The sequence below is a fragment of the Rhipicephalus sanguineus genome, chromosome 2 (assembly GCF_013339695.2).
Source record: "Rhipicephalus sanguineus isolate Rsan-2018 chromosome 2, BIME_Rsan_1.4, whole genome shotgun sequence".
Taxonomy (NCBI): domain Eukaryota; kingdom Metazoa; phylum Arthropoda; class Arachnida; order Ixodida; family Ixodidae; genus Rhipicephalus; species Rhipicephalus sanguineus.
This window is the reverse complement of record NC_051177.1, coordinates 139,391,459-139,456,486: the sequence shown is the minus strand read 5'-3', so window position 1 is coordinate 139,456,486 and position 65,028 is coordinate 139,391,459. Positions and strand designations below refer to the sequence as shown.

Sequence of the window (65,028 nt, the reverse complement as noted above, 5' to 3'; positions counted from 1 at the left end):
ATACGAATCTTATAATTGAAGTACATACTTCCGGAGTTCGGGGGACACTTAATTTGCACGTGCTTGCCATCGACAGCACCGATGCAGTTCGGGAACTGCCATGTCCGTCTGTAGCCTTCGGCAATTTGCAGCCATTTTTTGATCGTTGGCGCCTAAAATAAAACAGCAAAATGTCTTTTTCAATAATAATACCATTGTGTGTGGGCTCTGTGTCATGGGAGTGGAGACATTATGGCAAGTTGTCAAAGCTTCACCTTATCGATGAGAGGAAGTCTCAAACACCAAAAGCTGTCTACATTTAAAATCCTTAAAGTCGACAAGGGTACCATTATGGGTTTGTCGGTTCATCGTAAACTGGCTAGTAGCATAGCGCGGGAACACACAAGGACAAAGAAGTACGAGACGAACACAAGCGCTAACTAGCCGCATGACTCGCTGTACTTTCCACACACCGCAGTTTTATGTGGAAATTATTATGCTGATCGCGTATATGTGACCGCCTTTGGAAGGAGAGTGTATGATTACAAATTTTGACTGTTCAGCCACACTTACATGGGCATGTACTTACAGGCATGTATATTGACTTCAGTTTGCACCACAGCACTGAACATGTCTCCAGCATGGCCTCACGGGCCGTAGATATGCCGACACGAAATGACAGGGCAATGTCCTGTACGAGGGCTCCCGAAGACAGATACCTGGATTTAAATTGAGTTGTATATCAGTTCGCGATTCGAGGTTCCTTCAAAAGTTTCTCTTGCAACAACAAAATGAAAATATCACTGGAACCAAGTATGTATATTCAGCACAGTCACTACGTGTGGTCCTCAACAGCATTACAAGTACAGGCGTTGCACAAGAACAAAGAGTTTTAGTACTGGGGATACCGAGCTGTTGAATCTGTGTTCTTGCGTCGCATCGTACAGGTCCTTACTTTTATCAATTCGACAGCCACATACACAAAGGAACAAAAGGGCTTGCTTACACAAGCACCAGTGTCGCCATCGCTGAGCGTCAGACATCCGCTAAAAAGCAATGAGAAATCCGCCAGATTCCGCTAGATTCTAAAACATATCCGCTAAATTTCTCGCTAGGGCTTATTTTATTAAAAAAACACTGCAATTTCGTATGATAAATACCTTTATCATTCTTAAAAGCTCCCCAAAACTACGAGAGCTGAAATAACATATAAAATAGTCTTTCAAGGAGTCTAACTAGAACACTTGAGGCTTCAGTGCTGCGGTGGTCGTCATTGGTGAACCTCATCACAGATGAGGCTAAAAGTTATGAATGTTCACACTGATGAAAAAAAAAAAAACTCACAGGTCAACGAAAAACACATCGAGGTCTTCGTCGCCGCTGTTGTCGTCTGACACCATCTCCACAGGACCGCTGGTACTTGTTGAGGGACCAGACAGGTGACTTGGTTGCACATACGTTGCAGATGTCGCGATTGCACTAACTGCCGCGGGAAGTTCGTAATCAAAACAGCTTTTCTGGTGTCGCTTCAGCCCCGCTCTTACGACGAGGATGGCATTTGTAGTTTCAGGCTTCAGCTTGTTCCTCAGCTTGGATTTTACTATGTTAAGCTGACGAAATGACCTCTCTACTTCGGCATTTGAATACGGCAGCACGAGCATCGACATGGCAAATCCGACCAGCTCGGCGAACGGGTTTTCGCCGCAGGCGTCCTTATAGGAGTGAACTTCACACCAGAACGACTGCGTGGACGATATTTGCTTCCAGTCCAGGAGGGTGATTTTGCCCCACTGGTTTTGAATTGACTGCCTGTGTTGAGGATGATGAGACCGGCCTCTATTATCGAGTCCAACAGGTCCCTGCCTCTGGCGTCCGTGTAGCCGTTTCCCCACGTTCTGTGGTGCGACTTGAAGTCACCACACATGACACACTCTGCTCCGAGGAGCCGCGCGAGCTGGACCACCATAGTCGTGTCCCACCTGTTAGGTTTTGGCCGCTCATAAGTCGATTGTGCAGACGGGATGGCGCGGCACTGTACGTCGTACAAAGCTTCTTTCTCGGCTCTCTCGGCATGGTCTTTGACTGTGCAATTATCAACGAAAGCAAACTGCAGGGAGCAGCTCGCTCCCACGATGCCCCCAGGGGTTCCGGGTACGCGACCGTTCTCGGAGGTCGGCTCTTCGAGATTACAGCCCGAACGTGTGGGAAAATGCGGAGGGCAAAGATCTCCTGCTCTAGGCTGTCGCTCGAGGCGACAGCATGCTTGACCACAATGACCGACATGCGCTTTGGGCGCGCCGACGGCAAGGCAGGGGGAGTCACAACAATGCGCGGTCCTAATGCGGGAAACGCGAGGACACGCAAATTGTCTTTCCGGAACCGTCTTGACGACAGTCACCGGGGGTTCGACTCGATGAGCGTGAGAAACGGAGCGAGTGCCTCAGGTGTGCGATACAGATGTATTGCAACCGTGGGAACTCCTGAGAGCGTGGGGTAAAGAGAGAGCCATGATGGGAAAGAGTGCCAAAACGCCTCTTTAAAATGTAAAGGCGCTGCTGTCGAGATTAGGGACAGCCCAGTAGGGAGTGGCTTAACATGAGGATAAACGGATTGGATAAGGGAATGTCGAGGCGGACCACCAGTGGCCACCTCCCCTTTTCTTTGTTACCGCAAGGTACTTAAGACTGGACGGAATTCGTTTCCCTTCAGTCTAGGCTGTAATCACTTAACTGATCGATCAGTAAGACTCCGTACGATGCAACTTTCGTCTGGGCCGTAACCACTCGGTGGTCGAACAGTGAGACTCGGTTCTTCGTATGTAGCAACAGTGTTCTAGGCTCTAACTTAAGAAAAGTTAAGTAGAAGAGTAAGATGCTGTTGATGGCTCAGGGCTCATTGGCAGAGCACATGGGATAGACAAACACATAACAAACTACACGTTATCAAGCCTCATCTTGGTAACTGGCCACCAGTGTCAAAGTCACGCCACACAGAATACTCACAAGGCTAAGAACAGGACACACACACAGTACACACTCACACCTTCTCTCTGGCGGCGACCCACCATTGTGTGATCGATGTGGTGAAGCACTTAGCGTGCTTCACATTCTAATCCAGTGTAATGATCTAGACACGCTTAGAAAACAACATTTTATATTACCCTACCGACAACAATTACCATTTCACTCATCAATGTTCATCGGTAGGGAACCTGTTTTTAAACATCAGTCACTTTTCGCGTTTTTCAAAGATGTGCATGACTTTCACGTTATTTACCCAGGCATTCCGTAGCACGGCCTCCTAACAGAGGCTGCTGCTGCGGTAGTTACACTTAAAGTAAGCACCTGCCTCGCAGCCCTTGGTCTCAAGGGCGCTGACGAGGCATTTGTGCTCGTGCCATATACCCTTAGTTTTATTATTACAACAACCCGACATTCATTCTCACTACAAACACACATCACGTCACGCTCATGATTTTAATGCTTATACGTTTTACCCGCCCTAGGGCGCGGAATTTTAGGCCCATATACAGCCACGTAACACCATCATAGCTCACATCCCTTACATACTATTGTAAACCACCGACCATTGCTACACTTTTATCATTTTTCATGGCGCTCTTTGGCCACGCATGGCCCTTGCGCCATTAAAACCCACATATCATCAAGATGCTGTTGATGTCTATGTTATCATCAGTGTGCTTCGGCAAGATGTACATATGACTGTAAATATTTCGCTGCAATATACCTTCAAATTTTCATTACCTCCAACCTGCCTCCTGCTTCATCGACGTCGATCATCTCCTTGACGGGACTTCAACCCGCATCAAGGAGAAAACGAACAAAGAAAAAACATAACTCCACCGTTGACACGGCTGCACGTAAACACTGGCGACTGCTGTGTCGCACTCACCAACGCGCACTTTCACCGCGACACCCTCAACCCCACTGCACAAAACACTGGTGATGTCAATAGCACAGTGGGCGAGTTCGCGGCGCACGTAAACAGAAGCGCGCGGGCGAGCGGGCGGGTGTGTACTGTCACTGCACACAACTAGCCCGCAACCGCGCACCTCACAACGCGCGCCGCAGTGGTACGCGGTGAACCCAGGAAGTCTGCACTCGTTGTCGCGCACACGGGCTTCCTGGAGTGCGATGACGTCGAACTCGTTGAGACGGAGGTGCTCAACGAGCTCACTGTGACGGCGGCGCAAGGATCGACAGTTCCACTGAAGGATGCGCGGCCGCCGTGCACAGTTTTTACTCGCCATTGTTGGTGAGCGCTTGCTGTGTCGCCAGTGCCGCTACACAGAGGTGGCGAACGGGGGAATCAGGAGGTAAACATTCCAGCACGGCTCGGACAGCTGCCGCTAGGACGGAGATGGCGGAGACGTTCTCGCGAGCAGGAGCAGGACCAGCTGGAGGGCTTTTGCTGCCGGTAGGACGTGCTGTTGTGGAGATGCCGGCCGCCGCTGCATAAGAGTGACCCACGCGTGTAGCGGAGGTGTTAGCTGCCGTGATTCCATCCTGCTTGGCCTTGGCCGCGGTCCTGGCACGGTCTAGCGCCTGGCGGCGCGTGATTTTGCCGTTGGACGACGCAAGGATGAACGCTGCCTGTCGCTGTAGCTGCCACGAGGGACAGCGCGGCTCGTTAGAAGCGTGCATGCCCTGACAGTTGACGCATCGTGGATGTTCCGCCGTGCACGGGACGTCGGTGTGGTTCTTGCCGCAGCGCAGGCAGCGACCATTGCGTGTGCAGGTCGCTGTGGCGTGCCCGTATTGACCGCAGCGCACACATTGAAGGGGACGCGGCAGGCGAGCCCGAATCGGCCTTCGCTGCTTAAAGAGGTAGAGCTCTGAGGGCACCTCCGTTCCCATGAATGTGACGTGCAGGGAGTTTCCCCTGCGAAGGCACGAGATGACAGGAGCTGGCGAAACGATGTTAGATGAGAGTTCATCCAGCTCAATGGTCGTGTAAACACCGAAGACCACTCCTACACATGTGTTGTAGGCGAGGAGTTTAGCTCGGACGGGAACGTCAACAATTGTTTGGATTGTCATCAGCCTCGTCACGTCTGCGGCCGCCTCGGTGTCAACGGCGACGAGGTTGCGCCGGTGATTAACGCGGACGCATTTCGTTGCCGGAAAACCTGAGAGGAACGCGGCAATTGAGTCCTCGACGCGGCCAGGAAGTGTGTTTTTTTCCCGACCGGTCTGAAGATGATGGTATGGCCCTCCTGAGAGGTTGGGGGACCCAATTCCGCGCCCGTGCATTCTTGCCTACTGGCCGCCTGTGTCTCCTCGCTTGGTACGGGCCGTTCGGCGTCAACGGCCGCGCTCAGGGAGGTGACGAGCTCGTCGAAGGCGGCAGGGTCCTGAACACCGGTAGCTCCACTGGCGGTGCCGGTTGATGCGACTTTCGAGCGCACTGGTATGTCGCAGATGCTTGTGATCGCCAGGAGGGGCTCGAGGGCTGCTCCCGCGATGGTGTCGACCGCGACAACGTTGCGCTTGTAGTTGACGCGGACGCGGTGACAGCCCTCAATAAGCATCAGCTGTGAGGAGATGTTTTCCTGCGCTGCTGACCGGAAGCTGATGTTTTTCCCGGCCGGCCTGTACAGGATGGTCTCCTGTACGGAGGAGGGCCCTGGGCGTGCAGTAGGCCGTGTGGGGGGGCCGCTCTCGATAGCAGGAGGACGATGTTTCTTCCCTCCAGCAGGGGTCGGCACCTGCGGTGCACAGAGCTCCGTGCCGCTTGGGGGGCCCCTGTGGAAGGTAGCGCCGGGAACTGTTCCGAAAGCGGCCCCAGCACGCAGCTGTTGTGAGCAAAGGGGCGCGGCTTTTCTTGCGGTGCTTCATACTGCTGCCGTGTGATGTTCGTAGCAGCAGCAGACGACGCGAACGCGCTCTCCTTTGGTGGAAGGAGGGAGGGGGGTTGCCGCGTGAAACGTAAACAAACCGGCGACGAGTCAGCTCGCCCTTCCGATCGGGAGAGTGGACTTAAGCCTGCAGCATATTCCGAACTCAGCACTTCTAAAATATTTGTCCTGTATTGCGTATGTGCTGCTTACAAGCTCCATCCAAACTAAGTTAAATACACCTATCATGTTCCAGTGTCAGTCTCAGGAGACCTAGTTAATAATCATTGCTGTAGCAGTCACAAGCACATTTGAACATCTTAAAAAAAAAAACTGTTGTGCACTGATTGCCCAAAAGTTCACTCTAGGAAAAGTGGCCGGCGACACGCAACTTCCATGCAAGTTCAGATCATCTGTACAATTACGAATCAAGCACGAAAAACTGTGGTTCCAGTTCTGTGTGTGTGTGTGGGGGGGGGGGGGGGGCAAAGGGTGGCAGAGACGACGAGAGAATTAATAGTAGTCACAACAATGATTAACTTGGCCGCTAGGAGTGAAAGGCTGTCGTGTGTCCTTTGTCGTCGTGAACACTTCCAAATCACCAGTTTACTAGCACCGTCGAAGGTCGAGTTATTTTTGAGGAACGTGCTGACATAAAACCACTAAACAAAGAAGACGAGAACCTGTTCAGTCAACACGCTTTCAGAAAATAACGAATCGTACGTGCCCATTTATTGCTCGTTGGAGGAACTATCTCATGTTTTATTGATGTTTTGTTTTAGCGTGCAGCAGAATGTTTCAGCAATGCGTGCACAACCAGCGATGTACTTAAGTAGCATACACACCATAGTGAAGAATTCACTCTCGGCGTGGCGCGTTCTCCACGACGGTCGAACCCACCATCTCTGGCGTTCGTCCTCAAGGATGTTTTGAATTAATATCGTCTGTTTTTTTTTTTTTTTTGAGCAGCAGGAGTCTTTTTTGGCGCTTTGTCAACACGATGCTTAACAGCCACAAAGAATGCAGCCCAGCATGACCCAAAAGTACAGTGGCTAGAATCAAGAGGCTATCGCAATCGAAAGCACCGCATAGTACCGCTAACTGCGATCGTTGCCAACTTCTCGAAGCGAATCACTCCAAATTGAGTCATCGTTGCGCAGCTCTGCGTGTACGAATTGGGTATATTTATCAAAATAATTACAATGACTGCAGCTGTGCTTTTTTTTTCAATATTTGATTACGTTGAAGCCCGTAAAAACATTTACTTTTGTGTCTTTTATTTTGTTATTACATTGCCAGTCAGGCAACGCTGCGAAGGGCGGAGCATCAACTGTCCGGCAAACCGGCAATGTTTGGCTGCATGTGTCTCGAAACGTCGTACGCCGCATGCCGAACATCCGATGCCGCACGTCGCATCGGATGGAAAATCGTACCGTCTGTCTCGGCCTTAAGCGAGAAAGTCCGAATTTGCAGCGTCCGAATAAATGGTCGGCAATTGTGTGTGTGTGTGTGTGTGTGTGTGTGTGTGTGTGTGTGTGTGTGTGTGTGTGCAGGGTTTGTCCGACAAGTACTGTCAATGATTAAATTGTAAAGTGTCTATACCTCACAACAGCTAGCACCACTTAATGATGGTGGAGGGAAAAGATGGCTTAGCACGTGTAGTGGCACTGTCACTTTCTACCATCTGGAAAGTAAGGAGATACCTTTCCGTGAAACTCGTTTGCATTTGCCGTGCCAGCCGCAATGCAGCGCACGTTGGAACATCAAGTTTTGTGTGAAACTCGACAAATTTTAAGTGGAAACTTGCTATGATAAAGGCTTTTGGTGATAATTGTTCGTGATAACGTCAAGTGTACCGGCGCCTTCAAGCCTTTTTAAAAGGTCGTAAAGAGGTCAGCGATGAAACCCGCGCTGGACGGCCGTCAACGACCATCACCGATGGCAACGCGCCAATCCTCACCGCCTTCGCCTTGACGCGCCTCCTGGACGATTCAAAGGTGTCAAGGGTTCCCCAGCTGCCCTGCACTCCTGACATCGCTCCTCCAGACTTCCTTTTGTTTGCGCGCTTCAAAACTCTCACGAAAGGGCATCATTTCGGAACAGTTGACAAAGTCAAAGAGGCTTGCACCGAGGCTCTAAAGGACATTCCGCAAGCGACCCACTTTTACGCCTTCGACGCTTGGAAATCTCACTGGAAGCAATGTATCGCCGCAGCAGGAGCCTCTTTTGAAACCTTTGTGTTTCACTGATCTGATCAATACATCTTTTTCAACCTACTCATTATTATCACTTTTCGGACATACCCTGTATAATATATACAGGTTGTCCCACATAACTTGAGCCAAGACTTTGAAAATGAAAGGCACTTCAGAGACAAATGAAACAAAACGTATAGTACTCGCACTAGCATATAGATACTCAGGCTATTTTTTTATTTTCCCCTAAACTAATTATTTAATTATTTTTAATTACTGAATTTTTTAATTATTGGCTGAAACCCAAAATATGAACACTGAGCTGTAGAGCACTTTTAGAAACCACGGACTGAATTGTTTCCTGTACGATACGTCTCGCGCTGTTATTTTTTCTGCGTGGTAAAGAAAGCTCGCGAAATTTGAAAAGAAGCCACGTCCCGGACCGCGAGCGCACTGCTATAGTGCTGCTCTCAAGCGTGCAACCGGTGAACAAGGTCGCCTTTACTGCCTTGGGGAAGCGACAGGGTTCTTTGAAAGTGGCCGATGTTCGGACGTCCGTCTTTCGTTGAATGACGGTGCAAATGCGCGCTGCTGGCCGAGCGCTGCAGAGATAAGCGTCCAAGACGGATAAATAAACACGAAAATAGCTTTATTGTCTCTTTTGAACTTGAGATGCGTAAAAGGAGGCGACGACGTGAAGCTAGTGACGGGTGGCGGTGGGTGGGCGAACGGCATGAGGAGACTTTTTTTTTTTCAGTGATCGGTGCTCGTAAAATTAAGGGCCAAACAACGAAACGTTCCTTTCCTTAGACCGCTTCCTCACCTTACGTGAGGCCTCCTTACAGCCAAGTACCGACGGAGGAAGCAAGCGTACTCTGAAAGCTGCCTTCACCCGTCCTCGCGGGAGGAATGGTTGCCGCGCTCCTGCGTTCGAGATTATCGAATATAAGCTTTGCTCACAAGCGTTTATTCCGTAGAAAAATGTTGGGTCACCACATCACTTCCAAATTGAAGTGTTAATATAGAGACGCGTGTACGCTTTCTTCCAACTGCGATTACGAAATGTGAAAAGCCACCGTAGTCGAGCGCAAAACGTGGTGCGTTCTAGCAACACTGAAACTCCCGCCTCTTTAAACGCTGTCAGTCTAAACGCGCTTCACGAGTCAGACATGCCTGCGAAAACACCCTTCTCCGAAGACGAGAAAGATCTCGTCCAGGACCTTGTGCTGAAATACAAGACCGTCATCGAAAATAAGCGTACGGACGCAATATCCATCAATGCAAAAGCCAAGGCATGGGAAAAACTGTGCACGGAATTCAACAGCAGGCCCTTTGTGCGCCCCGGGACGTCAAGCAGCTAAAGAAGCTGTGGGATAACATGAAGCAAAGGTGGAAGCGGGAGAAAGCGAAGCAAATTCGTGACGTCCTCACTACAGGTATGTTTCCCTTCTCTGTAAAAGGTCGCCGGTGCTACGAGTTTTGGGGTATTTGCAGGAGGCGTCCCCCCACCACCGCCTATGGACGAAAGGCTCGCGCAGATCGAATCCATCGTTCCGCACCTGACCACGCGGGTAACAAATCCTTTCGACAGCGACCGCCCGCTTGCCACGCCAGCAGCCCAAAGCGCGTCGGAAATTCTGAACGGGATGATCTGTGAAAATGGACCAGCTGACAGTGATGAAGGTATGTCGCCTTCTGCGAACTCGATAATAAGGCCACGGAGGTAGAAACCTCTGCAGGCAACGTGAGCGTTTCTAGCACACCACAGGTCACGAAAAGCGGTTGTGCTTACACACTGTCGTGATGAGGCAATGCATGCAGATTCCTGTCCGATTTATCTGCACTGCCACCCTGTAATGCCCTCACATTTTTTTGCTTGTCTTTCATGGAGGAAACAACACTTTTATTGCAGACCGAACAGAAGAACTCAGCCAAACCGACATAGCAGCTATGCAGTCAATGCTGCAGAGCTCTTGCACACCATCCGTGGTTGGTGAAGATAGGTTATGCTTGGACGATCCCGAAGTCGATGCGGACATGAGCCAAGAGGAAGCTGCTGAGCCAGGTGCACAAAGTCAAGCGGCAACAGCTGGGTCAAGTGTGCGGAATGTCCGCGGAGGCAGGCTGTCTCTGTTGCAGCACACACTCGACGTAGAACTCGAGGCTCGCCTTGATGCTATAAAAGCAGATAAAAAACATAAAAAATGGAGCACAATCAAAGAATGCAGTGTATGAGAGAAGAGCATGAGATCAAAATCAGCACCTTGAAGGAGCAAAGAAAAAATTGCAACATCCAGCACAAAATCAAGCTTCGGATCTTAAAAGAAAAAGAAAAAGTACAGCAAGTGAAGCAGGCGTTCCTAAGAAAACAGCTGCAGGCAGCAGACTCTCAATAAAGGAATACCTGAGAGCATATTTTGGAAACTTGTCACATTAACATGCAACAGCAAGCATAAGTATATTTCTTGCAGTTGTTCCTAAGTCATCAAAGTATATTTCTTGCAGTTGTTGTTAAGTCATCAGTTGTTTTCACATTGTTTTGGAGATAACAAGCCAGATGTCTCAAATGTTATATTTAAATGTCACCAAGTGTAGTGTCTGAATGTACATGTGCCTGTTCAGCTGATGTTTTGAAGTTTTCATAAAGTCATTTGAAGATATGAGCTGTGTCATGTACACCTTTCATTTACTGAAACGCCACAGCGGTGCAAGTAACACTGCTTGGATAAATGCATGCAGCACTCTTTAAAGTCAACCAGACTGAAGAGAGACGATGTATAGCAGGAACATATTTTTTTGAAACAGCTCCTGAATGTAGATTACTTCAGGTTTGCACTGGACCCGTGTGTTCCCAGAGGAAAAACACCGGCGGATGTAGCAGCTGCGTACTTGCACACGAGCAACAGTGTCGGGATCTCCTTGGCTAGGGTTGTCAGGTAAATTAACGTCGGGGTCTACTTCATCAGAGAGTGGACATGGGTCCCGACGCAAACAGGCAATGTTGTGGAGCGCTGCACATGCTGTTATGATAGCTGCAGACCGATCAGTGTCCGTCAGCAGCTTTACCCGTAGGCATGCGAAGCGCCTTTTCCACACTCCAAATGTACGCTCCACACTGTTTATTTTTATCTGGCTTTTGTTGTACCTGCACCAAACGAGAGAATGTGCAAATAATGCATGAGCAACAAGCTATATGTGCAAAAGCAATTGTGAACATGTCAAGATACAGCCACTGATACGTCATCACAATTATTAGGAAGAAACAGTTCTTTGTTTTTGAAGACAAGAACTTGGGTGTTCCATTTTAAATGTGTTTTAATACATCCTGTGTTATTGGCATGTGCACATCATGGGTACAGCATGCTTTTCGATATAACAAAGAATGGGCTGTGGGACAGCAGACAACAAACCTGTTCAGAGACTGCAATAAAGAATGTGTATGCTTGTATGGGAGCAAATTTAAAATTTAAGCGGCTTGCGTCTAGGAATACATTTTCTCTTTTTGTTTTTACAGTGGGCTTTACAGTTGCAGGTACTTCATTTGTTCCAAGAAATTTTGACGTTTATGTTAAAAACGGCAGGTTTTCAATCTAGTTTTCATAAGGGACACTGCAATTTTAGTACTTCGAGTACTAATGTGCCTAGTAGCGCACCTATTATAATTTCCATGCTGAGGTGCCTGTGCTGTTACCTCTTTTCTGCACGTGTTTGAGGATTCCTGAGTGGTGTTATGAGGAATGGTAGGTACGCATACCCCTGGTCACCAAGGAGAACGCCAGGTACAGCCTTCCGTTCGTGGAGTGCCATCACTCTGCTGTTGGTGAATATTCTGGTGTCATGCACGGACCCAGGCCAACTGGCAACTACATCAAAGAATTGGAGCTCGGGACCAGTGATAGCCTGTGAATCAAGTATTGTGCATTTCTTGGAAATACTTGCACACAAAAGCAACAGCCATGTTTCAATGTGTGCAACTTGAAAAATTTTAAAAATGTACACTTCACCACCACATACCCTCATGCAACTGTTAAGCACACTGTGCCCGGATAAAAAGTGGCTAATACAACAGGCATTCACAACCCTTGGTTTTTATCAACGTACGTGACAGTTATGCAATTTAGATCAGTGCATTGATGGTGCATATTTACTGAAATTTATTTGCTTAAAGTTGCTGATGCACAACATAGTCATGGGTGCGACATTACTGCTTATCACATTACCATGTTCAACGCGAGTTAAGGTACTTAAAAAATGGCGATTAAAAAGAAAGTCACATTCAATACAGTACCTTCCTCAAGCTGTAAGTTTCATATGTAAAAGAAAAATTAGCAACAGACAGTGGTACCTGAATGGCGTGTATTCACCATGGGCATGTGCAACAAAAGCAACCCTATTTCTACAGCAACGGCACAGCTTTGAAAACGTGCGTCTATACAACGCTGTCGCAAAAGTTACACACATGGAACAGGTTAAGAAAAGAGACAAATGAGACGATGGCGTCACTTTACCTGCACATTAAATGAGAAGTATCCCTTGCGGTTGCGGAAGACCTCGGCGTTCTCGCCTCCAGGGCTCACAATCGGGACGTGTGTGCAGTCTGTACACCCCGTTACACCTGGAAACAGGCCAATTGCGTAGAAGCGGGCCATCACATTATTCGCGTCTGCTGCATCGGGGAGTCGCACATATTTGGGAAACAGACGCAAACATATGACCTGGGTGATCTCCCAGACAGAACGCGACACATACTGCTGTGAGATGCGCACGAGGTCGCCAACCACTGTCTGCATAGCACCAGTGCCGTAAAACCGAAGCGTGATGAGCACCTTCAGCAGCGGTGGGAGCGGGCTTCCCCTTCGGTCCGTGTTCTTTTTCAACTGTAGTTGCGACATGATCGCAATGACAGACGCCTTGGTGAATCGGAACCTGAAGGCGAAATCTTCTTCATTGTACAATTCCATGAGGTTGACCGCATCGCGAACTATCCTCAGTGCCGGTGAATACCGGTAGACCTCTCCGAATGCGAAATGACAAGCGCGGTTCAAGAAATCCGTGAAGGCAGGCGCACTCCCGTCCGTCCACGACGCCATTTCTTCTTTTACTGCGCGGCGTTATATATATTAGCGGCGTCATGCCGGGCACCGTGCACGCACGCTCGCGTCTCCCCGCAGAGGTGGGGTGGGAGGGTTGCCTCGGAAACAAGCATCACGTGGGCTAGCTGTGAGGTGAAGCGCTCGTTCAGGGCCAGGAGCGGACCTAAGGGCGCACGAAGGTAGCCCCAAAGCAACCTTAAGCTGATGAAGCGCCAAGGAAGCCTTCACCGAGGGCTCCTCAGTGAGGAAGCTTTCAGAGTGACATAAGGCGGCCTCACCAAAATGAAGGCTTCCTTACTGAGGAAAGGAACGTTTCGTTGTTTGGCCCTAAGCCGCGATTACAAAACATGTTCAAAGAGGTCGCCATCTGCTGCAATACAACTCTGGCATCTCTTTATCAGATTTTCCGTGACGTTCTTGACCATGGTTTCGGGAATGGAGTTCCAAACTTGTCTTACTTTTTCTTTTATATTACCTGATGTTGTGGTTGGTGCTTGGTATACCCGACTCTTGACGTACCCCCAAAGAAAAAAATTAAGGGGGTTCAAATCTGGAGACCTTGCTGGCCAAGCAATGGGCCCGTGCCGCCCTATCCACTGCTGTGGGAGAACTTCATCCAGCCAATTGCATGCTTTGCTGCTTCCGTGCGCAGGAGCTCCATCATGCTGATACCAGATAGCTTTAATCCTAGCCAATGGAACTTCGCACAGAAATATTTGAAGTGGTCTATCCAAAATATCGTTGACATATCGTTCGCCTGTAAGTGTGCTGTCGAAGAAGACAGGTCCGATTATAGTACCACCGTAAATGCCACACCACACATTGAAAGACCACTGATATTGGTGACGCGCCTGCCAAACCCAGTGAGGGTTCTTGTCACTCCAATAGTGAGCGTTGTGGATGTTCACTTGAGCATTGCGCGAGAAGTTAGCTTCGTCAGTCCAAAGTACCTTGTTAACGAAGCCTGAGTCTTCTTCTGTCTTGATTAGGATCCGGTTTGCAAAGCCTGTGCGATTCTGGAAGTCGCGAGGCTCCAACGCTTGGTGCAGCTGCAGGTGGAAGGGATGAAGTTGTCTCTTTAGTATTCTCCACACCGAACATTTCGAGACACCAGCTTCAGCACCCGCACTATGGACACTTGCCTAGGGGTCTGCAGAAAACTTGGACTGGATATCCCTCTCCACTTCCTCGCCCAAAACTGAAGGTTTGTGCCGTTTCGTAGTAAATGTCCCATTCTCTTTGAACGTTTCATATGTACGCACAATGGTCATTGAGCTTGGCCGCGTACCTGGATGCCAGCGTTGAAACAGCTTAACTGCCTGCCTTCTGTGTCCGCGTGATGCACCTAGGGCCAGAACCATATCCGCTCATTGCTCATTCGAGTACGGCAAGTCAGCTGCTTACACAGTCAGCTGTTCCACCCTTCCCCGAAATTTTTAAATTTTGCTTGCGTATATATACACGCACACATACAAACGCACGCACGAACATACATAAAGTATGGTTGAACCCCCCCGAAAAAATTTCTGGCTACGCCCCTGTCTTGGGACCACGAACAGCAACTGCGCGAAGGATGACTCTGACCGACAAGATAAATCTCCATACTTGTCACCCCTGCTCAGCCTGGCCGCCGTGACTGAACATTGGTGTTTCTTTGCCTGTGACGGAACAAAAAGAAACCATTCAGCCACTCGCGCTGCCATACATAAAATTTCTCTGAGGGCGATTGCCTTCTTGCTCTTTGATGAAACAGCAGCGTGGAGCACCAGTGATGCTCTAGTTGTGCATGTTTTTGATGCGCCACAGTGCCTTTGCTGTTTCTCTGACAGAGAACATGGCCACTGCCACTTTTGGTTTTCCATTTAAATTCCTGGGCAACGTCAGCTTGCACAAGGATGCAGATGCGGTCTTCAGAATTATAAAATATGACATCCGAACTTCCGCGGCGGAAAAAGTTGCGATATTCAAGAGGCAAATTGAGGCATCCGCTACCACAATCCATCTGAAACTAACGGTGGCTTTGAAGCGCACATTAACTTTATTGGTTGTACTGTGCGTGAGGAAAACACTAAGGTCAATCCAGCACAACCACAACTCTAATTAAGTGAGCGTTCTGCGCAGCTTCTCTAATAAAATGGCTTGTTTGAACACTGGTTGTCTTGTCTAAGAAAATAGCTTATTTGAACGCTGACGGTTCAGCTGCATTGAAAGATGTGGCGTTTTTTTTTTCTAAAAGAGCCAAATCCAGAAACCAAAACTCGCCTAAATATCACGGGAACGTAAGGCACGCTTAAGTGTCTTTCACATTTGAAACGTTTGCAATAAAAAGTCGGCAATTCCCGATTGTAACGTGTACTCAAAAAATGGGTTTCGAATCAGAAGTGAGCTAAATCCTGCACGTGTTTGAATTAAACCAGCGCTGCGTCAACAATCGTGCCCAAAAAGCCAACATGGCCGCATCCAATCCGTTTCATTTGTGGCCTAATTGCTTTGTTACTGTGCTTTCGCTCCACGAACAACTCCGCAATGAGTTGCATGGTAAATATTGACAACTAGCCGGATGCAAGGAACACGTCTCTAGCATTGAGGATATGTAGTGTTTTATGGCGTAAGGGTCAGTTGTGGCCAAAAAGCGCTAATACAAAGTATATTCTGTAAGCAATGATGGGTGCAATGACAATGGGTAAAGGCAAGATGGCTGTTAAGTGGCCTGAAATACTGTGCACTCAAAGTGCGTAAACCGTATAACCGTTAAAACCAAGATGTGAAGTGTCTGCAATGAATCTAAAAGCTGTGCAATGAGAAGAATAGTACCAAGGAGAAGTGATGCTGGGCACTGGTGTCTAAAAATCCCTTGGTTTACAACGGGCCGTAGACGCGTGCGTTTAAGATGTTGTGGCGTAGAAACATCCTTTTGCAGATGATTTGCTATGAATGTCTTGCACAAATAACTTCTGTTTCGGTATCTTTCAGGAAATTTAATAGCGATTACTGGTGAAAAAGCGCGTCATTTCCTAAAAACATCGCGGGATGAAGAGGGATATTTAAGAAGTGTCTTTTTTTCTTGAGGCTCGAGCTCACTACACTGTAGTAAGACGTGAAGCACAGACAGTGCCTCCCTGCACCTACCGCAGGTAGGAGTTTCATCTCTAGTCGGAAGATAGTTCTGCGTCCCGTAAGTGTGTCCTTTTCTCAATCTCGAGAACAGGACATCAGTTCGTCTAGATTTCGTAGTGGGGGGCCAGCGATCTATTATCCAGCTCTAGAAAAGCTCGCAGTTTAAGCCTTTCATAACCTGTGCCTCATCACAAGGACATGCATCCAACGTAGAAAGCAATTGATTACGGAGGAAGTAAATTGTCAAATAGCTGCATTAGTGACCAGGAACTAGCCAGTAACTCTGTCACCATGGGCACAATGTGTGTGGAGCCCCGGGTGTCCTGTGTATGTTGCGACATGCCGTTCCATGCTTCTCCACATGTCGGTCAGCAGCTCGGCCGTGCCATCACTGATGGCTGCACAGATACGTCCAACGTAGTAAGCAAATCACTACGGAAAAAGTAAATTGTCAAATAGCTGCATTATTGACCAGGAACTAGGCTGTACCTCTCTCCAAGGTACTGCCTTGCCTCTCTCCAAGACCAGCAAGAAACGAACAGTACGACTTTGCATGTTTTCTGCATCAGTGAACAAACCGGGCCCTCCGTGACAGGAGAAATCTGATTCGGTCTTGAGCGATGCGAAATTTACGTGAAAATACGTGCCAACTCGTGCTTTCAATGATAGCCCGCAGCGTACACATATCAGCTTCGTGAGGTTTTCTGTAGCCACGTAGGTTAGTTAAATGTTATCGTCTGACCTTTTCAGTTGAAACTCACCCTGTTTTATTTGCATATAGCATTCGTCAGTGTTCTTGTAGTACATGAATCCCATAACATTGTACGCGGAAAGTCGCGCGGGCTCGCGATGTGCTTTTCTATAACTGAGCAATCTCAAATATGCGATACCTTGAGATAGGGCGCTCTATCCTTTGTAAGAAAAGCGCTCTTATGAATCGTGCGAGCGACGTTTTAGTCATTCGAGGACGCGTCCATTCCACGGCTATCGTGAAGCGATCTCAACGCAGTGTTTCACGTGCGTGTTGCTTTCAGTCAGCGCTGCGCCACTTCGTTTAGAAAGTAAGGTATTCCTATTGCGTCTGAACTCGGGGCAGGCGTTTTAGGCGTCACATGAAAAAATATATTTAGTGTTTTAAATGCGAATGCATTTCTTAGTCGGGCTCCCTCTCCCATAGCAACAGCTGCCGGCACGCGCGCTTATCCTCGCCCCTAGCAACCGGAGCAGGTGGTGCGGGCGGAGTAGCGGAGAGTGAGTAGAGAAGAAGAGTGCGCTCTGGCGTGTGAGGGCGCTCGCATCGTGGGCGCTCGGCGAAGCTCCCGCGTGTGTGGAGAGAGTGTAGTAGAGTGTAGGTGCAGTGCTTCACCGCTCCTCTCGCCGTTAGCTCTCTCTCCTCCCTGCGCCACCGCCTCAATGCAGGCCCACCGAATAAGGGTTAAGGCCGAACCCCATAAGCGCGAAAATGCACGCGACAGTGACGAGCGACGAAACAGGACGTTCGCGCGATCGCCCAGTTTTTCACATTTGGAAACCGTCGCCCATCGCCCGGAAGTGCTGTGCTCAAGCAGCCAATAGCGAAGCACCGGAACAGGATGTACATCGGTGACGTACTGCCGGTTGTTTTCAAGTGTTTTTTGGTTTTTTGACTCGCGCTTTCCGACGCGCGCTTTTCGACGCGCTCAATACAGCTACAACATGACCAACGGCGACGAGCGCAACGCGTACAATGAGCGCCTCATTGACGTTGTCGAGCGTGAACGAGCCTTATGGGACCTCAGAGATAGGAACTACAAGTCCCGCGCGGTCACTGATACGGCTTGACGGCACGTCGCGACAGTGATAACTTGACAGGATCCACAGGTGAGTTGTGATGTTTTCACAATGTATACGCTGTACGTACAAGCGACGTAGTACACGCCAAAACTAACGAAGGTGTTCGGCGCTGGCGCGGTGTACAACTCTCAGTGATTTATGCGTAGTTGTGGAAGTTAAAGCAAGATGGAAGAACTTGAGAGACACCTTCAGGCGTGTCCTTGAGGACCGGACGCGAGCGATGAAGAGTGGGGCGCCAGCTGACGATGTGCTGGACGACTCGACAAAATGGATATTTTTTACTCGCCTGATGTTCCTGAAAGTCACAATGGAAGGGACGCCGTAAGTTTGTAATCAACATTTTTACGGCAAACGTAGCATGCAGAGAAGTTAACTTTAAGCACAGGCATGAATTAAGTGAAATAAAATGTTCACGTGAGTCGCAGCTGAAAACCTAGCGTTACATGTTGAAAATTATGCTGAGAGACATACGACGTTTTACCTTATAAGACAAGTGGGAATTTAGAGCCCCTGCCTCCTCGGGAAACAGCTCCATGTGATAATCAGACATCGGAGCAGCTTCTCGATGGCATGTACGTGGAGAACGAGGTGGCCGTTGATTCCCGAGAGGCAGCGACAAGAGAACCATGTGTAGATGCGAGTGTGCGCCCACCACCGCCAAAAAAAAAAAAAAAACAACCCCAGGCGTTCAAAATATGATGAAGAGGTAGAAGGCCTGTCAAAGTTTATCACAGAGAAGCCAGATGAACACGAACGATTTGGCGCATTTCTTGCCGAGAAAATGAGACGTGTGCCTTCGCACCTCATTGATGTAATGCAGCTGCAGTTGCTGCAGACCATTGCGCAGTACACAAGCGGGGCAACTGTAGTAGAGCCTATCGATTAACAAGTACATCTGTAATAATTAATGCTGCGATAACTTGACAAGCCATTCTGACATTTCGTTGCTCATATATAGTATGATAGTAGTATCTGGTTTGTTTGTTTTTTTTTGCGACATAGACTTGCCCTTAAGGCATAATAATAATAATATCTGAGGTTTAACGTCCCAAAACCACGATATGATTATGAGAGACGCCGTAGTGGAGGGCTCCGGAAATTTCGACCACCTGAGATAGGTGGTCGAAGTACACAGGCCTCAAGCCCTTAAGGCATAATACTTGTGTATATTTGTGTTAACTGTGCGACGTTAGGCCAGTGCTGTGTATGAAGTGAAGAAGTGTCTTGTGGAACGTGTTGTCATGTATCCATCGGTAATAACTGTTTGTGTCACTGTAGCGAAAAACAGCTTGCAGGAGATGACGGGAGTGTTCCGACTGTAGTCCTTGGCATGTCCATGGGGTTTAACATCTCAAAACCACAATATGATTATGAGGGACACCACAGTGGAGGGCTGATATTCCATACAGCGGATAATGCACCAGGAAAGATACTACTGCTGCGTAACATGTCATTTATTATGAGTAATTGTACGAGTTCACGTAGTCATGTTGCCAGCACTGTGATATTGCAAATATTAGTGGTATGTACAATCTGTGCACCATAACACGTTTGCAAACTGCTTTTGTTTGCTCAAGACATTCAAATGGTGCCTGATACTTTGTCATGCTGCGATAACGTCACTGATGTGTTCATTTGAAGAAACATGAATGAGATATCATTTATGAGTTTACACATGTACACATATTTTTTACACATGTTGTAAACTATGCAATGTGTTTGTTTTTTATTCTGTTGCAATTTTTCTATTTTGCTATACATTACCAGAGCACAGGTGATAAATTCTGTCATAATATTCACAACTTAATTCATATAAATATTTCCTTCCTATGTGCTGCTGTGCAATGTTGAGCATACCACGTTTGCTTATCACTGTTGATCAAGGAATCCTATTACAGAAGGAAATGTGCAATAAAGTTCTGTTTTGGAACTGTGTACTTCAACCCTCCTCAACAAGCTTGCACGAGCTACGTATCCGTGCAGCTGTTCCCATTGTCGCCACAGTCCAATGCAAAGCATGCTATATATTAAAGAGGGGTTACGGAGGAGGAGAACACCAATGTAGGACCTCGCTGCCAAAGCATCAAGTCGGTAGCCCTGAAAAGGGCCGTTTGTGTCGATTATGTTGCCGGTGCACTGGCATGATTTAGCCACTCGAAGCTTGATGTGGGGCAACTCCGGGCAGCTTCCATTGCCAAGGCACTTGGCCTTCATCGCTGAAGTACGTGATGAACTCCTGCCTGACTGCATTGGCCACTTTGGCACAGTTGCGGGCGTTCGGCTTCTCCAACCCGAACACTATAGTGCTCTCTGGTCCTTGTCGTCAGGCACCACCGCTCACAGTCCCAAAGGTGTCTTGGAAGTCTGCGTAGCCCGGAGGACAGTAGGTTGATGCAGCTTTGGATGACAGGAAGTTGTGCAGCACGCATGTAGCCTTCACGATGGTCTCCACATTTGTAGGCTTCATGTTTATGCGACTCTCTATATCCGCCAGCGGGATACGAGAATGCCGAAGGCATTTTCCACACAGCGCCTGTTAAAAGAGTAAAAGAAAAAAAAACATTTCTGTTGTAGTCTACCTAGAGCAGGGAAGTTACAGTAATTGCAAGCAATATAAATGTTTCACAAGTTGGCTATGCAAAGCGCGATGATATCTTATTGAAAAATCAATAGCACATTTATTTATAAGGGAGAATTCTTGCTTTGTTGAGAATCACTCTGATAGGTAAGAAACAATCGCTTCAATGAAGCATGCACAGATGGTGGTGTTTTTCAGTACTTGCGCTTAATAACCTAAAAAGAACTTGGGGTAGATTAGTGCTTGATCCTGAACTGATTACAAGGCAACTCTTCCTTGCCGCAGCAACCGTTGCACAAGGAAATGGCACATAGAAACACCAAAAATAGATTTCTTTACCACACCTCAGTTGCTCTACCCCGAAGACGTAAAAGTTAAGGCAATGAACATAATTGAGCTCAGAGTTCTTTATGTGCTAACAGCACAGAGTTCTTTATGTGCTGGGTACAGACCTTGCACGACTGAGGCGGTAGTTGTAGATCACCTCCTCAGGTGCAGTCCGGCTCCCTGGCAGTGGCCTCATGAAGTCTGGGCGCAACTGGAAGGCCTCATCGCCAACGAACACGTGAGGACAAACTCTTCCTGACCTTGGGAGCGTGGCTGCTCGAGGTAGGCTGAGCTCGCCCTCGTCGTTCGCCGATAGGAGAATCTTACAAGATTCCCCCATCACTAAACCTCCCAGGTGCACCCACATTCACCAGCCTGAACAGGTACTGCTGTCAGCCACAGCCATCAATACAATGGAATGGGTTTCCTGAAAGCAATGAAACAACTGTCGCAAACGTACTTACCATCATATATGCTTATATTGCATAGCACTTAGATGCATTAGTTCACACTGGCTCAAGTGTTCTAGCTCCCATTTCTTTCGTTGCAGCTTCTGCACGCCTAACCTGACAATTCGATCCCCTAAATATTATGCCCTTTAGAGTTATTAAATGCGAAGCATTTCTTAGCGAACCTCTGGCACTTTGAGCGTTTCTATCTAAGTATCTATCTATCTATCTATCTATCTATCTATCTATCTATCTATCTATCTATCTAGCCGCCTACGTCTGGGTGCTCTCATGATCGCCTCCTTAAATTGGTGTAGACCAAAATTTGCATGGGAGGGTAAGAGGATTTGACGAATATGATTGCCGGGTCATGACATGAATAACGTTAAAATCATGTCGCGTACGTCGTCAAACTCTTTCCACTAGACACGTGTGGCATATACCCGTTTACCACGGGCCGCGGTGTACGGGTATGCGCCACTGGTGATTGTCAGTTTATATCTACTCAGGAACGGCGACAACAGACATAAATGCTAGAGCGTTAAGGAAAACCAACATCGGCAGCGTTGACTCAACGAATGGAAAGAATGAAAATAAGGATCCCAGCAGGAATCGAACCCAAGCATTTTGCGTGGCAATCAGGTATTCTACCACTGAGCCACGCCAGGTCTCTAAATTGGTTTGGAAAAACAGCCTACGCAGGCATAATATCGGTGCAACGTCAATTGTGGTTGTGGTGCTGGCTATCTAATTTTACAAGAAAGGAATAAACACTACATGTTACTCCTACGATGTGTACTCCTACGATGCAGGCATCATATCAGATTAACGTCTGTAGTTACATGTGTTGGCTCCGCTTTTATAGCACTCTAATAAACATTACGCCTGTATTCCTATGATTCAGCAAGCTATATTGAAGCATTGCTCGACCCCGGAGGAATACATTAACAAACGTTACATGTGATATCCACATCAACGCATCGTAAAGTGCACTTTGTCCACCAGAACGACACAATGTCCTCTTCATTGCTTACGAGGCTGGGCGATGGCCTCATGCTGACCGAGGATGATGCCAGATTGATTGAAAGCCATTTGTAGACTAGGCTAGGTAGGCCACATACGCCCAAGTAGTCTACGAATACGACAAACACCATCCACTGATGTTGGTCCACGTAGCACTATGCAGGCCTACCAGCATCGACGGCCTATACCTCACCAACGCGAAGGGTGACTTCGGGTTCCGACATGTCGCCGGCTCTGTCGACAGACAATTTGTCGACGAAATGACCGAGGCATCCATGAATTCCAACAGCTCTGCTATACCACATACTTTACTACCCATGGACCCCTCGTCACCACGATGACGACCGGATCCTATAAAAAGTCATGACCAGCTGCTGGTGCTCACTGATCATGGTGATGATGCCCTTGTTCAACAACTGTCAAGAACTTCTTGCACACATGCACACGGGTTCGTGAAACGTGCGTGCATTCTCGGGACACCTATTTGCACTACATATCAGCTTACAGCTTCTGGTGTTGGTAATACCCACGTTGCCATTGGCAGCGTTGCCCAACCGTAAACAACTGGTTATATAACACATATGCGGCCCTTCAACATATATATGTGTGTATAAAAATTACACAAATCTTTAGCGTCATTTTGTAACTTGTCGCTCAGTAAAAAAAGTTACGCCACAGTCACCTACCCGCCGCAGGCTTCGCATAACATCGACTCCCACGGTACGTGGGATCTGCCGAATTTTCTTAATTGTTCTAAGTTTTCCTTTTTTCGTGGACCGTGGATCTATGGAATGAGCTTGATGGGTCTCTGCGCAGACTCTATGCTCAGCAATTTGAAAAAGAGTTGCATAATCATGTATTTTTGTTTATTGTGTTGAACATTTGTATCCACTCCTGGTATGTCTCAATAACTGAGATAGCAGTATTTGTAAATAATAGTGATAGTAATAAGTAGACAAAATATCAGGTGAAAATTTTGGTCTGTAACCTGCTTTGAATGCATTAGGCATAGATTCGCAATACTCTTGTTTAAAGTCTCAGCCTATCCTCTCCTATTCATAAAAAAATAGATGACCCTACAGCAGCAAACATGCCACATGCAATGATGCAATTTCCTGTTGCATACCTTGTAATTGAAGTACATACTTCCAGCGTTGCGGAGCCACTTGATCTGGATATGCTTGCCGTCGACTGCTCCCAGGAAATTTGGGAATTGCCAACGGCTCCAGAACCCATCGGCGATTTCTCGCCAGTCTTGTTCTGTTGGTGTCTGCAAAAACAGTAATTTCATGTTTGACACTATGTTGTTGCAACCATAACCTGGTGAACGTACTCCTGCTTTTTTAACATTACGGGCCACCCTTTCCTATGCATGCGATATGGTATCACATCACACAAACCCCACACCATGACATGTGCTGTAATTTACAGAGCCATATCAAACTTCTGTCATTTAACTTCGCATGAAACATGCAACCCAGAGGCATAAATAAAAATATCTTTCAACAAGCTCAAGGAAGTAATAGGTAAATGAATTTGATAGTGCCACAAGCAAAAACGCAGCTTTTGTGTTCCCACTATTCGAGCTGACATTAACTAGACCTGCTCTCCAGGCACCCTACAAAAGCTATTATGAACACCCCTGGCAAGGATAAGCAAAAAATAATGCGCATTACAATGTACCCATCGCTGCACCTGCTCTATGCTGTATGCATACCTTCATGTATCCAGGGGACAAAACCTCCCACAGCACAGTGCAGGTTTCGCTGATGACGTTTCGTGCCGTCTCGATGCCCACACGGAATGCCATGGCTGCGTCCCTCACCAGCATACCAGAGGACAGGAACCTGTAATACAAATCTCAACGTGCAAACGCGGGGAAGTGTGTCAAGACGTGCGTGCAATCCATGCATGCGCTGCACAATACTTCGAAGTATGTACAACGACCGCACATCACGAACAGAGACTTCCTGACAAATGAAAAGCTGTACAGGCACGGTTACGCAGTCAAATTGGTCCTACCGCAAAGTCAGCGCTAGGCGCTCGCCAGAAGAAATGGGCTCCCTCGATGGGCATTTATCCTTTGTCAGCTCCTTTCGCACCAAGCCGTGCAGCATGTCAAAGGTATCCGGCGACATCCGGTAGTACATGTAGAACAGCGACTCGTCACCGTTCTTCACGTGTTTCATCTGTAAAACACAGCAAACGTACGTATATTCAGTCTCACTATTGCGACGCGGTTGTCTGGCATTACTTACCGCCGTGAAAAACTCGCTGTCGTCCGCTCGCTCTGTCCATGTCGGCCGGACCCAATACTTTCTCAGGAAAGCCCGCCGTCTCTTGAGAATGATGAGCAGCTTCAGAGCAGCTATCTTCCTTTGTCTCTCCATTTTACGACGTCGGAAAACGAAGCAGGTCGACAGACGCGCGCAAAACAATGCAGACAACTGCTTCTTTCGCTTTCGCGCCGATGTGCCGCGGAACTACGACGTCCTCTCGCGGTCGCCGCCTCTCCGCCCGAGTCACGTGTGCACAACGAAGAAATAACGTAATGATATAAAAAAAGGTGCTGCAAGGCAATAATAAACACCTGCCATTCTATTATGCAACAACATATTTTATTTTTACATTGCATATTGCTGACTACACACCTCTTTTGGTACGAGTAGACGGCCTCATGCCAGCAACAGTGGAGTTTCCTCGCTGAAGCCGTCGCGCATGCGTCGCGCGAATGAGGTTTGCCAGCGCAAGCGACTGTTCGCGCGAAGACGATCTACGTCGCGTCGCTCGTCGCTGTCGCGTGCATTTTCGCGTATATGGGGTTTTGCCTTTATACGAGTGTCGGGAGAGATGCCATACTCTGCCTTTTAGGTTTGATTTCTTCATGATTAAGTCGGCTTGTTTTTGCAGGTAGTCTTTTTTGTCTGATATTTAAATTCCAAGGTATCTATAAGTTGCCGTTTTTTATAGGGTTTCCTTGGAGCGTGTGAAAGTCAAGAGTCTGTGTTCAGGCCCATGCATTGCGTCTTTTCAGTGTTGAACTTGAGGTAGTCTTTGGTCCATACTTGGGAGCAGATATCTAAGAGGACTTGTAGGTCTGTTGCCGATTCAGCCAGGAGCACGACATCATCGGCAAATGCCAAGCATGAGATTTTTGTGTATACCTCTCGATGGCCTGTTGTTGTCGCGGAGAGTCTCAGTCCAGGTCCCCTGTTATTAAGTGCTTTCAGAAGGTTATTTATGTATATATTAAATAGGGTTGGTGATACACTCTTAAAAAAAAGGTAGTGCTACTTACTAACTTTGAGGTAGTAAATTGTTGTCACAACATTCACTACCTAAGTAGTAACTGCAGGTAGTAAACGGCAAGGTAGTAAAGTTACTACCATGTAATTTACTACCTGCAGTTACTACATACCAGAAGGTAGTAACAGAAAGTTAGTAAATTTACTACCATGACGGTTACTAGTTCCTTTTACTACTTATTGGAAGGTAGTAAGCTAAGCTAGTAACATTACTACCATGACGGTTACTAGTTCGTTTTACTACTTATTGGAAGGTAGTAAGCTAAGCTAGTAACATTACTACCATGACGGTTACTACTTAGTTACTGAATGCAGGAAAATAGTATTTGAAAGTTAGCAAACTTCCACCGTGAATGTTAGCTATTTGCAGCAACTACTGATGAAAACTTGCTACACCATGGCAACGTCAGTCAACTTCATGAACTAGAAAAATGCATCTTACTTAATACAAAGAGCATGCATCAGCTAATCTCACAGAAGTATATCGCTTATAAAAATATTTAATGTATTTCAATAAAAAGACTGTTTTTAGACATCAGAATCATTAGACTGTCTTACGCCAGTCTAATGCGCTTTCTAATCCACACCTAATGAGGTTCTACAAGAAATTGGCTGCTGTTAGTGTGTACAATTTTGATGCATGAGTTTCAGCGTATTGCAGCCTTATGCCTGCAACAGCATGTTTGCTGCACACAGTTAATAAATCTTTTTGTGGTTAACAATACGAAAGTGTGTACGCTTTAGAGGTTCGTAACAAAAATATTAGCAGACCATTTCCAGCAATGACTATATCAACAGCGTTCTTTACATGTAAGAGTATTTTGAAGCCAATAAGCAGACCATTTCCAGCAATGACTATATCAACAGCGTTCTTTACATGTAAGAGTATTTTGAAGCCAATAAGCAATCTTGTAGGCCTATGATGCAGGCATTTGGAAACAAGCTCTACATTGTCAATTTATTCAGTTTTAATGGGACAATAAATGGGGCTAGTTCATTCAATTCCCATGAAAGTGCAGTTCTATAATCACAAGCAAACAAATATGACGATACGAGAAGTTTCCAGGAGTAAGCGCTTTATTATTTAATTTCTCGACGCGGCACTGACGATAGGATCTCCTGTGCTGCACTGTTGCGGTGGTACAGTTGCTGTATTTGAAACCTGCAAGAGAGAATGTGAAAATGTAGTTTGGCACTGAAGCGAACAGCTTAGACAACACATCAACAGATGCTGCAATTTATGACTGATAACTTTCTGTTTCGAAATAGTGATATCATTTTTACCATTTTATTTGAATAATCCATGTGTATTCAATGTCCATCCCCATAGCCTTGGCTTCATGCTGCTTTGATCAAAAACATAAGAAAACAAACCGCTATACAGCACTTCTGCAGGCTGTGGTGTCATAGATAGGCCAGCTATCATATACAGACCGATTAGCTCGGTCAGCTTCTTTGATGTAACTTTGCATAATAGCGTCCTTTCGCTACTCAAATGGTACTCCATGCATGACTCCTGGGTGCATCAGTAGGCCTATTCCACTCGATTGTTTTAAAGAAAACTATCACAGAGCAATTTGTAGCTCATGCTCAGCTTGTGCAAGGCGCAGTTGAGCAATAGGCACGTGGAATGTGGAGCTGCATCTTGGTGATACAGCAACACAAATACTAAATTCTAGTCAGAAGAATGATAAAATGGTGGTTTCTGTAACAATCCACAATACATTTTATCAATATGGATGTTGCAACAGGTTACGAATCATTTCTACAAAAATTTAGAAACGGAGCATTAGAGGAAGCAAGCCAAAGGTATATTCACCAGGTACCTTGAACAGGTCACAAAAGTTTTATGAAAACGGAAATACTTGTTCGTGGTTCCATGCTTACGAGTACGCACTTACAATATCAGCTAGCAAATATTGTATAGTCATGAAATTGATCACCTATCTTTTACAAACAACAGAAGAATCTACAAGAGGATATAGGTGGGCTAGTCTGTTCATGAACATTGTGGCAAAGTAGCGCAGACAACAGGACGGAGAACATACAGGACACAGCGCTAACTATCAACCGATTTCTTCATTGGAAAGGCAGGGAATATATAGGCCGGCAAACAAAAATCGAAAAATGGCACAAACGCTATCGAGTGATTCAGCTGGCTGGCATTACTATCAATTTCATAAGGGTTTACAAGGTGTGACAAAAGCAGATTTCATTAAAATGTAAACAGGAGCAAGAAATGGCAAAAAAGAACGATGACATGGCGGTCGTACGAAACTGATTAAAACCACTAAAATCGGACATCCATAAATCAACAAAAACCATGAACTGGGGACTAACAAAGAAAGGTTTGCAAGCAAGTGACAGCAAGGCTAGAAAACTGCAACCGTGAACAATAAAACAGAAAACAAAACAAGAAAACAAAAGCATTGACAGTAAGCTTAGTGATCACAATTGAGGCTCATGGCACCTAATTTCTTCGTCAAAGAGTGCTAGTGATGGCGCACTAACGCAAGCTGCTACCCTTTTGTGAATTATGTGCGCCTCACAAATTTCGTGTGCTCATTGATCCTGATACTTCAGAACTTTCACATTGTCAAGCAAAGGGGAGCAGCCACATGATGTACAATGCCAGGTTACTGCCTGTTGCTGCTTTTAAAGAATTGGCATGTTCACGCATTCTGTCATTCATGCACCGTCCGATTTGTCCTACATATGATTTCCGCATGATAATGGAATGTCATAAACGACGTTCTTCACGCATTCAGTGAAACGATTTCTGTGCTTCGTGTCACAGCAAGAGGAGATTGTTTCATCCCTGTTCAACAGCCTGCATAAGGAGGCCAGATGGTTTGGGGCGGAAAACAAAACTCGTACGCCTACTCTGCCTGCAGCCTTATTCAACCTATGAGAGAAACCGTGAATGTAGGGAATGACAGCCAAGCGAGAGCGAGTGTGCTCATTTGGCGTGTTATTTCTCGTCGTTCTAAGAGTGACCAGCAGCTTTTCAGCTAGGGAGCTCAACAGAGTGCTGGGGAACCCTGCGCTCCTCAAGTGTTTCACCTGAATCCTAAAACTTGTTTCTGTTCGATGAGGGCATGATTAGACGAGGGCGCTTCTCATGGCGGAATAAGCTATTTCTCTTAGCTAGCTTAAAGTCCGCGAAAGAATACGGAAGCAAGTTCTTCTGAGACTGCGGAAAATAACTCCAGCAGATGTGGTCTTCATGGACTACGAGCAGCAAAACCAAGAACCTTAGCTCACTTTGTACCGATACTTCTTTAGTAGTTGGCAAATCTTGGAGGTTCTCGTCAAATGCGCAATGAATAACGTCAATGGTGGTGAATATTGAAGGAAACTTCTTCGTCCAGAAAAAGGCTGTGTGTACACGGTCATGCGTCGCGCCTGCGCTGAATGATCTCTTGGTGACGCAGTACGATAGAGACCTTGAGGCCTGCCTGCAGTCTTCGAATGTATCAAATGTATTCAGGTACGTCGACGATTACCTTGTGATCCTGCGACCGAGGCCGTTGACGTTATTCACCGCGCATCTGACGAGAACCTCCAAGATTTGCAAACCACTAAAGAAGTACCCGTACAAGGTGAGCTGAGGTTCTTGGATTTGCTGCTAGTAGCCCATGAAGACCACAGCTGCTGGAGATATTTTCCTTGGTCTCAGAAGAATTCGCTTCCGTATCCTTCTGCGTACTCTAAGCTAGTTAAAAAAGGAATAGGCTATTCCACCATCAGAAACGCCCTCGTCCGATCATGCCCTCAGTGGACGGAAACAAGTTTTGTGATTCAGGTGGAACGCTCGAGCAGCGCAGGGTTCCCTAGTGCTCTTTTGAGCTCCCCAGCTGAAAAGCTGCTGGTCACTCTTAGAACGACGAGAAATAACAGGCCAAACGAGCACACTCGCTCTCGCTTGGCTGTCGTTCCCTACATTCACAGTTTCTCTCATAGGTTGAAGAAGGCTGCCGGCAGAGTAGGCGTAAGAGTTTTGTTCTTTAAAAGCAGCAACAGGCAGTAACCTGGCATTGTACATCATGTGGCTGCTCCCCTTTGCTTGACAATGTGCAAGTTCTGAAGTATCAGGATCAATGAGCACACGAAATTTGTGAGGCGCACATAATACACAAAAGGGGAGCAGCTTGCTTTAGCGCACCATCACTAGCACTCTTTGACAAAGAAATTAGCTACCTTGAGCCTCAATTGTGATCACTACGCTTGTTGCAGGCCCGTAGCCAGGAATTTTTTCGGAGGGGGGCTTACTTGTTGAAAGCCTTGACTATTTGAGAAAAACGCCTATTTTCATGATTTATTTTCGATAAAACACCATGTGTCCTCAAAATTTCGAAGGGAGGGGGCGGGGGGGAGGGCGAGCCCCTCCCCCCCCTTCCCGCATGGCTACGGGCCTGGCTTGTTGTCACATGTTTTTGTTTTCTGTTTGATTGTTTGTAGCTGCAGTTTTCAAGCCTTGCTGTCACTTGCTTACAAACCTTTTTTTAGACCCTGGTTCTTTGTTTTTGTTGATTTATGAGTCAGGTTTTAGCGGTTTTAATTGGTTTGGTACTGACCACCATGTTTGTTATTTTTTGCCATTTTTTTGCTCGTCTTCAAGTTTTAATGAAATCTGCTTTTGCCGCATCTTGTAAACCCTATCCGAATTGATAGTAATGCCGGTCGGCCGAGTCACTTGATAGCGTATGTGCCATTTTTCGATTTTTGCTCGCCTGCCTACAGATTCTCTGTCTTCCCAATAAAGAAATCACTTGATTGCCAGCGTTGTGCCCTGTATGTTCTTCGTCCCGTTGTCTGCGCTGTTTTGCCACAAAGAAGAATTCACATTCGAGTGTGTCGTTACTTATTAAACATCTTGACAGGATAGCACAGCTACTCAAGAAAAGAGCACATGTCAATGCTGAACTCACAACTAACTTTTCTAGAAATCACGCAGATCCTCAAAATATCACCTGAACCCAAGTGTTTTCACAGAGATAACATCATTTACAGTGCATGTACAAACAGCAAAATGCAGTAACCAAATGTATACCCAGGAGAGAAGCAAGGAGTACTGTCCACTTATCTCGTGCTTCCTCCTGAGTATTTACCAACATGCCCAGTTACAAGTATTGCTAAAACGTACACCCTTCCACCTTAGTATCAATTTAATGAACAGTTCAACTTTGCTGTCAAACAAGGCTATTCAAGGCATCGTCATACAGTGCATTACACATATCTTTGTGTGGTAAGGCTCAATCTGTCTCATGAACCGTGTGACATACAGATTCATGGTACCTTTATAGATGTGGTGGGGTCATGTTCCAAACAATGTGATGAAACATACGGGTATGCCCTGCCTTCTAATGAAGGCTCTCTCCGATACAGATTATCACTCTCAGACATATCGATTATTTGACAACAAAGCTTTGTTAGATGGAAATAAGTGCTTAAAGCTGGGTTGCGCCACAACCTATAAAATACCATAAATCTGTTCATACATAGCAGTAAGGTCAGAAGAGGGAATATTAAGGCCCACCACATAGAGAAGTAGAGCATCGGAATGCACTGCGAAAGTGTGTCCTAGAGCTTTGCACGAGTCAGTTTTGTATCACTTGATAATATAGTGGCAGAATATATATGTTTTATTGCCTTTTGCTGTTTGTAAATGCCTGCAGATGATGTCATCAATGCAAGAACACATGGGTACGCATAATATTGAAACCATTATGTTTATCGCAGAGACTAGTGAGGACAGGACAAGAAGGGACACAGATAGGCACTAACTTTTAAGTGTTTTTTGGACTCACATCACACATATTTATAATTTAAAAAGAAAAACTTCAACATGCGCAGGCACAGCTGCATCCAGGAAAAATAGTTCTTTCTTTGACAAATAGTGTAATGACACACTAACGCAATCTCGAGAATATGAATACTTGCTGATTCAATGATCAATGCAGTATAGTTAATTTACTGTTTGGCAAACTGGCAATCCCTGCCTTTCTTTACATTGTTGCAATGTTCCTGAATCTTTCCTTGAGATGCTGCCCCATTTGCCCTCCATAATACTTACCTCATGACAGGGGTATCTGATAAACGGTACCTTCCTTGCAGGGCATGTAACGTGTCCTGTGTTTCTTATTGCAGCCAATCCTCTCCTCTGAGTATCTGGGTTGCTGCTTTTCCATAGTTTGGCATGCTTATTTGAGGCCATGAACACTATACGGATGATCCCGAGCACCAACTGTTTTTATATTGTTGAATATCTCATGCAGATATGACATAGTGGCAAACATTTTTTGGCCATCAAGATTTGCCTTTTTTTTTTTGGCTTGGCAACTGGAAGGTGGTTTTCTGGGTAGAGTATATGCAACCGATACAGCAAGGTGAACAGGATATCCTGCTTGTGTCAGGGGAGTTCCTTGGAAATGCTTGTCCACAAGAAACAGGAACAGAAATTTTTACCGTGTTAGCAAGCCACACAGGCATAGGCAGAAATTCATTTCGGGGAGGAGGGCGGATGGGGGCTTGGGCTCGGTCTGCTACCCCTTCGCTACGCCACTGTCGAGGCAGTCAGACAATGCACCTTTTTACCATTATTGAGTGGGATAAACTAAAAGGCAGCAATGGCTTTTTTCCCATCAGTTTGTATCCTGCTCCCCTTGCTGTATTGGCCCTGCAGAAGCCCTACTCAAAAAAACACCTTCCAGTTGCCAGGCCAAAGAAACGGCTAATTGTGATGGCCAAAATATGTTTGCCACTATGTCATACCCTGCACAGGATATCCAACAATTTAAAAACGGTTGGTGCTTGGGCCACCTTCAGCATAGTGTTCACGGCCTCAAATAAGCGTGCTAAAGTATGAAAAAGTTGCAACCCAGACACTCACTTGGCTGCAATAGGAATCACAGGACACGTTATGCGCTCTGTAAAGAAGGCATCATTTATCAGATCATGGGATAAGCATTATGTGGGGCAAATGGGGGAGTCTATCAAAGAAGGGCTCAGGGAACACTGAAACATAAAGAAAGGCAGTGATGACTTATTACCTGAACACTGGAGCATGTGTGGTTGCGTCCCACTTTTTGATGAGTTTTATTGTGCGTAAGCACAGCGACGAAACTACTACATTAAAATTGAATCGGCAACTAATAATAATCTTGGCTGAGATTGCGTTAGTGTGCCTTCACTATCTTTAACAAAGAAAGAGCTATTTTTCTTCGATGTAGCTGTGCCTGCGCACGCCTGAGTCTTTTGTTTCATGGCAGCACAAGCAACACAGATGTTTGGTGGAAGATGGAGGAGGCTTGAAGAGACGAAGAAATCCTCAAACAGGGTATGTCGCTGCAGCCAACTCTTTAACGAGTAGACTTGCCTTCATCAAGATAGCAACATCAAGAATTAACAGTTGCTCCCTTTATGAAGACAACTGCAAGTTTCAAAACGTTGGCTCTGACGACATCCCATGTTCAAAAATTACGAACTCAACAATACAAACTATTCCACATTCCATGTTCAAGGAATGCAAACTAAATAATATGCATTGCACTGAAGTGCAGAAGATAGGTTTCCCACCCCTAAGCTAAAGGCCAGTATATGCTGTATCTCAATAGGTGCTACGTGTCCAAACTGTCCCAATCCAGTGATGAAAAGAAATGCCTACCACTCATCATGGCTTGCCCGGGTTTGCAGGAAGTATGCTCCTATCTTGTACTGCAACCTGTCCTCTGTGTCGGTGCCACGAACAGCTCTCTCTCATCGCTGATACATGCATAACAGATACCACAAAGAAATCTTGATTTTCATGCAAAACAAACCCAACCGCATACAGATAGTGAGTACCAAACATGTCTCCAGGCAAGTCTATATTCATATATTAAAGAGATCGATCCTTCAATGAAGGGATCAGGGTGCAATAAGAACAGCTGTATTAGTGAACCAGCCACTTGCAGACTATTGAAAGAGTGTCATTGCATGCTCAACATTCACACATGTACACAGTAAGCACTTCCCAGAATATGCACATAGCCATATGGGTGATTCACATGACAAAAACGATATACACACTTTTATCGAAATATAAAAAAAAATTAAAAGAGTGCGTGGTCCATGTGCTTGGTGTGAGGTGGGAACGAGCCATACACATTGTATTACATCATGAATGTAAGCCATTCAGGACACAAACTTTTGGTTCTCTAAAGCGAATTCACATGTAGTTTGTCTTGCATACACCAATTTCACAAGGAAGCTGCCATTTTGAAAGCACTCCACCGCCGCAGCGCCGTCTATCGTCTGCGACGTTTCGCCGCCCTTCCGGTGTGTGGGGTTCCGCGGCGGTGTATGCAGCGTATGCGCTCGGTTCACAAGGTGTTGCTGTTCTTCGCGGTACACGGGCAAAACAGGGCAACGCTTTTCGAGTGTGAAGGCGCTGATAAATAATCGCTAAGCTTGCAGCTTCAAAATGGCTGAAACAGCAAGCAGCGGCGGCCCACGAGACGTTCCCGCAGCAGCGCCGACGATGAGAATAATGTCAATGCAGTTCTTAAGCATGCAACATGTGTAAATTGGTAATTGCTTTGTATGTTTTGTTATAGCTGGCCGGGTGAGGTTCTTGGAATAATCACTATAAAAGAGCGTTAACATTTAGGACAATTGTCGAAGTATAATCGGAGAAACGTAAATGGAGACGAGCGAACACGTAGGCCATTGTCCGGCTGCGCGCTAGGTGCGCGGATTAGTGTTTAAGATGGCTCCCGGGTTTCCGTGCCGTGATTATTCAAGTTCAACATAACTCTAATCCCTAACAGACCATTTTGGTTCCGCTTGGCACGTTGCAATACAATGTTCACGGAACGACAGGAGCACAAACACCGATGCCTGTGTTTATTCGTGTCGCCGTCGTAGCTTGTGGCCTCTGATCGTTGCACAGGATAAGGAACAGAAGTACGACGGGTGAGCTCAAAGTTCGGCGTAGAAACAACGCCGATGATAAAATAAAAATAAGCCTGTTGCACATCTGGAAGCGTGGCATGGCGTGAGTTCGCTTCGGCGTGAGCTGCCGCCACTAGCGATACGCCGAAAGGGCGCTCGTTTTTGGTAACATTATTGTCAATTTGTTTTCTGGTGAGTATTTCAGAAGCATTACGACGAGCGCACGTGTCCAGGTAACGACCTGGCTTTAACGAACGTGGGCCGATTATACACGACACCCAGACTGCCGCGCGAAAAAAAAAAAGTGCGGTTGTCATAACGCTACCCCAGTTATCGTCACAAAATTGACAAGTCGAGAAAGAACGTGCTCTCGAAGAAACGTTAGAAACGCGTACCTACGCTAAAGAACACATGTCATGCAGGCCTTTCTGTCATGTAGATTGAAAAGTGCCCGTTCAATAATCTCAAAATTGCACGCACTAAGATGGAACATTTTCTAGCCGCAGCCATTGTAAATCATGTGCTGTAGCATAGAAATCAGAGAGGTTCATGAGAACAACTCTTGGCCAAACATTTTGCATATTAATCGTCAGCCTTGACATTGGTTCTCTTCGATGCAGATGATAAAGTGTACCAGCACCCAAGCACAATCACAAGCTGGTGTGGTGACTTGGAGAAACGGCCATAAGTGCAGACACCCCATATAATAATGTACTATTTGTCGGAGAAGAAGGCGTGCGACCTGGAGAAGCGAAGTCATTTAAAAACATAGTGCACTTCGAATGCCTTGGCTGCCAGTCTTTCAGGCTTCCGTAGCTGTTGCCGCAGCCAAACACAGCGCAGTGGTAGCTTGTCGACCTGTTCTCGTCCGACATGTCGATTTGCGGCAGCACAATTGTTTCAGAGCGTCGAAAAATGGAAACACGCTGACCTCTCACGCACCACGCAGTGCAAAACTCGGGAATCCGCACACACCAGAGGCAGCGGTCGGCCGAGGTGGAGAGAGAGAAAGTGGTGAATATACACCGGTTCGAGGCTACGCTCCTCCTCTCCGTGAAAACGGTCTATAGTTGAGCTGTCAATGTGATTTCATTTTCAGTTATGTAAGCCCTTCACAAAACCGAGAATATTTGCCAACTTTCTGTGAACTTCTGGAAACATATATGAGAATGGAGATCTTTTTCTTTTAATTTATGACCTTACAAAGCTAAATAAACACTAAATCACTGCATACTAAACCTTGGTTATGCATTTATGTAAGAGAGCAATATTGGTACCATGTTGAGTAAAAAAAAGCGTGAAAATACAATAACATAAAGCGCCACACCATAAAAGCAACATTCTTATTACATGAACATAATCTAAGTTATTTGTGATAGAGAACCTCGTGTGCTTCAAGATGCTAAGAAAAAATATATGACAGAACACGAGCTCACGTAGACGCTAAGAAAAAATGGCAGAACAAGAGCTCACGCATATTTTATCAAACACACAATATTGCAACAAAGAGTAGCATGTGTTAGCTTAATTAACCTAAGTGAATTGGCATATTCATCTAATAACACTATTTGATATAAACATGTGTTTCTTCAAATTAAGTACGCATTTTCTGGAGTGTGGTCTTAGTACCAGTACGTAACGTAATTCACTGAAATACATTTACTTCAAGTGAGCTCCTTTAAAACATTATGAGGCAGCTAGGCTGAAATCCTAACCACAAAACAACTACATGAATTTCTGGCGAAAAGCTCGGGGACGCAACCACGAAAACATATCCATCATCGTGTGCGCGTGTCAGGGCTGTGTGTTTTTCTATCACGTCCCCAGTCTTGTGATGTCCCCAGTTTTGTGATATTTTTGCGCGTTATTACCGAGTTTGGTGAACTCTCGCAGCAACATCGTGAAAACATTATGGGACAACCCATGTATTTAAAAAGCAAACACTTTCTAACGGCGACAAGGGATTCTAGAAACACTCTAAAGCGATGATCTCGTACAGTAAACAGTCAAGAAATAACAGCACAACGGCCCGAGGCTTGCATGATCGAAGCATAGGATCGCGTAACGCAACGCGCATCCTTCAAACATGTAATTTATGGTGGTGTATATACATGGGCGTCCGGAGGGGGGTGCAAGGGGGGGCAGCTGCCCCCCCTTGGAATTTTGGATAATAATTTTCTATGCAGTAGCAGTAAGCTACACAGCTTGATTAGCACACTCCAGTCCCGCATATCCGCGTGAAATATCATTCAGGATTACCAGCCAACTTTGCACGTTACATGCTGCTATGGACGAATCTTGGCGGTCATGTCACGGCAATGAAACAAAAGCTACCTATGCTGTATGTCCCCCTCCCCCACCCTCTGCTGATGCACCCCCCCGGAAAAAGTTCTGCGGACGCCCTTGTGTATATAAGTGCACTCAAAGCACAAAACATACCTGCCTATCGGGTATCTGGTTGATCATCCTCGCTATGCCAACACGCCGGTTCCTGCATAGGAGTCATCATGGAATGAAGTAACAAAGTTATGTAGTTCAGCGACCTTCAACTTACCCAAGTTTGGCATTGGCTGTGCACTCTTCATAGTCGCTCGTCAAAAGGCTCACGCTTCCCCTCCTGTGGAACCGCAGTCGCCGCTTGTCCAAACACTAGGACGCGGATCGTCTTCGGAAGTACACTCGATATTGAAACACTCGATGAACGTGAGTAATCGATGAACAAAGCAAGAAAGCACTTTTGAGCGCGGACACAAAGCTGCGCGTCCCATGAGGCTTTGTTGAGCGGCAACGAACGACGACCATCATCCGCCACTGGATTAAGGCAGGAGAACGCCTCAACACACGGAAAATGCCCAGTCGACGAATGTCGAGTACGATAAGCACACAATAAACGCACACAATATCTATCAACGCGATAAACATGCAAGCGCGAGGCACATGTGTTCACGGGAAGCGGGCTCCTGCAGTACAACGAGACCTGTTGCAACTGTTAGCTTACAGACTAAACCAAAAAGAATGTAGGTGGCAGCAGTGTCGTGCTATGCTACATGTCATATTTTTTTTTAGAAATAAAACGTATTTGTGGCTTTTCACACAAGTTTAGGTGCAACTGCATTATTTGGTCGTTATTTATATTTAGTTTTGCAGCTATACCTATTGTGTTTGGCATATTAGAGCAAATTTCAAAGCTCACTCCTGAATTAATGGTCATCTCTCAGGCTTTGTAAAGAAACGCTGCAAAGTACAGATCTCAGAGGCAATGCTTTTGTGCACTACAGGTGCCGAACACAATTTTTTTCAGAGTTAGAGGCTTTGCCGGTGCGTAGTGAAGCATGATTAACATGCATTCCCTCACAATAAGAGAGGAAGGGTGTACTTGACCAGGTGCCCATTCCTCTACTTTCTCTGCGTAGCAGCTGCTGTTGTAACAGCAAGCAGAAGCGTCAGCTGCAGGAGGGGAGTCATGGGTGCGCAACTCCCGCCTCCCTCACCCCCGCTCGCCTGAATTTACCGACGAGGGAGGGGTGGGTACTTACCTACGAGGAAGGGGAGGATAGGGGGGGGGGGTATGCGGGTGCGCTTACGTTGCCAGCCACTGTTCCAGCCGTATTTTTGTTGTAAACGTATAGCTGATATTTAAGTGCACTTTCAAATTCTGACAACGATATGACAGGTTTATCTCGTGTGCTTTCCTCAATGTTCACTGTTCAGCTAATCCAATCCCCCAACCTCCGGGCAAATGGAAAACTGACGCTTTTTTTTAACTGTTCGGGGTATCGCTTCACCGCATGCGATCGACACTATTCTTGTTAGTCAATTAGTGAGCGCTTCGTTATATCCGGTGGATAACCTTCAATCTATATTGAGTTTTAGAACCTTGTCGTACAACACTTGGTGCATGAGTATTTTGTTGCTTTCGGTTCTGGTGCACAAACATTCCTGGGTGGCTTTCCCTGCAAATTTGTATTTAGACCATGCACAGGGGATGTCACTGCTCAGTGTAGCCTATTTATTTACTATGCGTGTCATCCGATAGAGCACAGTTAATCCTTGCGTAAGAATACTCTTGCCCTTTCTATCTCGCCAAAACGAAAAACGCTACACTCTCGCATTGAGAATAATGTTGCGCAATAAAAATATCTGTAAAAAAGCATTGTGTGGTGTCAATAGACCCCCTATCTTCAACCAATTCACATCCCCTTTCACCCACTGACGACATGTTACTCTAGATGCGGCTTCACCCCCTTTCTTTACACGTCAGAAGCGGACGTATGTGGGCAAGTACGCAAGTAGTAACGTTTACTAACACGCCACCTAGGCAGGTAGTGCCGTTTACTACCTCTGACATTTACGACCTCGTGTGTACTTCTGAGGTAGTAAAAGGACCGCAATACGTAGTAATGGGGTCACAAAGGTACTAACGGGTCCCGTTACTACCTTTTCTACTACCTTTTTTTTAAGAGTGTAGTGGGTATCTCTGTTTTAGGCCAGCTTTTAGTCTCACTTTTTGGGATTTGTGGCCATGGATTTCATATATTGCTGCACAGTCTGCATAAAGTGCCTTCAGTATTTCGATAAATTCTTTATCCAGATGCACATCTTCAAGCTTTTGCCTTAATTTGGCATGAGAGATAATATCCTTGAGCGAAATCCAAATTAAATCATAGTTTTTTTGTGCATTGCATGTAGCGCAGTTATTGTGGCTATTATGGACCGTCGCATGCCAGTAACATGCTCGCGCTCGACCAGCGAAGCGATATGCTTAGAGCGCTGAAACGTCCAGTCACGGCCACAATCCACGCCTCTCGGCTAACTTCTCCTGTACTTCACCGGTACCTATAGAACGGCTTTGTTGCTCGACGATTTTTTCCAACGTCGAATTCTTCGACGTTGGGAAAAGCATACGTGTACATTCTTTTCAATATTCATGTTTCGATCGTGCTGATCGAACCTGCAACGTCCTAGTGCAGTGAATTGCGCACGGCTATCTGAGCATGGCTGTGACGCAAGCGCTACTGAATGGGGTGTTAAAAACCTGTGTTCCGTTGAAGAAGCAACTCCGCGTTCCTGACTGCAAGTAACGACGACGGCTTAGTGTGTTTGGAAACCATCACCACGTTAAACATGCGGTATCGTGCAGCAGCGATGGCGCTACTCGCTAGCGGCCTACTACTGCGGCAAATGTCAGGCAGGCTTGGTACGTACTGCTTCCGAGTGTCGTTCAGTTCATGCAGTTTTCTGTAGCACGCACAGGAGTTTGCAAAGCATCGTTGATGCATGGTAACGGAGCTGAAATACAAGCTTTCACACCGCGCAAGTAAGTAGGTGGCGAGCACTTAGCACTTTACATGGTTCCGGAAAGTATTTTGGTCTCATATCCATTTCAGTGCATCTCATGACTTCATCCGGTGAAAGTGGCACGGCCCGTACTTCCGCACGTCCTATCTGTTCCTATGCTAACAAGCGGGTCGACCCTCCTCCGGGCGTCATCTTGAATCGCACAGCGCGCCACCTATGGGCACACTGCGCTTGCATAGGCGGCCAGTGGTGTTCCGTACTCGTCGAAAGATTCCCTCTCTGACACATGGAAATTCCCTATTTCAGGCATTTTTCCCTGCATACTTCGAAGAAAATCCGAGCATTTTTCCCTCCGCAACAGTAATAATGCATGTGAGCCCACACACACATCATCATAAATGCATGTGGATGACGAGCAAAAACTATTTTTATATCATGACTAGCGGTTGCGCTCCTGCAAAATACAAAAGCATGGCCTTCCTAACTTGTACTGTGAGTACACTGTGCATATGTAGGCTTCGAGACTAACACCCGGAGTGAAGTAGAAATCACTAGACATAATTATCGGGAACAAGTCTCAAGAGCTATGCTTTTGACTACTGCATGCACCACTACCGATTGCAGAAGCCGAAAGCGCACTATGACCTCTATGTATCGGTAATCGTAGGAGAATTTCGCCATTCCCGAAATTCCCTACAAAATCGCAGATTCCCTTCTTCCCTTTCGGGCAAAATGACTGCTCAAAATTCCCCGAAAAGGGGACGATTCCGTGCGCGGAACATCACTGTAGGCGGCTCCACCAGCGCGGCGGCGTTCAGCGCCAAAGCGGCTGTTTCCGCGTCCCTGGGGTGACAGCGTCCCCTCCCTGACCCACGGAGCAAGAATTCTTGAGGAGGCGAAACTGCGCTCGCTCGGGCGCCCTAATAAAGTCACGAAATCGGGCACAGCGCTCCCGCGCCCTCTGTCGTGAGAGTCCGCCAGCGGAGAAGGAAAAATGCGCGCGTCCCTCTCACCGCGCTCTCCGACGAAGCTCGTCGGTTCAAGGCCATTCGTCACCGATTCGCCGTTCGCGCCCGAATGGATGTGTTTTAACGCGACAGCGTTAACGAGCCCGTTTCGCAGAAATACCGGTGTCGGCGTTGGTGTCGGCGAGGCTAGCAATTGAGAAGGCGATGCGCACAGGGCCCGATTACGCTATCGCGTTCTACTCTCAAAGGCGAAGCTCAAGCGCACTCCAAGTTTTTGCGGTAAATTAACGAGAAAAATGGCGTCACATACAGGAAAATTACCAGCGTGATATATTTTGTACAACCTGAAATCTATAATTTTTGATAACGTCAACTCAATGAGTTAGCTATAATTTATTTCAACGAATGATGGGACTTACCCTATATGCCATCAATTCAGATTTAGGTTGTTGCGGCGGCCGCATTTAGATGGAGGCGAAATGCTAAAGGCCCGTGTGCTTACATTTAGGTGCACGTTACAAAACCCCAGGTGGTTGAAATTTCACATTGTCTTTTTTTTTTTTTGAGAACAGCAGACAAGTACCTGGGACAGCGCGCGGAAAGATTGAGGGCACGGCGTCTCGAAACAACACTGGCCGTTTCGGTTTGTCAAGGAGAACTTCGCCACCAAGTTCTCCATAATAGCGCCGCCTGTCTATGTCACTGTCCGAGACGTGCTTCTCGCAAACGTAGTCACGAGGCGTCAGCTGTCGGTCATTTCTTGGTATGGCGCGAGCCCACGCTTCCAACCTCACAGGGTCTCTAGGAACTTTGAAGGTAATTACCTTCTCCTTGCAGGACGCGTACCCACTGCTGCAGTTCGGCACGACACATTTCCGCCCCATCCTGAAGTAGCACTGGTCGAAATCTGCAAAGCACTCTCCTTTTTCGCGGCGTGAAAAGCGCGCGCAAACATCGAGGAGTCGGCTCCGCCGGCGCAACGCGCGGAAGCCACTGAGAGCGCTAAAGAGAAAAAAAAGAAAAAACCAGCAAATCGCCAAGGGAACTTTCCCTCCCAAGGCCACCTACGCATGCGCGCGCAGAACATACGAGCGAGGAGCGAGGGGCGCGTGCATGCGGCGGCAGACGTCGTCTGCTCATGGGCCGCTACTAGCAGTTCGTTTCAAGCGCAGTACGGCCTTTAATTCCAGCAATATCGATTAGTAACTGCAGCTAAAGTATCTGTCATATCTACCTATTGATGTTACAGACAGAAATCTTAGAAATTTTATAATGTATGAGGCGCTATCACGATTTTTATGCGTCGCGCCCATAGAAGAGCATGTAAAAGATGGCAACAGGCCGAAAGCGTCATCTGTCGTGCTTCGGCGTAACCGCATTCCGCCGTGACGCTATCGCGCCGCCCTCGCGCGCTGCCGCGGCCGAGAGATTCTCCTCCTCAAATACTTCTTTCTCCGTGCCCTGACCACACGCGCGGCTGCTTGTGCAAGCATGGTGTCGACTGCGTGCGTTCCTCTGCAACCGCTGGCTAGTTTTCAGACCGTCGAAGGTTTGGATAAATTTTTCAGGGGAGTTAACATTGATAAAGGCAAGCTTCTGTACGAGGAAGGTCTTGTACAGTCGCGCTCAATATGACTTGCAACACGGGAGCGCGTGGCCTCACGAGTTTAATGATTGCGCACGGCTTCAAGTTGCTTCATTTCTATAACTAATATTATTTTCTTATTTGGGAACACCCCCCAGTGAGAGGACAGCGTTTAGTTGTAGAAATAAGGGCTAGTGAAAGGAATGCGAAATCTTTAAGCTCGTGAGGCCACACGCTCCCGTGTTGCAAGTCGGTGTGTGTCCCAAACGCGCATGAAGGCTCCGTGGAAGACTATGAATTTGAGAGTAAGTAAGCATTTTTCTTCAATGGTCTCGTTTTATTTCATTCTGTTTTTTTGTTTTGAAGCTCTCTCAAAACAGATGCTTCATTGACGCGACCTGCGACTGCAGAACAGGCATACCCGGCTAGTGCAAGCACGCTGCGGCAGTGGACTTCGAGACTGCCTGCAGGAACATGCCGTTCCTGCAGGCATATAGAAAACTGATTTTAACAGGAAGTTTTTGTTATGTAAAGCTAACAAAAATAATATATGAGCATGGCAAGCGCTAAACAGGTACACCAGCCCTAAAGACAAACTGTGGATCGAATACGTCTAGAACAAAGGGAATATTCATCGCTATCGAGCCTAAACATACGAAACACGCATAAATGTTACCGCACCTTTCGTAACATTCGCATGCGCGAGCTGTTCCAGCCTTTTACGGGGATGGAAAAATTGTTGGGAGGTAAGCTGGGTGCTCCTGTTCACTGGCCTTAGCATTGCCCACGAAATGCCTACTGTTATTTTGCTATTCTTCTATTTTCTGTGGTCTCCCAGTTCCACCAACGCTGCGCATGAATTAAGAAGTAGAATTAAATAATGTCTTCGCGATACCGATTCAGCTTAAAAACAGACATATCGCCATTTGGTGGAGACCATGATTAATGGGTGTAGCACAATTAAGGCAGGTCTGAAACAATGTTTCATTCCATGGGCGCCTCTCCCATAGAATGAACATGACACCCTACACCGCATAAAATGACAAAAAAGTCTTGTCACGGCAAACAAGTATCCACCGTTGGCGTCTCCTCTCCTTCTTCCATTAAGCCTTCGGGAAGTGGTAAAACTTTGTTCCAGGTGAATTGCTGCAGGTATTGTGACAGCCCATAACACAACAAACCTTGTTACTGCGACGCTGAGCCATGCAACGACCGCCGAATAAGAAACGCTTCGCAAAACTGCGGAAAAAACACGAAGGAGCTGGCATGAATGCTGTCACCGGCGGCGGCGTGCGAAGGCTTTTATCACCCCACGGACGCGCGCTGCCGCTAGAGGAGTTGCCGTCAGCGGAGAGTTAAAAGCGCAGTGTGCCCATAGTTAGTGGGCACTGCGAATATTCGCGACATGCCGTTCCATGCTTCTCCACATGTCCGTCAGCAGCTCGGCATTGCCATCACTGATGGCTGCAGACATGCATCTAACGTAGAAAGTACGGAGAAAGTAAATTATCAAATAGCTGCGTTAGTGACCAGGAGCTAGGCAGTACCTCTCTCAAAGGTCAGCATGGGCACAATATGCGTAGAGCTCCGGTTGTCTTGTGTGAATTTCGCGACATGCCGTTCCATGCTTGTCCACATGTCTGTCAGCAGCTCGGCATTTCCATCACTGATGGCTGCTCACCAATGTAGATTCATTTCATTTTCATTTTGGATTCATTTCATTTCATTTCATTAATGAAGATGAAGATATTGTGTCTAACGAATAAAAGCGAGCCCTTAAAAGTCATCTTCTTTCCTTCATTCATAGCAAGGGTCACGTTCTGGCAGACTTGATCTCGTTAGGAAGTATGCGAGGGATTATTGGTCAGCTGCCAGCCCGCAAAAAGATCACGTGCTACGTGATGCCAACAGGCAGAAAAAAAGTGTTCCACACTTGCCGCCATGGTTGCGACTGGCGCTGACTAACACTCCCAGGTTTAATATGCACATGTATACCCCATAAAGTGGACGGGAGGATGACTGCCGCCGTAGCTTAGTGGTAGAACATCGGACGCATTATTCGAAGGTCGCAGGTTCGGTCCCTGCCGGCAGCAATTTATCTTTTCTTCCACTTTTCTTTCTTCCCACTTTATCCTAATTACAACAAATAACATCCCCTATACTTTCTCTGGCATTATTCTCTGTTGTCAATGTGACTCGCAACACGGGTGCGCACGGCTTGACAAACTCCAGGATCACTCATGGTTTCCACTGGCCCTTACTTCTGCAAAATAAACGCTGTTCTCTCACTTGGCCATTCTACCAAATAAGCAAAAATCACTTAGTTGTGAAAAGGACGGCAAATTAAAGCCATGCACAATATTTTAGCTCGTGAAGCCACACGCTAATGTGTTGCAAGTCATAATGAGCATGACTGTACAGCATGGTTCTTCATTTATTGTTGTGTCCACTAGCTGTTCGCTTGTTGGTGAGCCCAGACGACATTGTCCATTATACTCATCACGCCAGCCACTGGCAAAGCGTGTGCTGTCATTTGATTGTTGTATGCTAAATGATGCTCAAATGCTGAAATTGCTTTAGAGTTCTGTATTTAAGATACTTCATGCATGAATAAAGGAATGCTACACTTTGTGTCTAAATAGAAGCGCTAGATTGAATTTTTTTCTGCATGAGCTTAATTTCAAGCTCAAGAAGAGCTTCCCTTACAAAAATCCCATATATGGACTTATATAAAAAAAGCCATATATGGGTATATTAAAAATTGGGCAGATATGGACTTATATGGCCATATAAGGCCATATATGGCCTTATATGGCCATATAAGTCCATATCTGCCCAATTTTTAATATACCCATATATGGGCTCTCATATATGGCCTTATATGGCCATATAAGTCCATATCTGCCCAATTTTTAATATACCCATATATGGGATCTCTATATAATGTCATATATGGCCATATCTGGCGAATTTTTATATGCCCATATATCAGCTTTTTATATTTTGGGTCGTAATCATAAAATAACAGCGGAAAAGACGATGGACGAACACACAGAGACAGCACGATTTACCGTCGTGATATTTTGGGTGTCATATATTGCTGCACCTGGGCAGTGTAGCATATTAAACATATAAAGACAGGGACCTAGAGCTACTCTACGGTGCACATCTGAGGAACAGTGTTGCCATCAAATAATAAGCCATGTTTCACTGGTACTTATGGAAAGTTTGTTGGTGTCAGCCACTTCGAGAACTGTGGTGGTTCCTATCACTATTTCTATTAGACACCTTACACTGCCACCTAGTCAATTGCGTGAGAAAACTAGTGTGTGAATCTCACAGGGAACTTGTCATTCCTGGAAATATCACATCAATTTATGCAACTGGTTTATCCAACCACATGAAGCCATGTTTATGAAATAATTCGAATTCATTGAATGCATACTGCCTTACTTTCAGAGACATCATAAAAGAAGTCTTAATCAAAACATCTGTTACCCATATAGGGCTGCTGGGGCAGACTCGGACTGTTTAATATTATGCAGCTGCAAAAAACAGTACATGATAACACTTGACGATGGTTGTACATGCAGATGAACCACCGATTTATTCTTTCGGCCTTCTGATAACTTTCAGCATGCCCCGCTCTGCCTTGGAAGAATTAGCTTCAGGATTCTCCGTGTGGAACTCGAACCATCTGAAATAAAGCAAAAGTGAATTTTATTTTAGACGAAATTTTCACACAGGATACAAATACTGAAATCTATTGCCAACGGAACAGTTATGAGGTGGCTGTGCAACCTGCAAAAAGTGGTTAGAGCCCTAACAGATATAACATGCTTATCACATTTCAAGCACTGATATTTAAGCAGAATGTAAATAACATGAGTAGCATAGTTACTCAGCTACAGCGTGCAGCATTTCTTCAAGCAAACAGGTCTGAAAATTCCACACGCATTACAATTCACTACTCGACCAAAACTGTGTTTGTAGCACTCACAAAAGCAGTAAAGCAATCAACAAGGTGGTGACCAAACAGTTCCCATGTAATGTATAAAGAGTGGCGACAGTAATGTGCTGGTTTAATTGGAAAGCTCATTTAAAAAGCTTTAGGTATAAAATTTTGCCACAACAGATCATGAAATGTGTCCTTCATATTCTGAATATTGCATGCATCAAAGGTTGAATTGGTGAAGTTGAGGCATGATAGCTGCAGACTTATTTAAAAAGCATGCAGTTCATGTGTGAGAATGGTGAAAATAAATATTACGTATCAGGATATGTCAAGTCATAAGCTCTGTGTGCTGCATTCTTTTCTGGTTTAAAAATAGGAGGCATATGCTGCATTTTTTCCCAGCTTAAAATTGGTTTATGTTGAATTAGGGTGTGTTAAAAACAAGTGGGTGCCAGAACCATCTGTTTGAGAACATCACCTCTGTATGTCCCAACAGCAAACATGTACATTTTTTTCATTTGCATTATTTTCTCTAAGGGGACCGGGGGGTGTCATATTTTGTGGAGCCATCGTCTTGCTTTTCAGCTCCATTTGGTTGCGGCCCTGTGTATTGCTAAGGCTCCTTGAGAAAACACCTCGAGAGAATAAATCAGTTGTTCTTGCATGCTAGATTGGACAGTCTATATGCCTGCTTAGCCCACAAGACATCCTTGTGCCTTACTCTGTTCCCTATCACAGGTAATAAACTTTTCCCAATTGAAAACAAGAATGAGGAAGGTTATTTTAGGCAAACTAACTTTCGCTAACTTTCATATTATGAATGTAACAGGTACAGAAGAACTGAGTGATTACAGTGAAAACTCGATCTAACAAAGTGATAAGGATGCTTGAATTATTTTGTTAAACCTGGAAGTGTTCTTTACGCATAGCATACAAGAAATAACCTGTGTAGCTGTATATATCACATGACTAGCAATTTTTTTCCTAAGATATTCTGCTTCAACGTGCCTTACTTCAAATTTCCTCACTTCCTTTACACGAGTCGTGTTTCCTGCATACCAGTCGCGGTCACTCTGCCTTACTACAGTAAACATGTGGCCACGAGAATTTTTTGAAATGCTGCTCTATTAGAGGAGTTACATGCGTATGATGATCAAAATGCAGCCCTCCCTCGTTTCACTCTTTCATGCGCTACACTCCATTCGTTAACTTATCTCTCCTCCTGGGCAAGTATTTCTCCTCACCGTGCGAGAAGGATAAGCAGCGAATACGCATACCTGCAGGCAGACAAACAGGTTCTCTCAGCTGCTGACATGACCAGATTTTCTGGTCACATCACTACCAACTCTGGGGATACCGAAAGGCCCAAAGAGGAGCACAAGATTGTTTTTTATTCCGTGGCTATGTTTGGCATTGTTTATCGTTGCAAAAGTTTGAACTCGAAGCACACATTTACTTGAAATGTTAAAAATAGTGAAGCTGGTTTTGAGGCCCTTCAGCATTAATTAGATTAATATGGTTCTTTTAGTTAAAATTCAATTAATCTTTTACTGAATCAAGGTTCTGATCTAACAGAATCACAAATAGGTAGGCGAGTTGGTTTGGGTTCATAATGAAGGGACAAGGGGGCAGCGCTAGGACGAATACAAAGGACGAGAAGACAGGACACAGCGCATGCCCTGTCTTCTTGTCCTTTGTATTCATTCTAGTGCTGCCCCCTTGTCCCTTCATTTTGATCTAAATTTTGAAATAACCATTATTAATTCATACTGATTATTCTAACTTTTTTTTTCAACAATCACACAAATTATATAAGTCCATTTCTGTTAGCCTATCCATTTCTTAAGCCAATCCTCCAAAATGGGTGCTGTTCAGAGCGCGATGCTCTCAACCATTATTGTGAGAAACACGATTACCGCATCAAGTTCAACAATGCCGGTGAAACTGACACTAAAATTAATCCCATGAAGAGACTTGGAATCATGGGAGCTTCTAAGCTCATATGTGCACAGCCTTCGAGGGCACCAGCAAAAAAGGGCAACACGATTGCATTGATCGTAATGGAAGAAAGTACAACAGAAAAGCGCTTGTATCTCAAAGGATTTCAGATACAAACATGACTTCCATTTTCTTTACTGGCCAATTGTACTATATACAATTCACCCAGTCTGTATTGTGCTCAGTTGTTTCTTGCGTGCTCCGTCATCTTTTTCTTATCGACATTGTTATGAAGTTGGTGCAGCTGCTGTGTAAGTCTCCCTCGTGTAGACACTCGCCCAGTCTGCTCAGGGAATCTTGCAGAAAATGCCTGTAAGGACTTCTTTTGGCAGCTTGTCTTTTCCCCATATGAGCCCTTGCCCAAGTTTGTACGCAGGAAGGTTAGCAGCCCCAACATCATAATTACACTGTACGCGTCATGAGGTCTCACTTACCCTGGCATGTAAGAAGCGCATTACTTCTGTCGGATACTGGCAGGCCAGGAGGGTTTGGACAAACAGTGTTCCACAGTTTTCATGTACTCAAGAGTGGAACTATTTGTCGAAAAGTACTTTTGAGTTTTGTACATTTAGGAAGTCAGGTCTTCAGGTTTCGTGCAAATGCGACTGTAAACGGTCCAAGAGGGGCAACTGCTGACCTCTGGCAAATGCAAACATTATGCACAGATGGGCAGACATTAAGCTCACGTACCAGTCCCTGTGTATCCTTTCTGTAAACACTGAAGGAATGTAGTGTTCTGTTGTTCCTGTTTGCCAACTCATCCAAAAGAATGTGAATTTCTAATCTGCTCCATCTCTACTGTGAATTTACTGCAATCTACCCGATGGTTTAACCCTTTCCTTACCAAAGATGAGCTGAGCTCGTCCACACAATTTGTACCGTACCGCTCACACCAAAGACGAGCTAGGCTCGTCCACCCTAAAACAAGCATTTGAAGGCGCCGCAGTTAAGCTACCCTGATTCAGTTAGCTGTCTTCTCTTTGGCTTCAACAGATGGCACAGTAAAATATTTAAAAACACGCTCAAAACATGCATTTTAGTCAAGGAAGGGCTTGATTCTGGCAACTGGAATTAGAAAATGGCATCCTCCTCTGTGCGCAAGAGGTGCGTGCTTGCTTGCAACAGCTCCATTAAAAAAAAAAAAAAAGAAGTGCTTGTTTGCCTAAGTGTAGTGAAATGAAGAATTGCAGTTCTCCTGTGAATGCGGCAGTGACTACAAAAAGCAGCATAGTTTCTCTAAACTGCTGGATTCGGATGACAATCGTGCCTCAATACGTCGACAGAGGATGCCGTTAGATGTAACCAAACGCCTACCAGCACGTTAAAGGTTTGTTTTCAAGGACTCGCTAGTCCAATTGCGCTTTACATTTCAAATTTCAAAAGGCTGGAGATGTTAGGGTGCTTTCCGTGGTGCAGTGCGGTGAAGTCAATCATCTGCATATTTTATAACATACAAAAAATATGTCGCATGTATAATGCTAATAAAGTGTCCTTGAATAATTTTTTTAGTTGTTTCAAGACACTTAGAATCAACCAGCCAAATAAAAAATATGGGTATTTTTGTATCGATTTTGGCCAAAAAAAACTCTCCAGGGAAAGAGTTAAATGGGTGTGAAAGCTTTCAGAGCAGCGCACTTAATCAGGCAAAAACAATAATGTACTATCTGCGTCAAATGAAACCCAAACAGCGGCAAGCCTTCACAATGGTACAGTGCGCGTCGTCCTGTCATTACCATTGACAGGCGCGTGCATCCGGTTTGGCCACACTGCGCATACGCGCACCCATCCCTGGTGATAATTGGACGGCGCGCACTATACCATTGCGAAGGCTTGCCGCTGTTCGGGTTTCATTTGATGCAGACAGTACATAACACACAAAAATGCTTGGCTGAAATGCTTGTTTGTTGGGCTGAAAGAAGTGAGGGCGTGATTTTGCAGCCACTGTGACAGTCACCCATTGGCGAGTTGTGGACTTTCACGTCAACAACGTCAGCGGGCATGGAAGTATACAGTTCTGGTTACTTATATTATCATTGACGTGACCATTGAAGTGCGTACTGCTGCTCTCAACGCTCATCCAGCCCTACAAGAAAGGTCTCAAATTGATGCTCCCGACTTGAAGAGGCTCCTCAGTTTTTCCCTGGGCAATACCTACGTGTGTTTCGAAAAGGCCATGTTAAGTGCAAGTCCAAGGCACACCACGAATCTGACAATGCAGTGGCTGGAATATAATTCCATTGCTTCTTTCAGCCCAAAACCAATTATTTTGTGTGCTATGAATATTATCTTTTTTTGTGTGTGTGATTAACCGCTCTGCTTTGGAAGCTTCCAAATGCATCTAATCTATCAAGTAGATTTCTTTCAGTTCATGGTGGAGATGGAGGCAGACTGGGAACTACCTTTTTTGAATGTATTGGTAAACAGGAATAATGGAGCACTCTCTTTCAATGTTTACAGAAAGAATATGCATTGCCCAGTACCTGAACATAATGTTGTTCTTCCAAACACTTGTGAAAGGCCAGTAGTTGCCTCCCTATTGAACCGTTACAGACGTATTTGCATGAAACCTGAAGACCTGACTTCCTATTGTAGAAAAAACCAAAAGAACTTGTCGATGAACAGTTACACTCCTGCATTCATGAAAACTGTGGAGCACCATTTGTTTACGCCCTCCCAGCTTCCCGTTGCCTGACAGAAGTAAAACGCTCCAATTTCTTACGTGCCAGCATAAGCAAGACCTCATCACGTGTACTGTGCAAATATAATGTTGAGACAATACTTCTTTGCAGATTAGCTGGTTCATACTAAATTCTGGTCTTGCTGCACAAGCAGAAAGAAGAAAAAAGGCCACTCTCTATCCTGTCTCTCTTTTTCCTACCTTCTGCTTGAGCAGCAAGACTGGATTTCCGGATGATGTTGAGGCTGCTGACATTCCTGTGTAAAAACTGAGGCGTGCACTTGTAAGTGGACGACGTCATTGTCACCATTGCGTTTTTTGTCGAGGTCGCACTTGGATACTATTATTCGGCCTAAGACAGAACAAAAAGAAGACCATTCAGCCACTCACGCTGCCATGCATAAAGACCCTCCAAGGGCGATGACCTTGATCTTTGATGAAACAGCAGCATGAGGCACAGGCGATGCTTCAGTTGTGCAATGTTTCGTTGTGCCATAGTACTTTTGCTGTTTCTCTGACAGAGAATACCGCCACCGCCACTTTTGGTTTTCCATTTACAGTCGTGGGCCAAGGTCGACCTGCACAAGGTCGCAGAAGAGGTTTTTAGAATTTAAAACATGACATCCAAACTTCTGCAGAAGAAACAGCTCCCATTTTGAAGAGGCGAACTCAGGCATTCTTTCTTAGCAGTTAAGCTCTGCATTTGCAACCTTCATTTTACTTATTTTTCTGAACTGCCACAATCCATCTAAAGCCAACCGTAATGTTCAAGGTGAATGTTTATACTGTATGTAAAGAGAGCACTAAGCTAGGTCACGGCAGCACAACCACAACTCCAGTTAACGGGATATTCTGGGCAGCATTTTTTTTTAAATGGCACATTTGGACACTGATGGTGCAACTACATTGAAAGAGATGCAAAAATTACCTCAGGGTGATTCCACGAGAGATCGAACATGCCTGTCCAATCGATATTTTTGTTTTGCCTGGGTTTTTTATATGTTATGTGGCCACATTCAAAGCACACGGAACCGAAAATATTATTTCCAAAAAACGCTCCCAGCGTGCCAAAAAACTATTTGGAGGTGGCCGTGTGGCCATCCTGTTTTAGCTCATCGCAATATTTTTGGATTTCAGGGCAAATTTAACGCGCAGTATAAACGTTGTGTTGAAATTTTTTCTGTTGGTTTTTTTATGCATTACTGTGAATTACATCCATGCTTTTTTTATGCTGTCCTCAAAAGGAAAAAAATGTGAAAAAATGCCAAACACAGCCCAAATCAAAAAAGTTTGCTAAGTTTGATGCGTCTTGGCGCCTTTTCTATTTCACACAGAAACTTCAGAACAATGTCAAATGTAGAAAAGAACATTTCCAACATTTCTATAGGAGATCGTTTTCCTACGGGCAGTGCAAAAGAAGAAAAAAAATAGTTAGAGAAGCCAGTTTTTTCAAAAAAAGGTCCATTTTCAAGAAATAAGGTGAAGAAAACACCGGTCTCAATTTTAACAACAATTTTTTATCAAAGAGCGCTTATGTCAGTGAAAACACAGTTTTAATATCATATGTCCTCATTTGCTTTGTTCACGAGAACGGGCCAAAATGACCCTTGCTGTGTGTGCTCACTTAGTGTGATCAGTGGTTATCAGCTTGCACTGTGCGTAAATCTACTTTTCTCTGGTAGCTTGTCAAGAAAAACGTGTTCTCAGATTTTATTTGTGTCTAGTGTGTGCGAAAATGGGCTGCTGCCATCCTCTGAAGGGCTAACGCGTATGTAGTTTGCAGCCTAGAACCTCACCTACAGGCATCAGAGGAAAGGTGGGCGCACCTGTTCAAGATATCAATCGCTTCTTCTTCCTGAAGAAATGCCTCGACTACCCCATCGCAATTCTCATAGATAGACAAGTTTTCCTTGAGGCGCGTAAAGCAATGCTAGCAGACCTCACAGGTGTCGCGAAGATCCTCACCCTATGGCAGTAGCTTCTGGAGGAAGACAACAAAAGCAGGAATGAAAGAAAATTGACGAAACGAAAATGTTTTTCTCGGCAATCTTCTTTTTGCGGATGCGTAAGTAATCGGCACAGAATACTCAGACCTAGCCATGGGCTGCATGCATCCCGTGTAGTGAACAGCTAGACCAAGTCGAAACGTTTATACTGAACACCGCCGCACACATTTGCTCACTTAACTACTCATGGTTTCATATTTTATGACCAAGGATGTCTAAATGCTTTGGGGTGTCATAATTAATTTGTGGGCCAGACTCCTTGTCAAAATTAAGGATAATGCCCGTCTGGCGCCACCAGTGACGTCTGCTGTTCTCAACGTGGGAAAGCACTTTAGTAAAGTGCCAACAAAACATCATAAATTGGGCAGCTTCGGCCACTTATGGCTTAATCGTGCCGCACCGCACATTTTCTGGCTGCTGAAATGCCAAGGTAAAGGTTAAGATGATACAGGAAGACGTTACCTGCGACGCCGAAAAAATGATAGCGGGAAGCGAAATTAACGACTCAGAAATGACTGAGATAACTTTTTACGCATGCTGTTTAGCACAGTGTGCGTTGAATGGGGAAGATGGTTAGAGTGTACAATGCACGTAATGAAAGGGAAGCAAGCAGGCAGTGAGAAAGCACCTCAATAACAGTGCGCCTGCTGATTGTATAGGTCGGCAAACTCACTCATGAGTCGACTCACTCAGACTCAGATCAAGCCGTGAGTCTGAGTCTGGGTGAGTCCGGCTGAGCAATACGTTGGTGAGTTTGAGTCCAAGTGAGTCCGGTTGAGGGAAACTTTAGTGAGTTTGAGTCCGAGTGAGCCCTAAGCGCAACATATATTTATTGAGCGAGTCTGAGCGAGCTCCACCCTTCATTACCGACCAATGGACTTATCTACTCACCTATCGGCATTACTATCAGCCTTACACCGGCTTACATTTATACTCAAATCTATTCACACGTGCCTCAATGCACTAGCGTTCATGCTCCACCACAATGTTTATTGATAAGAGGTGTGAGTGGGGGCGGTGGTGCTAAGTTCCATTACCTCCTCCCGCAAACTCTTGCATGGGAAGTTCTTGATAGAAATATCTCGTGTGAGTTGCACATTTCATAAAAACGTCCTTACTGGATTGCAACCACTCATAACTACTGTTTGAAGGTATAAGATCAAAAGGTGTATTGTAGAGCACCGATTATGTGAGATATTGGCGTTAAAGAGCATTTACACCACGATCGGAAAAGCTAACTTTACACCAGCGAACTCATGAGTCGACTCACGCAGACTCAGTTCAAGCCGTGAGTCTGACTCTGAGTGAGTCCGGCTGAGCAAGATGTTGGTGAGTTTGAGTCCGAGTGAGTCCAGTTGAGAAAAAGTTTAGTAGTCTGAGTCCGAGTGAGTCTGGCTGAGGAAAATTTCGGTGAGTCTGAGTCCGAGTGAGCTCTCAGTGCAAAATATATTTTTTAAGTGAGTCGGAGTGAGTTCCAATATTTTTGCCGACCTATGGCCGGATTGTGGCATTTAGTTGCAGATTAAGCTGGCCTGCCGCTGCATACAGATGCTTTGTTTGGTGTGCAAGGCAAGCTTTGGCAAAGTTACCTAAACCATGTGCTCACGGTGTCTTGCGTGCTCCTGATTAGTGAATAATGGCAGGGTAAGTTCAGGTTGTAGGCTGCAAACTGCATAGGCATTAGCCCTTTAGCACTTTCGCGCATGCTAGACACAAATAAAATCTGAGAACACATTTTTCTTGACGACAAGTCACCAGAGCAAAGTTTTGCTGCAGCAAAACAATTAAAACTAGATTTACGCACAATGCAAGGGTCATTTTGGCCTGTTATATCTCCTGAATAATGCAAATGAGGGCATATGATATTAAAACCGCGTTTTCATTGACATAAGTGCTTTTCGATAAAAAATTGTCGTCAGAATTGAGACCGGACTTTTTTATTATTTTATTTTTTTGAAGACGAGCTTTTTAGAAAAAAGTTGCTTCTTTTAACTATTTTTTTCTTCTTTTGCGCTGCCTGTAGGAAAACGATCTACAGCAGAAATGTTGCAAAGGCTTTTTTGTGTATTTGACACTGTTTTGAAGTTTCTGTGTGAAATAGAAAAGGCACCAAGGCACATCAAACTTTGCAAACTTTTTTGATTTGGGCCCTGTTTGTCATTTTTTCACATTTTTCTCCTTTTGAGGACGGCATAAAGAAAGTATGGATGTAATTTACATTAATGTGTATTATACCCGTGACACACGGGGATGTTTCAAAGGCCATTGAGCCGATGGCCATCGAAACGCTACAACTCCATCGAACTCGATGGAGTTCTCGCGTTGCCACACGACGGTTTTCAATGGCCGTTCACTGATTCAGGTGTTTCTCGCAAACATTTTGTGGCGCTGCTAATCTTATTTTCGTTTTCATGTCGTCATAAGTGAACTAAAATAAATCCACTTAAAAGCACACATTTGTGTGTTGTCTTGTTCTGAAATATAAAAAAAATGTTTATACATAAATATAAGTGCATTATTAGTTATAAGCAGAGTTGGTTATAAGTTTGTTGAACAGCGAAACTGTGGCTACGTTATAACCGCTTTACCCGTCCGCCCGCTTTTCCGGGTTTGCGAAGTTTACCACGTAGTTTTGCCTGGTTTTGCGGTTGCGTGTATTCGTTTCGTTTCATTGGTTTCATTACGTGCCTGTTCCGCCATCATGAGTGACCGTGAAACAGATGACAAGGCCGCTAGGGTGTTCTACGCGGCTGCGATCATGCAGCTTGATGCTGGGATCGAAGCGGCGAAAGAGGAAGCCGACGCCATCGAGAATGAGCTGTTGCTCGTGAACAATTTGCTGACGACTATGGATGCGGTGACAGAACGAAGCGTGAAATCACACAAATACTTTAGTAAATAAGTTACAACGCCCATGAACACTACTTTTAATGCATACTCGTTAAATTTTTCGTCTTCTAATCATGAGTACGAGCACACTGGGAACGAGAAGGCGCGGTGACGCTGTTTCCGCTTCCGCCGCTCGATGGCCGTCGAAGTTTCAGTGGAGTTGTAGAGTGCTCCGTCTACTCGATGGGCCACTGACTCAATGGCCTTCGAAACTGCCTGTGTGGCAGCGCGTGCATCCCCGTTGAGTTAATGGACCATCGGTTCAATGGACTTTGAAACGCCTGTGTGACACGGGTATTAAAATCAACAGAAAAAGTTTTCGACACAGAATTTATAGTTTGCGTTAAATTCGGCCGTAAAATTTAAAAATATTGCAGTGAGGAAGAACAGGACGGCGCGCGCCACTTTCAAATATTTTTTTTGCCGCACTGGGAGCGTTTTTTGGAAATAAAATTTTCGGTTCCATGCGCTTTCAATGTGCCCGCATAACATAAAAAAACCAGACAAAACAAAAATATCGACTGGACATGCATGTTTGATCTCTTGTAGAATCACCCCTCAACTGAAATACACAAGACATGTAGCCTCGATAGAAGGGAGACAAGACAGAACGAGACAAATCTCATCTCCTTTCTATGGTGGTGAAATATCTTCAGACACTCTTCCGTTGATACCCATTCCAAAAGTTCAGGAGAGGAACGATATTTATGCATGAGCATGCACCACTACTACAGTGAAACCTCAGTGATACGAATCTCATGGGACTACCAAAAATATTCGTATCATCCAAAATTCGTATCAGCAGAAAGCATGAAAAATTAGCATGCGACAAAAGAAAGCTGGCGTACATTTTCATTTATTGTTTTTCAGGGCCGCAGCAATGTCCGCAAGAACCCTGAACGATTGTCAGTTAAGTTTTTAGATGTCGGCAATCATACCAGTACTGATAAATATATGGCCCATATGCGCATATTTAATTAATGAACCAGGTGCGTTGTGACCCACGACAGCAGTAGCCCCTTTAAAATTTTAGTATGTTTTTTTTTTCATGACACCGGAGTACTGCAGTAAAAGTAACGAAAGAAGCGCTTTGACGCCATGGATCAAGGCCACAAAATTACAGAACCACGGTCTTGTGTTATGATTTTGTTATCGTGGAGGTGTTGGGGATGTTTTTGGGATATTTACGGCCATGCCCGCACAAGTGCGAAATCAACGGTCGTGCATGTTGACACTGTGAGGCATGACTCCTTCGCAAAGACCGTCCTGGTCTTCTTTTGGTCCTCGTCCACCTTTCATAGGATGTCTGATGCATGAGGCACGCACGTGTAAACACAGTACAACGACAGGAGCCCGCATCGATGCATTAGAAAAAGAAGCATGGCACTAATATCCTCTGTAATCTAAATGCGAAGGCACACGGAGGCACTTAAGAGCTTCAAAGATTCGGGCACACAATCTCAGAGGCCGTGACGCGTCTCTGAGGGTTTATTCTGACCGTAAGAAAAGTGTTTTCTGATACCGTGATTCTGACAATTTGGCGGTGCGGCGCGCATGCCCACGCTTGCGTTCCCGCGCTCGCACGTGCTTGGTGCATCTTCCAGGACAGCACCAACAGCACCTCTTCGTACCTGTGCGGTAGCATACGTTCGTATCAAACGTCACTGGGTGAAAATTGGTTCGCAACAACCGTACTCCATTGCATTGCAGGCTAATGGGCCTTGGCCGGGACCAACGAAAAATTCGCATCACCCCGAAATTCGTATCAGCTGTGATCGTATCACCGAGGTTTCACTGTATTTACACTTACGACAAATGAGATTAGACGATAGTAATGCAGCAGCAAAGGCAAATTCTGCATTAGTGGTACCATAAACAAAGCATGATTTTAGAAGCTTGGGGCAAAACAGTGCTGTGCAGAACACATGCTGAGAGCTGTCACATGCTGGCTTCTATTCTGAGCCTCTGATTACAAGGCATTCTCTTGGCAGCCAAATAGAATGTTGAACAAGATGTCAGGACCATAGTTGTGCATACTCCCACGGCCATATTGAAGTGTGTATGTGCCACGGCATAGCGACGACGATGTAACACAATTTTCAGCATGGGCCAAATGCCGCACAGATTTCACGTGTACCTGCCAGGGCATGGTGACGACAATGAAACGCATGGATTCCTTAGTTCAATGAAAACATGAGGACACTGCTTGTTCAGTATCTATAAAGCCGGTCAATCTGTCATGCTCTCTGGTTTTTCTTGTCTCTCCTACTTTTAGAACGGCGCAACAAGGCAGATGAAAAAATGAATGATCACACGAACACAAGTGCCATCGATTGTTTGTCTTTTCGTCTGAATTGTTACACCGTGCTAAATCTATGCATCCGTACCAACTCGCCCAATTGCCAGTGCTACTGTCCTACTTTGTCACAATATCAAGGCTGCTGAAAGCCACAAAAGTGCGGCTGTGACTTTTGAAGGCCAACCGACTCAGCAACCATATGTGACACTGTACTTTCACTGCTCTTACACTTTTCATTTTCTCCTGACAGTGATGCATAACTAAATGGACTCAGACCCACTTATCCCCCCCCCCCTACCTGTTTTCCAGTTTTCTGTCCCTTTTGCCTGTATAAAACTATCAACTAGCATTTGAGGCTTTGTGTTGTGCGTCACTTTGTTTGTGTCTGCCTCCTAACTTGCGCTGCCATAGTTCTTAAAGCAAGAACAAAAAATAATTTAAAAAAAGGATGGCCAGGTAATGCACCGAACCGACAAATGCCAACACCTTCCCTTCATTTGCGCTTTTTAAGCAGAGCATAACTGAACAAATGAATCGATCAGAGCTAATTGGGATTATATGTGCAGTGCACAGCACCCATGGATTGAAATAGGACACTCGGAGCACATGGCCGTCGGTATATGCAGCGCCGCTCGTGGGTGCTCATGGAACGAAGGTGTTGCATTGATGTATAGAGCGAGGAGGAGAACATCGACGCAGCAGGTTTGCTCCTTCCGGTCGTCAACTAGTCGGCCTTTTAGTTCACCACACTGCCAGCGTGGCGCTGCAAGGCTTGCGTGCTTTCGTATGCCAACCGAAATGGCTCCCCAGTGCGCACCTCCTATATTGCGGCGCGAGCAGAGGACGCTCTCGTTACACGCGCTTTGGCGATGTGGAACGCACGCTGTGCAAGTAAGACACAGGATTCAGTTAAGAGATTGTACCTTACATGTGTTCGTTGACGCTACATTGGCCGCTGCTTGCAAGACGATGCAGATTGGGCGTTGAACATGGGCGACGAAAGCGGGAAGAACACAGACATTATTTCATTTCACCGTGATTTGTCACTGCGATTAACCGCGACAATAGCGGGCCCTGCACTTAAATGTTGGCAGAATAGACTGCTTACATGCACACTGTAAGGCACAATCCCTTAGTCTTGCACAGCATTCGTGCTGCATCACCAAAGCGCGTGTAACGAGAGCGCCCTCTGCTCGCGCGGCAATATAAGAGGTGCACACCGGCAAGCCTTCCAGCGCCACACTCTCAGCGTGGTGAACTACAGGCCGGCTTGTTGGCGACCGGAAGGAGCAATCCTGCTGCGTAGATGTTCTCCCCCTTGCTTTATACCCCAATGCACCACCTTGGTTCCATGAGGATCCACAAGCGGCGCTGCATATACCGGCGGCCATATGCGCTCCAAGTGTCCTATTTCAATCCGTGAGTACTGTACATTATACATGCTATGCGAGGTGTATGCGACTCCTGAGAGGTACGAGGATTATTTACATATTCGACTGCACCAATTTTCTCTCTAGCAAAGCGGCATACCTTACCGCGTTGTATGCATGTGTCTAAAATGAGGAAAGTAAGAAACACTACCGTAAAATCCCGAGCAAGCGCCACCCCTACAGTGAGGGATAATCCGACAAGATTTGGAGGGGGGCCCTTGCTCGGTCATGAATCAAAATTGAAGGTGGCCGTGGATGAGCCGCTAAGAATACAAAATGCACGCCCGTGCTTCTAATGAAATGCTTTATTGAATACGCATGCATTCCCTGTTTTCATTCACACTCGTTGGACAAATGAAAACAGTGAAAATGGTGGGAGGAGAGAATGGGTCGCATATTTGAAATCTCCCGAAGAAGGGAGGGGGGGGGGGGCGCTTGCTCGGGATTTTACGGTAAGCAATAAGTTAGGGAGAAATGAGAAACAGTAAGCATGACAGAGCTGTGCAGGCAGCAGCATTGAATATGTGTAAGGTCACACTTTGTAACTGCGTGCAATACTTTCAATGCACTTATTATAAGGTCAAGAAGCATTAATCAATTTGACGTGCAATTTCTTGAAGTTAGAAACTAATAAAAATAAACAGTATTCAGAAGCTGAAACAAAAGCAAGTGACCACGTGACAGGCTTTTGTTAGGTGTTCGGCATAACAGCATGAAATTTGCTTTGTCAAGGCGTGTTTATATATGCACAATCTATTTTATTTGTTCTGAAGCATTAAATGGGCAACAAAAGCATTACATAAACAGCCTGTTGCTAAATTATATGCACCTACGTGTCTTAGCACAAACAAGATGAGGACAGAAGGTAGACGCGTAAGAGTGCTGGTCCTGTTGCTACGTCTTTCTTCTGTCCTTGTCTTGTCTGTGCTAGCACACTTCCATTCCTCATGAGACAACTAGCCTATTCAGATCCTTCTGCCTCCTAACGTGTTTACATAAGCAACCGCACAGTACCATGCTAATTAAACCACTACCACACAGCAGTGTAATGTATACAACTACGTGAAGGCAGTACACTCATGTATAAAAAGCAACACTGACAGAATATGAAATCTGCTGCTTCGGATAAGGTTCACATGGTCACTCTGACAGAATATGAAATCTCGCATTGTGCATGCCAGTTTTCATAATCGTGGATGCTCGTTCGTACAATATTACTGACAAGTGAAGGTGATACACAAGCACATACTGCACGAACACGTTTCTACGCTATGCTGAAAACACGGCTCCAGCTCACTATTAACGTTATTACGTTTACCCAGTTCAAGCCAGTGTCAAAGCGCATAGTCAACACTTCACCATTAGTTTCAGCTTATTATACCGCTTCGCACACGAATCGCATTGCACACGAACGTGAGCACAAGGCTGCACAGTAAATGGCGTTGCAGCATTGCTTTGCTGTCTTAACAACGATGCAATGCGAGTGACGCCTGCGTCCTGCTCACTATGATGCTCATCAGACAAATCGATCATACGCATGCATGTTATCTCAGTTGTTACAAATTTCCTTCCGTAAAGCCGTACCGATGCGTCGTGGCTCTTTCTGCTCGTATGAGCGTAGTCATAGCGAATCGGTAGCGGGGACAATGACAATGTTTGTCACTCGCAAATGGGCATAAGGCTGCGTCTCTACAACGCCTCGTACGCGTGCGATAACACAGCCTTCCGCTGATTTGCGTACTTTGCATAATAACATGTGCCACTTACCTTTCATACTGTCACGCAGTCGGTAGCCGGTCTCGTGTCGGTAGCCACGGGCGTCAGCCATCAGCTGCGGACATGCTGCGGAGTCCTACGAGCGCCCGTAGTACATTCCTTCGATTCCTTGAACGACTCGTACGTGACTGGTGCTCCAAAAAACGCACGACTTGCGCACCATCTTTGCACATCGCAAAAGGGAGGGCGGCACGTTCTCAGATGAAATTAATGTTCTTGAAGACGTAACGAGCTCACGAGACGCTGACACAGAACAAAAAATAAATGACATTTGGCTTTGACTGTGGATGGCTTTGGCTCGTAGAGTTGATGAAAAAAAAAAAATACGTGAGCGAGTCAAATTAAAAAGTGCACGCATGTTATTCGAAAAACATAGTTTACAATGAAAATAATAGCTTATCTTGAAGAGCAATTTATGCAATGTAAGCCAAATAGTACTTCAGCAGGTTTGCCTTTTTTGTTGTTTGCGTTTTCATAGCAGACGACAGGCTTCTAGCGCTAACAGTGCGCTTTACTTTTCCATCGGTGGTCGAAGCAGTGCTCTGCATTACTTGTATGTACAGTGCGTTCTTATTTAATCAGAGGTCGATTAAAAAATAGTAGAATTTTCACACAAGACAGCATTTTCTCTTTCAAACAGTGGCATTTCGTACGTACATACATTGCGTTGAAGCAAAATGAATTAACAAGCTATCGTACTCTGCTGGTGTCGCCGCTACGTACTTACGACGCTAGCACGTACATTAGAGCTCCCTGTACGGTAGAAAATCTTTGTTTATTGAGGTAATTAGCCTTTGTTCAGTGCGGAGTTAGTGATCGAGCGAGATCGCAACTAGCGCGTCTCGGAACAGGAGCTATTCATGTCTAGATCACGCCGGGTGTTGACGACGTAGCACTGATTTAATTGGCGCGATGGTTATTAAGTAGAACACAGATATTATAGGTCGCAGCTTTTACTAAAAAAAAATGAAGCCTTCGCACTGCCAAGCGCACGGGCGGTATCCAATAAAGAAAAAGAAAGAAAGAAAAGCGCGCGGGTGGTGTAGCCGGTTAACGCGCAACGCGGACAGCTTGGTATGTGGTCTGTGGGTTCGACTCATGGTTAATTTAAACTTCTTCCTTCCGTCTTCTTTTTTTTTAATATTTTAATACACTGCTGTCTCCTAGTAATGTACTGTCTGCACACTAAAAAAAGTACAAATATACACCAACTATTACCCATTATGTTGTTCTGTTGTGGCACTGCTGTTTGCTTGAAAACGTTTCGTTTTTCACTGCAATATGGTTCAAGATATTACAAAATAAGGAATGCTACAAGTGGAAGAACCAGATGAAAAATGAGGGGCACAATGTCAAGAGACCAAAAAAAGGCAATATGGATTCTTTGGAAAGTCATATCTGCATGATTGAGCTAGAATAAATGAAAGTAGGTTCATTGCATAGTATATGATTTTATAAGCACCCTAATTCAGGGTGTTTCAAGAAATGTGTCCGAAAATCCTCAGAAATAAAAATATGAGATATATTCACGCTACCTTCATAATTACTTTTTTTTGTGGTGGCAAATTAAGCTGAGCAGAGGAATAAATTACGACAGGAATCAAAGAAATTGGGTTACTTAACTTTTTAATTAGGGGAGACAAGTGGTCCAGTCAAATGGGAAAATTGCAGCCCTTAATTCTGCGAAGAGCCTGTTGCCACTTTTTGATTTTGCGAAAGCAGCCGCTGGCAATTACTAGCGAATAATGAAATCTGACAAATTTCACAGGCGAAACTGAAACTCGGAACAGCACAACTACCTTTCCGAGATGTCCAGAATGAGCGAGCGTGTTTTACCAGCCACCGATTAATTGACTTCGCTTCGGGGTTGTGCGGATTTCGTGTGCAATTAGAGCACGTATGGTGCACTTACGTTAACAAATGCAGAAGAACTAACACCACTGCAATCGCCGTCGTGAATAGTGACGTCATTCTGGTCGTCGGCCAGTTGCGCTCATTGGAGCTACGGTTTTGGTTTCGCCAGTGAATTTGGTTCAATTTCAGTGCTCCGTAATAATTACCAGAGGCCGATTTCTCAAGATGTCAAAGCGGCAATGGTCTTTTCGCCGGAAGGACCACAATTCTCCCTTTTGACTCGACCGCGTCTCTCCGCTAATTAAAAAGCTAATTAATTTATTTTGTTTAATTATGGCGTAATTGGTGTGTCTAGTCATTTCAAGATGTCTCCCACCACAGAAAGAGTAATTATGAAGGCAGCGAGCAAATGCTTCAGTTCCCTTATTTTTGGCGATTTTTGGACACATTTACATTCATATTTGCATCCATATATGGGAGTATACAGCAATATATGAGCCTTTATATGCATATAAATACACTCATATATGGGATTATATAGCCTTATAAGTGCCCTTATATGCATATCAGTACAGCCATATATGGCAGTACATGACCTTATGTGAAGCCGTATATGGCAGGTTATGGCAGTATATGGACTTATATGAACACTTTTATATAATTATATAAATTCATATATGGCCATATATGACTTTATATGTCCCCTTATTTGATCATATACGTCCGTATATAAAACATATATGGGCCATATCTGGCATTTTCGTAAGGGTTTCTTTGCCTTAAGGTTATCTACTTCAAGCGCGTGCACAGCATCCCTTTTCCGTAATTTATTTCTCGTCACCCTCATGCGGAGCAAATGCTCTCTTTTTTTTGTCTCGCCTCTTCAGCAAGGTTAGAAAGCCGAGCATCCAACTCGCTTCTCACTTCTTCTTTCATTGAGCAGGATGTCCCGGCTTCCACCTGCTGGCTTTTCTTGAGAAGCTGTTCCCGTAGCCACAGGGTCACGCTGGATTGCAACTGCTGAGGACGGTACTTGTGTGGAAGACGGTAGAACAGCTACTGTACACTGGTGTTGTTCCGGCTTGGTCCCGCCTCTTCAGCTTCAGTTGGCTGGAGATCACATTGCCAAGAGTCGATGTTGTCTAGGTCAGCAGCTGCAATGGTGTTACCATTGGAGAAATACCGTCATGCCAATTTCACAGTGTTTGCACTTCTTACAAGTCGCTTTTACAACAGCAATGTGTTCATACATGCCCCATTTTCACCTTATTGAAAAAATACACAAGCATTTTTACACAGCGCACTGTACTCTGCACATAAAGAACATTACACAACATAAGATCTCAAGCAGGCAGCAATACAGCACGGCCCTGTTTGAGCACCACAAAACAGGTTGACAAATGCATACTGGCCAAAAAGGTAAGTAGTGCCAGACCAGCATGTCTGCGTCATGTCAAGATGCGAGCACTAATGTCTGCTGGATGTTCGGCAAAACAACCATTTTAGCTTAGGCTGTGGCATTAGCTCTGAGTGCAAATGACTTCATGCTGCACATATGTATATGATTGACAAACTACACACATTCACACTCACTGTGCTCATT

General features: G+C 45.5%; 3 protein-coding genes, 1 long non-coding RNA gene and 1 pseudogene across 5 annotated transcripts; 1 reads left to right on the top strand and 4 right to left on the bottom strand.

Moving 5' to 3' along the window:
* The first annotated feature begins 9,170 nt into the window (after positions 1–9,170).
* LOC125757226 (uncharacterized) lies at positions 9,171–10,694 on the top strand. Its single transcript, XM_049412634.1, has 4 exons — positions 9,171–9,467; positions 9,526–9,714; positions 9,944–10,504; positions 10,548–10,694. The coding sequence occupies exons 1-3, from the start codon at positions 9,326–9,328 to the stop codon at positions 10,264–10,266; spliced, it is 654 nt and encodes a 217-aa protein (XP_049268591.1). The 5' UTR covers positions 9,171–9,325; the 3' UTR covers positions 10,267–10,504; positions 10,548–10,694.
* A 405-nt stretch (positions 10,695–11,099) lies between these two features.
* LOC119383712 (putative nuclease HARBI1) lies at positions 11,100–13,460 on the bottom strand. Its single transcript, XM_049412633.1, has 2 exons — positions 12,540–13,460; positions 11,100–11,931 (listed from the first exon to the last, which is right to left on the bottom strand). Exons 1-2 carry the CDS (start codon positions 13,119–13,121, stop codon positions 11,719–11,721), a joined length of 795 nt encoding a protein of 264 aa, XP_049268590.1. The 5' UTR covers positions 13,122–13,460; the 3' UTR covers positions 11,100–11,718.
* A 5,817-nt stretch (positions 13,461–19,277) lies between these two features.
* Positions 19,278–21,449, bottom strand: LOC125757376 (uncharacterized; annotated as a pseudogene).
* Positions 21,450–21,736: 287 nt separating this feature from the next.
* LOC119381309 (uncharacterized) lies at positions 21,737–24,974 on the bottom strand. 2 transcript variants are annotated; one of them, XR_007415157.1, is made up of 3 exons: positions 24,710–24,974; positions 24,169–24,640; positions 21,737–23,721 (listed from the first exon to the last, which is right to left on the bottom strand). XR_007415157.1 is itself a non-coding variant. In XM_049412635.1 (2 exons), exons 1-2 carry the CDS (start codon positions 24,839–24,841, stop codon positions 24,470–24,472), a joined length of 303 nt encoding a protein of 100 aa, XP_049268592.1. In that variant the 5' UTR covers positions 24,842–24,974; the 3' UTR covers positions 23,749–24,469. The 2 variants fall into 2 exon arrangements, 1 of the variants encoding a protein (XP_049268592.1); XM_049412635.1 differs by lacking the exon at positions 21,737–23,721 and having other exon boundaries at positions 23,749–24,640.
* Positions 24,975–26,823: 1,849 nt separating this feature from the next.
* Positions 26,824–37,675, bottom strand: LOC125757508 (uncharacterized). Its single transcript, XR_007415280.1, has 4 exons — positions 37,245–37,675; positions 37,130–37,181; positions 33,423–33,520; positions 26,824–26,918 (listed from the first exon to the last, which is right to left on the bottom strand). It is a non-coding gene; the product is annotated as an uncharacterized LOC125757508 (long non-coding RNA).
* Positions 37,676–65,028: the final 27,353 nt, after the last annotated feature.

What these genes read in the sequence shown, in the direction of transcription:
- LOC125757226 (XM_049412634.1), top strand. Translation starts at nt 9,326, where the DNA reads ATGGGAAAAACTGTGCACGGAATTCAACAGCAGGCCCTTTGTGCGCCC. An exon ending in TCGTGACGTCCTCACTACAG is followed by an intron (nt 9,468 to 9,525) that starts GTATGTTTCCCT and finishes GGGTATTTGCAG; the next exon opens with GAGGCGTCCCCCCACCACCG. An exon ending in ACCAGCTGACAGTGATGAAG is followed by an intron (nt 9,715 to 9,943) that starts GTATGTCGCCTT and finishes CTTTTATTGCAG; the next exon opens with ACCGAACAGAAGAACTCAGC.
- LOC119383712 (XM_049412633.1), bottom strand. Translation starts at nt 13,121, where the DNA reads ATGGCGTCGTGGACGGACGGGAGTGCGCCTGCCTTCACGGATTTCTTG. An exon ending in ACTTCTCATTTAATGTGCAG is followed by an intron (nt 11,932 to 12,539) that starts GTAAAGTGACGC and finishes CTTGATTCACAG; the next exon opens with GCTATCACTGGTCCCGAGCT.
- LOC119381309 (XM_049412635.1), bottom strand. Translation starts at nt 24,841, where the DNA reads ATGGAGAGACAAAGGAAGATAGCTGCTCTGAAGCTGCTCATCATTCTC. An exon ending in ACAGCGAGTTTTTCACGGCG is followed by an intron (nt 24,641 to 24,709) that starts GTAAGTAATGCC and finishes TGTGTTTTACAG; the next exon opens with ATGAAACACGTGAAGAACGG.